We start from the raw sequence: 72,089 nt of genomic DNA, 5'->3' as shown, positions 1-72,089 counted from the left end.
GGTGATAACTTGTATGGAAAAAGCAGAGTTGTGTAAGGGAAATTAGAAGTGCTAGTGGAGGGGGCATTGAAATAGTAATCACAGAAGACATTGAAAAAAATGACAATTGACCACAAATGTGAAGAAGGTGTGGAAATGAATCCTGTGGTTTCCAGAAGAATATTTTTGGCCGAAAGAACTGAGGTGGGAGTGTGCCTGGCTTGGTCGAGGACCAGTAAGAGGGCCAGTATGGTTTAGGGCAAAGAACAGGGAAGAAGCATAAAGAGATCAGGTCAGAGAGGAAATGGCCCAGATCGTATAGGGCCTTATACACCACCGGACAAGCTTGAAGCAATTGCAGGATTTTTAGCAGAGTAGTGATATGATTTGACTCATGTTTTAAAAGGATAACTGTGACTATAATAATGGAGAGAGGACAACAGGAGAGAGGTAAGGATGGAGGAAGGGAAATTAGTAACATGCAATAACATGGGCAGAGTTGGTGATGGCTTGGACAAGGGTGGATGCCGGTTGGCAAGAGAGGTTAGAGTCTAAATCTATTTGAAATTAACACTAACAAGGTTTGTTGATAGATTTGATGATTAGATGAGGCAATTGAGAGAAAGAGGAATCAAGATTTTGGGCTTGATCCACCAGAAAGATGAAATTGCCTTTAACTGAGATAGAGGTGTGTGTGTGTGTGTGTGTGTGTCTTAGAGATCAGGAGTTCCAATTTAGATATATATATAATTTCAAGATGAAAAAAATTTACATTCTTTTATCGTAGCTAATTTTATCTTTAATTTCAAAATCTGGAGGTAATTTTGAAACGTTATGAAATCCTAATTGAATTTCATTTCTAGTTTTCTTGTTCGATAGATAGAAATGTTACCCTTTGGTGCCACTCTTTCCTCTTCCTGACTCTCTACTACATCTTCTAAGATCAAACCTCTCGAATCACATATGTTCCTGAAGACGTTCATGACCATTTGTGGGGACAGAACCAAGAGTGCAGTTTCCAGGCTCTCGGCCTCACATGGAAAGGTGCTGGCTCAGGTAGTAAATGGCCATCAGTTTCCTGTGATTGGATGGCCATGAGCTGTGGCTAGTTGGCCGTCAGCTATAACCAATGAGCAATTGGCCTCTAATATAACTGCTGTGGCTATGCTAGCAGAAAATGGAGGCTAGCAAGAAGATGGTGGCTGAGCCTGCAAGCGGCGCAGTGTGGGTTGCAGATCGTGTGGCTCCTGTTTCCTGTTTCTCCAACCCAGCCGCCAGTGAGACTATAGTGGTGTGACTCCCCTATCTGTGGCTCTGTGGGTGTTCCTTTTTGGCCTCACTATATCCTGCGTTCTTATGTGGGGAACGGGACTAGAGACCCTGCCTGACACCCCGCGTTACACCATTGTATCCTTTTATTGATCTTTCTTCCTTATGCTCTTAGTGAGGATCTCATGATTTTATATACTGTCCTTTTTCCCTACTGTTTTTGTCTTTTCTGTAGTTTCCTAAACTTATGTAGGGTCTATGTATGATATGTTTACAGGGGCCCTGCAGTGTTCAGAAACCTGGATGTAGTAGTTTACAGGTTTTGTAGCTATTGTGTTACAGTATTTGTGATTCCTACTTATACTATTGTATACAGTTAGCAAATGGATATGTACTTTCAGTGTTTCAAATATGTTGATAGTCCTCCATTCACCAAAACACAAATGAAGTAACTGAGAGAGCATATATTATAATTGGTTTATGAGGCTGGTGAGATATTCTGTGTGAGATAACAAAGGGACACTCATCTTTCTAAACAGGATTTTCTGAGGATTAATTATCCATAACGTTGTTATTGTTAGAGTAGCAATATCCATAAGTATGTCAATCTCAGGAAGGTTAGAAAAACAATCTGTACTTTGCAGTAAATGGCTCATTGGGATTTTCAGTCTTTTCTATTTTAGTCTGTAAAGTACAAATCCATTGATTTTAAAACATTTTACACATGTTAGTCAATCTATTTCTGTTCTTATTTTTGTCTACTTGCTCTGATGATTTCTAAGATATGTTAAAGATCACCCATAATTTTGAATTGGTTAATATTTCATTTTATTTATATAATTTTTCTTTATATTTATATTTTTAGGTGTTCAGAAGTTCATGCTATTATAATTTTAGATGGATTGTGAGTTGTGTATCAATATGAATATATTAGAAATTCTTGCCTGGCATCCTGTGAAGTTTAGATGCTTTCCTATAGATAATGGGGGTGAAGGTGGGCATTGATAGTTTGTAATCAAGTAGAGAAATGATCAGCTTTGACATTTTCTGAAAAATTTTCAGAGTGGAAGATGGGTTTGATTTGGAAAAGGCTAAACGTAGGAAGACTTCTGTAGAGAATTATTGTAAAATACTGCACAACTCACAATGTGGTTCTATTATAGACCAGTAGGAATGAGGATGATATAGAAAGCATCTGTTTCATAGATAGAATCAATTAGGTTGAACAGCAAATGATATCTGTAGTTTGCTACCTTTAATACCACCATTGCATCAAAAGCCAGAAAGTCCTCTCATTCTTGAAAAGTTATCGCTCTGCTTTCTGGGATCAAGAGAAGTCTTATTTATACAAGAATGTCAAGTCAAGCCCAAGAAGCCCGTGTGCTTTCATAACATCCACACTTTTCTCTCTCTGCAATACTCACTGCTTTGCTACCACTATCTGCTGTGCATACCATAATGATCTTTATCCCTGTTTATGTCAGTCACCACAAGACTTACAGGAAATGCTCCCATTTTCCACACTAATTCCTGTAAGGTATTGTACATTTCTCCTTTTGACTCATCTCTGATTACTGCCCCTTGATTCCTGAAATTTTTATCATTCCATCCAGTTTGCAGTCTTACAGTGAATTTTAACTCTTTTTTCAGCCCTACTTTTAGTTCATAACTTAAATCTGTCATCAATGACTTTCAGAAACAACTTTTTTATTCCATACTTCTTAGCAAATAAATGCTAAAAAATTAATAATTATTTGTTGAAAAAAGATTGAGTATTCATTGTCACAGTTTCAATATCATCACTTGACTGTTTTTTTCTCATTATTTAGCTTAAACAATACCTCTTCAGAGAAGCTTTTTGAAACACCCAATCTAAACTAGTATCTTTACTCTCTTTTATTTCACAGTACTTTAGTTCCTGTAGTTTACTTTCTATCTCTATCTAAAATGAGCTTTCTTTTCTTCCTTTATAATATGACCTCACTCCCAAGAAAGTAGGCTCTATGAGAGCAGTGACTTTGTCTTTCTTGTTGTACATTGTATGTCCAGTTGTTTAAACAGTGCCTGTCACATATATGAGGTCTGACAATTAAGTCTGTGAACTTGTCACTGTGCACTTACATTGGCAGCACTGTAAAACAGCTCAGTAAGGTTCTATAACCTTGGTATATCAGTGTCATACAGCTGAGTTCGTGTCGACGTGTGGCAGTGTCTTGCTGAGTGGTGTTTATGGGGAAAATGCCATGAAGAAACGGCACTGCACAAATGGATCAAACATTTTTCTGAGGGGAGAGAGTGCTTCACTAATGAAGAGAGGTCAGGGCGGCCAGTGATGAGCAGAACTGATGAAAACATTGCAAAAATTCATTGAATTGTGCATCAAAATCGTTCGATGACTGTGAGTAGGATAGCAGACCAAGTAAACATAGGTAGAGAAACAGTTAGTAAAGTCTTAACTGAAAATCTTGACCTGACAAAGGTGTGTGCAAAAATGGTCCCGAAGGAGCTCACTGACGAACAAACGCAAAGGAGAGTCGAAGTTTGCCAACATCTTTTGGAGAGGCAAAACGATGTTTTGGGCCATGTTATCACTGGTGATGAAACATGGGTGTACCAATATGGCCCTGAAACAAAGCGTTGAAGTGCTCAATGGAAGACAGCCAATTCTCCATGACCAAAAAATTTCTGTCAATCCAAATCAAGAGTCAAAATAATGAAAAATTGTTATAAAAGTGGTGGTGTGAGGTTAGCCTCTTGAAATCTTCCCTGGAATTTACAACAAATTGAACAACTATAACTCCACAAAGAACTCCCTGCACAGCAGACAGGCAAGACTAAGAGGCACACTACTGAAACCATCTAAAGGTGGGCAAATTGCGTGAGCAGGGGAGGAGGGAAAGGTGAAGTGTAGAGATGGGATAGCGTGGGCGCAGGATGCAGACCTAGCTTGGTGCTCTGAGCTTGCTACATTCTGGAATTACCACAGCTGCAGGAGAGGGAAGAAATTGGACTGCTAGGGCCCTGCCTATGGCCCACAGGATTGAGGGGGCAGCATATAACATGGCTTAACCCAACGCTCACAGCAGAGACTTTAGAGCAAAGACTGAGGGAAGAAGGCTAAAAGTAGTGGTTTAAGCCCTCACTGCCAAGCAGAGAACAGAAGCCTTAGGAACTGAGCCTAGCTACTCCATCCCCACCCTCCCAGAGTTCATCCTGCCCCCACCTGCCCAGTGCTAGAAGTGGAACAATAGCAGTGTCAGATCAAAAGAACAGAATATTTGCAGTTCTGAGAACTGTGGTCTGCAGACATGGACTAGCAGCCCAACTAGTTTCTGCAAAGGGGAGGGAGCCATGGAAGCAGGACTGACTGTGGTGGTGGTTGCCACCATTGCTCTGGGCTACCTCTCAGAACCCACCCCACCCCTGTCCCCACCTATCTGGGTGGATCCCTGCAGGAGTAAACAGAGCTGCTGAAACAAATGGGCTCTGAATCTGGTGAGGGAAGAGCTTTGGAACTTCAGAAGCTCTCCACATCTCCCCACAGAGATGGCGGCCTATGACCCAGGAGAGATGTTCACAGAGGAGGAGCCCACCTTCCAGGGAAACCCTCCCTTTGTGTGAGATGCTGGAATAGTGCAGAGAAAATGTAACACTATAGTGTGAGAAAGAATAAAAGGCTGCAGTTGGAGAGAAAATAAAACATTCTAGCAACACCTACTGGAAAACAAAAGAAAGACCGCTTTCTATCAACCTGTTGCAGAACACACTCCTGTGGATGTCTAGGAAGAGAAATAATAAATCATTAATAGACATGAGTAACCAAGGTAACAAGACAGCTCAGAAAGAAAATGAAAAGTCTCCAGAAAATGAACTTAAAGATATGACTTAACTGACAGAGAATTCAAGATTGCAGTTCTTAAAAAACTCAATGAGATACAAGAAAACACAGACAGGCAGTTTAATGAACTCAGAAACACAATTGAAAAACAAAATGAACATTTTACCAAAAAGACTGAAATTTTAAAAAAGAACCAAATAGAATTTCTGGAGATTAAGAACTCAATAAAAGAAATGAAGAATGAAATAGCCAGTTTAGGTAGTAGAGTTGATCAGATGGAGGAAAGAATCAGTGACATCAAAGATAGAAATCTGGAAATGACATGGATGGAAGAAGAAAGAGACTTGAGACTTATAAGAAATGAAAGAATTCTACAAGAACTTTCTAACTCCATCAGAAAGAGCAATATAAGAATAATGGGCATACCAGAAGGAGAAGAAAGAGAGAAGGGAACAGAGAGTATATTCAAACAAATGGTCAACAAGAATTTCCCAAACTTGTGAAAAGAACTGGATCCTCGAATCTAAGAAGCAATGGAATACCTAATTACGTCAACCCCAACAGGCCTTCTGCAAGGCACATTGTATTGAAGCTGTCAAAAATTAACAACAAAGAAAGAATCCTCAAGGCAGCCAGGAAAAAGAAGACGGTAACGTACAAAGGAAAGCCTGTTAGTTTATCATCAGATTTTTCAGCAGAAACTCTACAAGCGAGGAGGGAGTGGAATCAAATATTCAAACTGTTGAAAGAGAGAAATTATGAGCCAAGAATAATATACCGAGCAAAGATATCCTTTAGATATGAAGGAGCAATAAAGACCTTTCCAGACATACAGAAGCTGAGGGAATTTTCTAACACATGACCTGCATTATGAGTGATATTGAAGGAGGCTACTCAACCAGCATAAATAGGGATAATTTGTGACAACCAAAACATAAAAGGGGGGAGAGTAAACACCTGGACTGGCATATGGGAATGCAGAAAATGAGCATGCTGAAGAAAATGGAATATGCTAAATGTGAAGCTTTCTTTTACATAAACTTAATAGTAATCACTCAAAAAAAAATCCAGAACTGAAATATATAACATAATAAAAGAAGAAACAGAAGGAAAAATCATAGAATGCCACCACACAAAAATAATAGACAACAAAAAGGCAAAGATACAATGGAGATACAGTCTTATTAGAAAACCAAAGACAGAATGATAGGAAATCCTCACATATAAATAATCACCCTAAATGTAAATGGACTGAACTCACCAATAAAAAGGCACAGAGTAGCAGATTGGATTAAAAAACTAAACCCCACAATATGCTACCTCCAAGAGACACAACTCAGCTACAAGGACAAACATAGACTCAGAGTGAAAGGGTAGAAATCAACGCTCGAAGCAAATGATATCCAGAGAAAATCAGGTGTATCCATACTGATATCAGATGAAACAGACTTCAGGATAAAAAAGGTAACAAGAGACAAAGATGGACATAATGATAAATGGGACTATACATTAAGAAGACATAACAGTCATCAATATTTACGCCCCCAATCAGGGAGCACCAAAATATACCAAGCAACTACTAACAGAACTAAAGGGAGAAATTGACCAAAACACAATTATACTAGGAGACCTAAATACATCATTGACAGTTATGGATAGATCATCCAAACAGAAAATAAATGAAGAAATAGCAGTCCTAAATGACACATTAGATGAAATGGATGTAATTGACATTTGTAGAACACTTCATCCTAGAACATCAGACTATACATTTTTTTCTGGTGTACATAGAACATTCTCAAGGATAGACCATATATTGGGACATAAAATCAGCCTCAGCAAATTTAAGCAGATTGAAATCATACCAAGCATATTCTCTGATCACAAGGCTTTGAAATTGGATATCAACTGCAAAAAGAAAGCAGGAAAAAACACAAATACATGGAGATTAAACAACATACTTTTAAAGAGCGACTGGGTCAAAGAAGAAATTAGAGGAGAGATCAAAAGATACATAGAAACAAATGACAATGAAAATACATCCTACCAAAATTTTTGGGATGCAGTGAAAGCATTTTTAAGAGGGAAATTTATATCATTACAAGCCTATTTCCAGAAACAAGAAAAATCCCAGATAAATGGCCTCATGTTACACCTTAAAGAACTAGAAAAAGAAGAACAAATGAAACCCAAGGTCAGCAGAAGAAAGGAAATAATAAAAATCAGAGCAGAACTAAATAAAATAGAGAACAACAACAAAAAAACTATAGAAAAAATTAATGTGACAAAGAGCTGGTTCTTTAAAAAGATTAACAAAATTGACAAACCCTTGGCTAGACTCATTAAGATAAAAAGAGAAAGACACTAATAAACAAAATCAGAAATGAAAGAGGGGACTTTATCACATATGCCACAGAAATACAAAGACCATCCAAGAATACTGTGAAGGATTATATACCACCAAATTCAATAACCTAGAAGAAATGGAGAAGTTCTTAGAACCATATAGCTTTCCTAGGCTGAATCATGAAGAACTGGAAAATCTAAACAGACCAATCTCCAGGAACGAAATTGAATCAGTCATCCAAAAGCTTCCCAAAAGCAAAAGTCTGGGACCAGATGGTTTTATTAGTGAATTTTACCAAACCTTCAAAGAGGAACTAATACCAATCCTACTCAAACTCTTCCCAAAAATTGAAGAAGAGACAGTACTCCCTAACTCATTTTATGAGGCCAACATTACCCTGATACCAAAACCTGGTAAGGATAACACAAAAAGAGAAAACTACAGACCAATATCTCTGATGAATACAGATGCAAAAATCCTAACCAAAATTCTAGCGAATCAAATGCAACAACGCATTAAAAAGGTTGTTCATCACGACCAAGTGGGATTCATCCCAGGGGCACAAGGATGGTTCCACATACACAAATCCATCAATGTGATACATCACATAAACAAAATAAAGGCCAAAAATCATATGATTATATCAATCGATGCAGAAAAAGTGTTTGACAAGATACAACATCCATTTATGATGAAAACACTTAATAAAATAGGTATAAGGAAAATATCTTAACATAATAAAGGCCATATATGACAAACCCTCAATTAATATCACAATTAACAGTGAAAAACTGAAGCCCTTTGCTCTACATTCAGGAACACGACAGGGCTGTCCCCTATCACCTCTGCTTTTCAACATAGTGTTGGAAGTCCTTGCCAGAGCAATCAGGCAAGAGAAAGAAATAAAAGGCATCCAAATTGGGAATGAAGAAGTTAAATTGTCACTCTTTGCAGATGACATGATGCTATATATAGAACACCCTAAAGACTCCACCAAAAAGCTATTAGAAGAAATAAACGAATACAGTAAAGTTGCCGGCTACAAAATCAATGTACAAAAGTCCATTACGTTCCTATATACTAACAATGATATCTCAGAAAATGAAATAAAAAAAGCAATTCCTTTTGCAATTGCAGCAGAAAGAATAAAATACGTAAGAATAAACTTAATCAAGGATTGGAAAGACCCATATGCTGAAAACTATAAGACATTTTTAAAAGAAATTGAAGAAGACACAAAGAAATGGAAAGACATTCTGTGCTTATGGATTGGAAGAATCAACATAGTTGAAATGGCCGTATTACCCAAAGCAATATACAGATTTAATACAGTCCCCATCAAAATCCCAATGGCATTTTTTAAAGAAATAGATAAAAAAATCATCAGATTTGTATGGAACCAGAAACGCCAAACCACAAATAGCCAAAGCTATCCTAAGAAGAAAGAGCAATGCTGGAGGTATCACACTCCCTGACTTTAGTTTGTACTACAGGGCAACAATAATCAAAACAGCATGGTATTGGCAGAAAAACAGACACACAGAGCTATGGAATAGAATTGAGAACCCAGAAATAAACCCACATAAATATGGACAGATAATTTTTGACAAAGAAGCCAGAAACATACAATGGAGAAAAGACAGCCTCTTCAATAAATGGTGCTGGGAGAATTGGAAAGCCACGTGCAAAAGAATGAAACTGGACTGCTATCAGTCACTATGTACCAAAATTAATTCAAAGTGGATCAAAGAATTAAACGTAAGACCTGAAACAATAAATTGCATAGAAGAAAGCATAGGTACTAAACTTATGGACCTTGGGTTCAAAGAGCATTTTATGAATTTGACTCCAAAAGCAAGGGAAGTAAAAGCTAAAATAAATGAATGGGACTATATCAAACTTGAATGCTTCTGCACAACAAAAGAAAACATCGACAAAATAAAGAGGCAACCAACTGAATGGGAGATTTTTGCAAACAGTGCCTCCTATAAGGGACTAATATCAACAATATACAAGGAACTCATACAATTCAGCAACAGAGTAACAAACAACCCAATTGAAAAATGGGCAGAGGACCTGAAGAGACATTTCTCCAAAGAGGACATACAAATGGCAAAGACATGAAAAGATGCTCAACATCACTAATCATCAGTGAAATGCAAATAAAAACCACAATGAAATATCACCTTACCCCGATTAGAATGGCTGTCATCAACAAGACAAATAGTAACAAGTATTGGAGAGACTGGAGAAAAAGGAAGCCTCATACACTGTTGGTGGGAATGCAGATTGGTGCAGCTGCTATGGAAAGCAGTGTGGAGGTTCCTCAAAAAATTAAGAATAGAATTCCCATATGACCCAACAATCCCTCTCCTTGGTATCTACCCAAAAAATCTGAAAACATTTATCCATAAAGACATGTGTGCTCCAATATTCATTGCAGCTTTGTTTACGGTGGCCAAGACATGGAAACAACCAAGATGTCCTTCGATAGATGAATGGATAAAGAAGTGTGGTGTATATACACAATGCTATATACTATTCGGCGGTAGGAAAAGATGAAATAGGAGCATTTGTGACAACATGGATGGATCTTGAGATTATAATACTAAGCGAAATAAGTCACACAGAAACAGTCGAGAACCATATGATTTCACTGATATGTGGTATGTAAAACTGAAAACAACAAAAGAACAAGACAAACAAATGAAGAAACAAAACCTCATAGACATAGACAATAGTTTATGGGTTACCAGAGGGTCAGGGGGGAGGAGGGATCTAGAAGAGGGTAAACAGGGTCTAATATATGATGATGGAAAGAGAACTGACTCTCGGTGGTGAATACACAATGTGAGATATAGGTAATGTATTACAGAATTGTACACCTGAAATCTATGTGACTTCACTAACAATTGTCACCCTGATAAACTTTAATTTAAAGAAAACAAATAAAATAAAGAGTCAAAATGATGTTGCTAAGCTTTTTGATATCAGAGGGATTATTCATTATGAATTTATACCAACTAGAGAAACAATTAACCAAGTTTACTATTTGGAAGTGTTGAAAGGCTTTGTGAGTAAGTTAGATGAAAATGACCTGAACTTTCCGCCAACAATTCCTGGCTCTTGCATCACGACAATGCACCAGCTCACATGGCACTGTTTATGAAGGAATTTTTAGTCAATAAACAAATAACTGTATTGGAACACCCTCCCTACTCACCTGATCTGGTCCCCAGTGACTTCTTTCTTTACCTGAAGATAAAAGTAATATTGAAAGGAAGACATTTTGATAACATTCAGGACATCAAGGGTAATACGATGACAGCTCTGACGGCCATTCCAGAAAGAGTTTCAAAATTGCTTTGAAGGGAGAACTAGGTGCTGGTGTTGGTGGAGTATTTCCCAAGGGGAGTACTTTGAAGGTGACCATAGTGATATTCAGCAATGAGGTATGTAGCTCTTTTTCTGGGATGATTTCATGGACTTAATTTTCAGATATCGTATATACCACCTCTTCTTTATCTATTCATCTATTCAATGACAGTTTGCCTTCATATCTTCGCTATTATAAATAATGCTGCAATGAACATATGGATAAGCATGTCCCTTCGAAGTGTTTTGGGTTTCTTCGGATAAATACCAGAAGTGGAAATTCTAGGTCGTCCCTTGTGTGTTGTTATAGTCTGATTTAAAGTCTATTTTGTCTGGAATAAATATTGCTACTCCAGCTTTTTGTTTGTTTGTTTTCATTTTCATGAAATATTTTTCTCCATCCCTTTACTTTCAGCCTGTGTGTGTCTTTCAATCTGAAGTGTGTCTCTTTTAGGCAGCATATATAAGGGTATTGTTTTCTTATTCATTCAACCCCACTATCTTTTTTTTTTTTTAAATTGGGGAATATTGGGGAACAGTGTGTTTTTCTAGGACCCATCAGCTCCAAGTCAAGTCATTGTTTTCAATCTAGTTGTGGAGGGCACAGGTCATTGGCCCATGAGGGAATTGATTCAGAGACCTTGGTGTTATGAGCACTGTGCTCTAACCAACTGAGCCAACCGGCTGCCTACCCCCTCAACCACCCGCCACCCCCCCCCCGCTATCTTTTGATTGGAGCATTTAATCCACTTACATTGAAAGTAATTATTGGTAAGGTATGTAGTTATTTCCATTTTATTATTCATATTTTTGATTTTTTTCCATCTTAAAGAAGTCCCTCTAACATTCCTTGTATAATAATACTGGTTTGGTGGTGATGAACTTTAACTTTTTCTTGTCTGGGAAGCATGTTATCTGTCCCTTGATTCTAAATGATAGCTTTGCTAGGTAGAACCATCTTTGCTAGTAGAGTAAAGTAATTTTGCTTTTTATCACTTTGAATATTTCCTGCTAATTCCTCCTGGCCTGTAAAGTTTCTGTTGAGAAATCAGCTGAGAGTCTTATGGTAGCTCTCTTGTAGGTAACTAACTGCTTTCCTCTTGCTACTTAAAGCATATCTTTAACTGATATAATCAGAACAGATATTTTATCAACTGTAAAAAATAGTAAAATTATGGCCTGCCCCTGGGTCTAATCACAAAATAATTAAATCGAGAGTTTCTAAATACCTACCTACATGAGATACTTCACAGTTTCTTTCAAACTTCTCGTCCAGTGGATTGTTGTCAATTATTACATTTGGATATCTTTACAATATAGGCGTAACTGAAGATAAAGGAAATAAGTGAGAAGATGGGAAAATAATTTTTTTTATAGCTTTCCTTGTTTATTCACTTTGGAGATGGAAGGGAATGTCACATCTAGATTGCTGCTTTTGCTCAAACATAAAACCAATAGTTGTTACACTTGGAGTTTGGCAGTTGTCCTTGTACAGCTATTTTCTCTCAAGGACCTCTGTATTATACCTCAGTAAGTCAGGTTCTCTGAATATGTAAGATATATACTCTGATTAAAGTAATCACATTAACTCTTTTAGAGCACAACTATAACTAGAGCCAAAATTTCCTGTGTTCTTAAACAAGAAAGTTCCATTTTAAGAGTGCACATTTGCTTCAGGATATGATGTAAACATTAAAATATTTTGGCTCACCAGCATGCTTGAACAGATTCATTATAAATTTATAGAGCTTTAGAACTAGAAGGAATTTCCTTCCTCTCTGCCCCCTTTCCTCATTCCTTCCTTCTTCTCTCCCTCCCTTCCTTCTTCCTTCCTCTCTTCATCTTTCTTTTTCCTCCCTTCCTACTTTCCTTCCCTTTCTATTTGTTCATTTATTGATTCAGCATTTATTCAGCATCTATTATGTACTAGGCACTAATATTGATTACATATTGACTACATAGGATAATCAATGAATCTTATTTTTCTACATGATTTAGTTGAATTAGATGTTTATTTTTTAAATTCTCTTCACAAGGATACTTTGTAATTGTTCTTTTATATAATTGCTAAAGTGATTCCAAGTCAAAATTGATCTCTTCCTCTTATGTGTTCCCACAGCTCTCAACTGTTATCCAGCTCATCACACGGTGGTTACTCCCACTGAAGTGAATACACCTCTTTGTAACCTCCCTCCGTTGAACCAGAGTAAGACCTTTGGAAAGAGCAAGCTCTCAATACATTTTGTTGTAAATAATTTTTATTTTACCTTTCAAAATAATGAAAATGTAATTTTATATTTCTTTCAGATGGAATAGCATGTTAGCCTTATATGAATTAAATTTCTTTCAGAAAATGTGTAAATCTGTGGGGACAGAGCCAGGAGTGCAGTTTCTAGGCTCTTGCTCTCACATGGAAAGGTGCTCACTCAGGTAGTAAATGGCCATCAACTGTGATTGGATGGCCATCAGCTGTGGCTAATTGGCCATCAGCTGTAACCAGTGCGCCATTGGCCACTAATATAACTGCCATGGCTACGCTAGTAGAAAATGGGGGGCTAGCAAGAAGATGGTGGCTGAGCTAGCAAGAGCGGATTGCAATTATCACGGTGGATTGCAGCTAGCAAGTGGGGTTGGTTGTCAGAGAAGTGGACGGCAGTTTGCGGATAGTGTGGCTCCTGCTTCCTGTGTCTTCAACCCAGCTGCCAGTGAGAATATAGTGGTATGACTCCCCAATCTATGGCTCCGTGGATGTTCCTTTTTGGCCTCACCATATCCTCCATTCTTATGTGGGGAGAGAGAGCGCTGAGACCCTGCATGCCACCCTGAATGACAAAATTCTTAATATATAAATTCTAAAATACTTAAGAAATCATATTTATTATTTTGGACAACAGTCAACTCACCAGTGGATATTTGTCTTCATTCTGCCTACCAACTGATTTCAGTAACTTTCTGGCTACCTGTCCTTATAGTTCAAGCCACCCAGATTCATTCCCCATGAAGTTGTCCATCTCTAGGCTATTTCCTTCCAGTACCTCTTCCTCTCTTTTGCCTGAGCTTATACTCTGTTTAATTAGGACTGAAAAATATTACATCTGTTTTCCTTCATTGTATTTTGGTTTTGGCAGTGGTATCATATGTCTTAGACGTGTTTTCCAGTCTAGGGAAGAGTGTCTGCATGAAACTTTCTCTTTTCCTTCCAAAAGATCTCTACAGTTTGCCAAAACCTGAGTATGGAAACTTTGCCAAATTAGCCAATTGATTTGGAATTATGTTTCGTTTCTTAATTAAGACTCATTATATGTTTTATTGGGTTAAAAAAATAGAATTTTCTGGGATTAAAAAAGTTCATAATTTTATTCTTTCTCAAAGTTAATTTTTAAGAGTGTGCATCAGAAGGTTAGAGAAACAATTTGTACTTAGTAGTAAAAGTACTTATTTTAATTCCTTCTCTTTAACCTCAGTTGATATCACCTGTGTCCATGACAGGTGAGAACCTCTGAATTGCCATGTCCTAAGGATGAATTGAGCAATTTTTTCAGCTTTCTAGAATGCTTTATTTTTTTGGAAATGACATTTAAAATTATTTTAGTGATTTCTTTTTGTTCTGGATTGGCAGGTCTTTTGCACACTGATTTTCCAGGCTCATAGAATCTTGCGGCTCTGTTGAAGCAGTTTCCTGTTTTATCAGAAACGCCTTGTTACTATGCAGCTGAAACCTTTGTTGTATTTTATGGCAGCATCTTGCTTTTTTCCAGCTGAAGGACAGGAAGCCTTTTTTGTTGTCTTCTACTTTTTGGCCTTACAACGTATTTACTCTGTTGGTGATTCAGTGTGTTTTTTCTAGACTTTGGATAAATCAATAGGTATTTTGAGGAAGGACCTGAGTACTTTTAAGGAGGTATATAAAAATTCTTAAGTGTAGAACTACCTTCATACTTTATATTCTTTTGCAAATATCAATTATTGTGCATTGGGCTTGCTCAAATAAGAATGGCGGTTTTAGGGAAAAATTATAGAAGCACTCACAGATGTGGACTTACTATGACGCTAGTAATAGTTAAGCTTCAGGGCTGGTCATTTGCATAGGCTTCTTCTCACTCCTTGGGAATGACCCGCCACCCACCCTTCCACCCTGCAAACTGATTTGAATGTCAAGACTGATGACACCACACATAGCAGGAGGGAACAAAAGGCTTTATTGTTCACATAGTGGAGATAAACACAGGTGCAAGCTGGTCCAGCTGGCCTGACGGAAGAAGAGAGAGTGAGTTGGACCTTTGTGGTGGTTAGGGGTGGGTCTGGGGAAGAATTCACAGTGGGCTTGGGGTTTGTAAAGTTGGAACTGCTTTCAGGCACCAAAAGACATGTCATACACACAGGCCTTCTTACCACAGTTGCCCAGATATGGTGTAGGTAGAGAAGAGGATGGGGATTTAAATGCTGTCAATGATTAAACATCAAAAATAAAGTATGCCTCATTATTACAGAAGACTACCTAACAATGTGGTCATATAGGTTATATACTTTTGCAATATTTGCAGAAATAAAATATTTAACCATGCTTGGTTAAGATCACTATCTTTCCCTCTTCAACATCCCTCTGTCTCACTTCCCTTTGTGTCTGGTGGCATTTGAAATGATGCTGCAGGCATTTTGGAGAACAGGTTATGAGGAAGTTGTGATGGGAATATATTTAGTTTAGATATATTAGGATATATTTTTATGGGTCACATTCACTTTTAGGTATAGTTAAGTTATTGCTAGCCTTCCCAGTGTAAGAGAGACTTATATAAATAATTCTACTGTCCACTGTATAAATTGACCTGGCATTGTTATATGAATGTGCAGGGCCAAAGGTCATATCAGAGTAAGAACATATCTAAGGTACCTAGCACCCAAAGAAATATGGATAGAGGAAAAGAAAGACAGTTTGAAAGGTACAGAGCCAGAAGTGAGTCTGTACAAAATTCTTCTCTCATCAGATGTGTAAAATTGTAAACAGAACATTTAGTTTTCATGTATGCATAGTCAACATGGAAACTCTTGCCTTGATTATAAAATTATAAAATTTATCTATCTAGCTATCATCTACCATCTGTCCATTTATTTCAGGGATATCATGAAATAGAATTTTCATTTTTTCTGTTTTTGTAGTGCACGAACAAAGCTATTCAAACAGTGAGTACAGCTCTGTGTTAAGCTGCAAGTTTTGTGTATATTCAGGAAACTAACATTGTCAAAAATATTATAAAACCCATAATATACTACTAAAAGTGAGAACATCATTAATAAATTGCCATCATTTCAAAAGGTATTTAAGTTACTTTTACAAGAATACTTCAAATACTCTGAAATTGGATAGCTCATATGTGAAAGAAACTTGGTAAAAGTTTTCCAGTATTTGACAATGATTTAAAAAATTTACATGCTATTGCCAATGAGTTGTAAGCTTAAATGAAAAATTTAAACTATCAATAATAAAAAGATATTTTAATCAAATAATTTACAAAAATGCAGGATATGGATCTGCCTGTTAGTTATAGCATAGAATTCTGTGGTCAATCATTTTATCTCCTTTAGGAGCAGACTCACATGATGTAACCAAGCACTGAAGATTTATTAGTGTGACTACTACTGTTGCTATCTTACTTAACAAACAAAAACAAAGGTAAACCGGTGTTGTTTATCTGATGCAAATTGTGGGAGGTATGTGAGATTCTATGAGAGAGAGAGAGAGAGAGAAAGAGAGAGAGAGAGAGATTAAGTATGAATAAATGTGAAATATTTGGCTTTATTTATTGCTTCATCTGGGATGAATAATATAGTAATTATTTTATATAATAATAATCTGGGCATTTAATAGTTTTACTATCCATAAGTTTATGACTTACCAAAAGGTTAGATAAAACATGTTACTGCTTGGGTAAAATCTTGGCTCTGACACTTTTAATCTGTATAATGGGGAACAATAATAGTTTGGAGGATTAAATGAGTTAGTATTTGTAAAGCTCTTAGTGTCTGACAGTACCATATAAGTGCTAAATTAAAAAATTGTGCCATTGATGGCTTATGTAGGTTTTAGATTTTCTCTCTCCTGTCTGTCAACATCCTACTTCAGTGGTACCAAGTTGTCTCTGTTACGTAAGCCTCTTAGATTTCCCATGCTAAATCCATTTTATCACTTTTTAATTATTAATTTTTATCAAAGAAATATAGTTTATAGATCAAACACTACTATAAGGGGAAAAATAGTTGTCTCAGTCCCACCCCTTCACATCCAGGCTGCTCTCCAGAGGGAATTGGTTCCAACTCTGTTAGCTGTTTCTTTTAGCATTTGCCTCCATTTTTAAAACTAGAAGCTTAACAGATATTTTAAAAATTGGTAACATTTTAAAGGAGATATAATGTACTTCCAGTAAATTGTGCACAATTTAACCTTCATCTGTTTCATCTTGAATATTTACATATGTCACATATGCATACATCTGTGTGCCCAGAGCCCAGATCAAGACAGGAAAGATTTCTTGCTTCCCAGGGATTCCCTTTGCTTTCTCCTAGCGAAACCCTCCCAGCATAAATCATCTATCACCTTAGACCAGAGTTTCTCAGTCTCAGTTAACACTACTGACTCTTGTAGAGGCCATCCTGTGCACTGTAGGATGTTTGGTAGCATCCCTGTCCTTTTCCCATTCATGTAGGAAGAATAAAACTTCCCCCAACCCCCAAAATGTCCATGCCCTAATCCCTAAAATCTGTGACAATTTCTGTTACATAGTACGGGGGAATTAAGATGGCAGATGAAGTTAACGTTTCCAATCAGATCATCTTAATATAAGCAGATTATCCTGAATTGTCCAGGGCTCTGTAATAATGGCAGACTTGCAAAACTGATGAGCCCCTGTATTCCATTAGAGTGTCAGTGTGATGTGACTCAGGAAACTCATTTTACCAAGGGCTCATGGAGGAATGGAGAGGAATGGGCAGGTATCATTCCTCATCAAAATAGTCCCTCCAGGTGGCCAAACTAGCCTGGCAATTGAAATAGGCTGTATGCAGAAATGGCAAAAATTGTCCACATTAAAAGCTCTGTGGGATAATACAATGATGGCTGCCAAAAGTCAAAGGGACAAAGAGCTCCTGATGGAAATATGTTTTTGATTATGTTTGCACACAGGTCATAGTAAAGTACCTATTAGTATTTATTTTCTAAATAAAGGTCAAATTGAGGATTAAACTGGAGGTGGCATGAATCAGTCCAGTTGCTGCTATCAAGAAGAGGAGAAAGGGGGCGGCCCAATGGCTCAGTTTGTTAGAACGCAAACTCTTAACAACAGGGTTGCCAGTTAGATTCCCACATGGGCCAGTGAACTGCGCCCTCCACAACTAAGTTGAAGATAACGAACTGCCACTGAGCTGCCAGAGGGGCAGCCAGATGGCTCAGTTAGTTAGAGTGTGCGCTCTCAACAACTAGGTTTCCGGTTCAATTCCCACATGGGATGGTAGGCTGCGCCCCCTGCAACTAAGATTGAGAAATGGAGACTGGACTTGGAGCTGAGCTGTGCCCTCTACAACAAGATTGAAGGACTACAACTTGGAGCTGGTGGGCCTTGGAGAAACACACTGTTCCCTAATTTAAAAAAAAAAAAAAAAGAGGAGGAGAGCAACAGAGAGCAGCTAGTACAGTAACTCTGATCCCACGCTGGAAAATTAGTGGGGCCTGGATTTATATGTAATGCTTAAGCAGCAAAGAGGTTTAGAAGCCAGATTATGGTGATGGTACCTGAAAAGAACATTGGAGAAATCTGGAATGTAGTGACCTAATGCCCTAAAGTAGGAGTTCAGAGCTGTTCTTAAAAGGCCAAATACACATGGATATATAACTCTGACTTTTCATACATTCCATAAAGATTTGGTGTAATCTTTTGTGTAAAACAAACATGAACAGGCAGTCAGCTACAAAGTTTTTAAATGACAGAAATATACCTGATATTATTAGGTTGATTGTGGACAACTAATTCTGTAGCCATATTTGCTGGTTGCACCTCTGAAAAGTAAATTTCTGCTATAATCAAAAATAACTAAACAAAATGGAAACAAGCAGTCTACCAGAAGCAGAGTTAAAAACACTAGCTATAAAGATGCTCAGTCATCTCAGGGAGAACTTCAACAATGAGATAGGAAACATAAAAATGGAGACAGAAAACATAAAAAAGAACCAGTCATAAATAAAGAATACAATCACTTAAATGAAGAATACCTTAGGGGGAATCAACAGTAGATTAGATGAAGATCAAATCAGTGATTTAGAAGTTAAGGTAGCAGAAAACACCCAATGAGAACAGCAAAAAGAAAAAAAAAGATCTAAGCATTAATTGAAAGAAAAAAAAAGAAAATAAAAATCCAACAAAATGAGAGGGGCTTAAGGGGCCTCTGGGACAACATCAAACATGCCAACATTCACCAGAGGGGTACCAGAAAGTGAAGAGATAGAACAACAAATTGAAAACCTATTTGAAGAAATACATGTAATGATGGAAAAGTTCCCTAACCTGGCCAAGGAAATAGACATAAAAGCCCAGGAAGCACAGAGAGACCCAAACAAGATGACTCCAAAGAGGCCCACACTAAGACACATCATAATTAAAATGTCAAAAGTTAAAGACAAAGAGAGAATTTTAAAAGTAGCAAGAGAAAAGCAGTTACTTGTCTACAAGGGAGCTCCATAAGACTCTCCCATGATTTCTCAAAAGAAACTTTGCAAGCCAGAGGGATTGGCAGGAAATATTCAAAGGATGAAAAGCCAGCACCTATAACCAAAATTACACAGCAAAAGCTATCATTTAAAATTGAAGGAGAGATAAAGAGCTTCCCAGTTAAGAAAAAGCGTAAGGAGTTCATCACCACAAAATCAGTATTACAAAGAACGTTAAAGGGACTTTTTTTAAGAAGAAGAAGAAAAGTAAAAGATAAAAAATATAAATACTAAAAAGGCAATAACTAAATATCTATCAACAATTATTTTAAATGTAAATGGATTAAATGGTCCAGTCAAAAATAGGGTGGCTGAGGAGTTAGAAAACAAGACACTTACATATGCTGCCTACAAGAGACTCACTTGAGATTGAAAGACACACACAGACTGAAAGTAAAAAGATGGAAAAAGATATTTCATGAAAATGAAAACAAACAAACAAAAAAACTGGGGTAACAATGCTTATACCAGACAAGATAGACTAAATGAAAGGCTATAATAAGAGACAAAGAAGGAACCAGTGATCCCACTCTGGGTATTTATCTGAAAATACCCAAAATGTTACTATGCGGAGACATGTGAATCCATATGTTCATTGCAACATTGTTTGCAATGGAGAAGATGTGCAGGCAGCCTGGGTTTCTGTGGATGGATGAGTAGATAAAGAGTAGATAAAGAGGAGGTGGTACATATATACAGTGGGATATTGCTTGGCCATGAAAGGGAATGGGTTCTTGACATTTCTTATGGCATGGATGGACCTGGAGGGTATTGTGCTGAGTGGAGTATGTCAGACAGTGAAAGACAGATGTATTGTGATTTTGCTTACATATGGAATCTAAAGAACAAACTAAACAAACAAACAATGCAGAAAGAAACTCATAGATACAGAGAGCATTTTGATGGTTGCCAGATAGGTGGGTTGTTGGGAAGATGGGTGAAGTGAGGAAGGGATTAAGAAGTACAAATTGGTAGTTACAAAATAGTCATGGGGTTGTAAAGTATAGCATAGGGAATATAGTCAATAATATTATAATAACTATGCATGGTGTCAGATGGGTACTAGATTTATTGGGATGAGGTGAACACTTCATAAGTTATATAAATGTCTAGTCACTATGTTGTACATGATACTAATATAATATTGTATGTCAACTAAATTGTAAGATAAAAAATTATTTAAAAAGTTTTCTGCTGTAATCAAATTTCATTTAAATTCCATTTTAATAAAATAGATACAATTTTGTCTCATGTCCTATTTAGACAATTAGATTTGCTAGAATAGAAAGAAGAGACTTTTCACTCCAAAAATGTATAAATCAATGATGCCATCATTATAGAAAGTGATTACATAGTAATATGAGAGAGAATTTGAGGGGAGGTAAAATGATCAACTTTAAGATATTACCTTATATTTTGTATTTATAGTCTGTGCTGCTATAATTAAGAAGGCATTTTTAAAGTTTTTAAAATATGCTTTTTGTTTATGTTGACATATTTACATATGTAGTATTTTTATTTCAATTTTGTTTTATATTTCTTTTTTAAATTTATATATATATATATATATATATATATATATATATATATATATATTTATATTTTTATTAGTAGTTTCCCTGCAAAAGGCAATAAAAATTGATACACTTTTATAATCTATCTTGCAGCCATCTCTTCTCCTTTCTGTGCAGGAAGCCAGGAGCCCTCATTATATTTTCTTGCCTACTTATTTGGCTTCAAAATGCTGAACCAGGTCACTATGTGCTGATAGTGTCTCATTAGCAGTTCACCTTTCTCTGCTTAGCTCTCCACCCTGGGAGGATGACCATACAAACTCATTACATAGGTTCCCTTGCCTGTGAAATTTTGATTGGAGTCCACTGATGAAAGCAATAGGAGAAGGGGAAAAGTAAGGGTACCATCCTGCTCTCTCCATGTGTGGGCTGCAGTAGTTACGTCCATTCACAGCAATAAGTCCCACTGGGTGAACTTTCATCCACTGTCCCAGCTTTCATTCAGGCTCTGGTATAGGCATTTGATCCTTTTGCCCCAGTAAGCCTAGGCACACTACCAGCTAGACTCTATATTTCTCTATATTTCTCAACATCCCTTGTTGGTTCACTAAATCAAGCCTCTCTTTAAGTAGATACTTTATTAAATGCCTGTTTTGTATAGAGTGTCCCTGTTTTCTTCTGGGAAACTGACTGATCAGGTATTGGGAGATAATAAACTGTAGGATTGAGTGGTAGTCATCATGACAACAATAGATGCATATTTTTGCTCAAATAGTACTTAATTTTATTTGTTTGGTGTGCTAGTTATCAGAGTTGGTTTCATTGAAATAATTACAATTCATTTCTCTTAAGGGTTCAGAGCAATTTGGAAAATATCATTTCTCACAATTTTGATCAAAAAAGCAAAGGAGTTTATCCCAATAATACTTGAAATTTTTCCTTATTGATGTTGTCACTTGGATAGTGGTACTGGGTAATATGGTGGTGGGAGGGTTGGTTATAATTTGAGTAGTAGCTGTGGTAGATTGTGTAGTGGTGGGGTCTATTGACGAAGAGGTAGGTACTGCTGAGGAGGTGGTGGCTTCTGTTGTGGTGATGATTGGTTCTGTGGAAGTGATGGTGGTGGCTATTGTTGTTGGTTCTGTGGAAGTGGTGGTTGTTGCTATTGAAGTCGGTAGTATAAACATCGTGGTGGTTGTTGTGGGGGTGGGTTCTGTGGAAATGATGGTGGCTGTTGTGGTGCTGGATTCGGTGTGAGTGTTGATGGCTGTTGTGCTAGCGGTTTCTGTGATATCAGTGGTATCTTCTCTTACAGCTGTTTCTGTGGAAGCAGTGGTAGTGACTATTGTAGTAGCTACTATGTCATTGGTGGTGGTTGTCATGGTGGGTTCTGTGGAAATGATGGTGGGTGTTGTGATGGGTTGTATGAAAGTGGTGGCTGCTGTTGTGCTGATGGGTTCTGTGGAAGAGATGATAGTTGTTGTGGTGGTGGGTTCTGTGGAAGTGGTGGTGGTTGATGTTGTGGTGATGGGTTCAGTGGAAGTGGTGATGGCTGTTGTGCTAGTGGTTTCTGTGATATCAGTGGTATCTTCTCTTGTAGCTGTTTCTGTGGAAGTGGTGGCAGTGACTGTTGTAGTGGGTACTGTAGAAGTAGCAGTGGTCATGGTGGGTTCTGTGGAAATGATGGTGGGTGTTGTGATGGGTTGTATGAAAATGGTGGCTGCTGTTGTGCTGATGGGTTCTGTGGAAGAGATGATAGTTGTTGTGGTGGTGGGTTCTGTGGAAGTGGTGGTGGTTGATGTTGTGGTGATGGGTTCAGTGGAAGTGGTGATGGCTGTTGTGCTAGTGGTTTCTGTGATATCAGTGGTATCTTCTCTTGTAGCTGTTTCTGTGGAAGTGGTGGCAGTGACTGTTGTAGTGGGTACTGTAGAAGTAGAGGTGGTCATGGTGGGTTCTGTGGAAATGATGGTGGGTGTTGTTGTGGGTTCTGTGGAAATGATGGTGGCTGTCGTTGTGGGTTCTGTGGAAATGATGGTGGCTGTTGTGGTAAGTTCTGTGGAAGTGATGGTGGTTGATGTGGTGATGGGTTCGATGGAAGTGGTGATGGCTGTTGTGCTAGTGGTTTCTGTGAAATGAGTGGTATCTTCTCTTGTGGTTGTTTCTGTGGAAGCGGTGGTAGTGACTGTTGCAGTAGCTACTATGTCATTGGTGGTGGTTGTCATGGTGGGTTCTGTGGAAATGACAGTGGGTGTTGTGGTGAGTTCTCTGAAAGTGTTGGTGTTTGCCATTTTGGTGGGTTCTGTGGAAGTGATGGTAGTTGCCATTGTAGTGGGTACTGTGAAAGTGGTGGCTGCTGTTGTGCTGATGGGTTTTGTGGAAGAGATGATGGTTGTTGTGGTGGTGGGTTCTGTGGAAGTGGTGGTGGTTGATGTTGTGGTGATGGGTTCAGTGGAAGTGGTGATGGCTGTTGTGCTAGTGGTTTCTGTGATATCAGTGGTATCTTCTCTTGTAGCTGTTTCTGTGGAAGTGGTGGCAGTGACTATTGTAGTGGGTACTGTGGAAGTAGCGGTGGTCATGGTGGGTTCTGTGGAAATGATGGTGGCTGTTGTGGTGAGTTCTGTGGAAGTGATGGTGGTTGATGAGGTGATGGGTTCGGTGGAAGTGGTGATGGCTGTTGTGCTAGTGGTTTCTGTGATATCAGTGGTATCTTCTCTTGTAGCTGTTTCTGTGGAAGTGGTGGCAGTGACTATTGTAGTGGGTACTGTGGAAGTAGCAGTGGTTATGGTGGGTTCTGTGGAAATGATGTTGGCTGTCGTTGTGGGTTCTGTGGAAATGATGGTGGCTGTTGTGGTGGGTTCTATGGAAGTGATGGTGGTTGATGAGGTGATGGGTTCGGTGGAAGTGCTGATGGCTGTTGTACTAGTGGTTTCTGTGATACCAGTGGTATCTTCTTTTGTAGCTGTTTCTGTGGAAGTGGTGGTAGTGACTGTTGTAGTAGCTACTATGTCTTTGGTGGTTGTTGTCATGGTGGGTTCTGTGGAAATGATGGTGGGTGTTGTGATGGATTCTATGAAAGTGTTGGTGTTTGCCATTTTGGTGGGTTCTGTGGAAGTGATGGTAGTTGCCATTGTAGTGGGTACTGTGAAAGTGGTGGCTGCTGTTGTGCTGATGGGTTCTGTGGAAGAGATGATAGTTGTTGTGGTGGTGGGTTCTGTGGAAGTGGTGGTGGTTGATGTTGTGGTGATGGGTTCGGTGGAAGTGCTGATGGCTGTTGGGCTAATGGTTTCTGTGAAATGAGTGGTATCTTCTCTTATAGCTGTTTCTGTGGAAGCGGTGGTAGTGACTGTTGCAGTAGCTACTATGTCATTGGTGGTGGTTGTCATGGTGGGTTCTGTGGAAATGACGGTAGGTGTGATGGGTTGTAAGAAAGTGTTGGTGTTTGCCATTTTCGTGGGTTCTGTGGAAGTGATGGTGGTTGCCATTGTAGTGGGTGCTGTAAAAGTGGTGGCTGCTATTGTGCTGATGGGTTCTGTGGAAGAGATGATAGTTGTTGTGGTGGTGGGTTCTGTGGAAGTGGTGCTGGTTGATGTTGTGGTGGCAGATTCTGTAGTTGTAGTGATTGCAGTTGTAGGTATGGTGGTTGTTTTAATTGTGGGTCGAGGTTTAGGGAAGGGACAATAAATAGGAAATACGGGATATGGCCCAGGGTGAGGTCCTGGTTGGAAAGGTAAATTTGGATAACCTAGAAAAGGTCCAGGTTTCAATGGATGGGGTCTGGGATGAATATGCACTGGGCCAAAGGGAAAAGTATAAGGAGGAATGCATCCTGGTGGACCAAGAGGAGGTAGAGGTCGTGGAATACGTCCCGGGCCGGGTGGTGGAATACGTCCTGGGACAGGTGGTGGAATTCGTCCCGGCCCGGGTGGTGGAACACGTCCCGGGCCGGGTGGTGGAACACGTCCCGGGCCGGGTGGTGGAACACGTCCCGGGAAGGGTGGTGGAACACGTCCCGGGAAGGGTGGTGGAACACGTCCCGGGAAGGGTGGTGGAATACGTCCCGGGACAGGTTGTGGAATTCGTCCCGGCCCGGGTTGTGGAATACGTCCCGGGAAGGGTGGTGGAATACGTCCCGGGAAGGGTGGTGGAATACGTCCCGGGAAGGGTGGTGGAATACGTCCTGGGCCGTGGAAAGGATGAAGGTATAGGTTGTGGAATGCAGGGTGTTGTGGCGCCAGACCAAGTAGATGTGGTCCTCTGGGTACTCTTTGGCTCTCACTGCACTGTGGAGGTAAAAACCAAACAGAAACAAAAAACAGCGTTTCTATATTTGACCATTTAAAATTCAAGCTTTAGTATCTGTACTTTTAAAAGTCATATAGTCACATATTTCACTGAGAAATGTTAGGAAAAAAAAGGAATATAAAATTTTCTTCCCTTCTGGAAGTCTGCTCACTCAATAAAAACTAGGATAGTATAAATGCAAAAAAGGAAAAAACAAAAAGAAAAAAAGAAAAAAAAAACAACAACTTTACTCTCTGACCTACAGGGTTTAGAGGGGCCAAATTACCTTGATTGCCTAATAAAAGAGACCACTTTTGGAAGTAGTTTCAAATGGAAGTAAATGCTACAGTGGAATGATTCACAGACATTTGGTGCTTTCCAAGATGTCCACAGAAACATTAGGTCCATGTGGACCCATCTGTCTCACCCCATGTGCCATGACCAGCTAAGCTCTGAAGTGAGAAGGGCTATTATTGTCAATACAATCACAATACAATTATTGAACCAATAAAACATAAGTGTTTTTTATGTATTAATTCTGTAAACCAAATGTATAAATACATGTTATGGGTTGTTTGGACCCAGGGATGTTGCCTAAGCATGGACGTTTTGGACAGGACCAAATTTCAAGAATCTTTTGGCATGGAGCAAATGTCCTTGTGGACGTTTTGCCCAGGACCAAATGCCCTGTTGGGTTTCCAGGCGGGAATTCCTGCCTGTTCTCAGGAATTTTGTTTGCTTTCCCGTTCCCGAATTCTGAGATGTAAACTGTTTTTTTGTTCTCCAGGATGAATCATTTCCACAAAGTGATGGCCGATACTACCAACCACCAAATCAACTACCAAATCAAGGAGCTGATTGTTCCAATTTCCCGACCAACTTTTCTTGGGATTCGGGAACAGAAAAGCAAAAAAATTTCCTGAGAACAGGCAGGAATTCCTGCCTGGAACCCTGCAAGTCAGTGGGAACTACCAGGGAACTTTCTTACTCTGAATTCCAAGAATTCAGTAAGATTGCAGGCTCTGAATCATTAATTCATTCTGTAACTGTTTATTGAGAAACTATTATATGCAACACACCTTTTAACAGATAAGGGAAACAGATTTAAGACATGAACCATCCTTACATGAGTCTGAAATCTAGTAGGAACTATAACCCCCCAAACTACAATGTAAGGCAATACAATAAAAAGTCTGAGGGAAGCAGTATAGTGTGTTGGTTAAGACAAGGATTCTGGAGTCTGATTTCTAAAGCCAATCCTTCCAGTGTTACAAGGTAGTTGAGGTGCTAACACTCTCTCTGCTTCTGTCTCCTCATTTCTAAAATTATTCTAGAAATAGTTTTCTTATATAGTCGTTGATAGGGTTATTTATAATCTATGTAAATTGCTTAGAAATAGTAAATAAAGTAAGGACTCAGTATAAACTTGAGCTATTTTGAACTTCATGATTGAGTAAAAAATCTGATAGCAGTTCAAGAAATAATTGATAAATGTGTAAAAAAATTCTACATTAAATAACAATTTGGAGGGAAATTTTGTTTTTGGCAAAAGAGCAAGGATTAAGGATTAGGCAAGAATAGGCAAGATAGTTTCTGAAATGAGCCTTAAATAATAGAGTTGAAATGGGAAATAGGAAATCAAATTAAAAGAATATTGTAAGCAAATGAACAGAGTCAGGAAAATACAAATCGTATTATAGAAACAGTCATAAGACTGTTTTGTTTGGAAGAGGTTTCATGAAGGTGCAAGATTCTGGTCACTCTCTTGCAACCTTTATCTCCTTATCGCCTTGTCTTTCTACCATATTGACTCAGGTAACATCAAACTTTTGGAACAACTCTATACAAATTACCTTCTTTATTTCTACTTCCAGGCTGGTGAACATTACTGGAGAATGCCGCAGATCCCTAAATATTATAAACACTAGAGATTCACAATGGCTGTCCTCATTTGGTGCCTCAGCAGTGCCAATCCATTCTTCCCCATTTTCCCCAAAGGCTGTCTTCTCAACATCCACACTGCTTTTCTATCCCTCTTCTCTTCCACACCCTAAAAAAGATGATCTTGCCACCTATTTTGCAAAATTGAGGCTATTACAAGGAGAACTTTGCTTTTCTACCCACACGTCTATAAAATTCACCTATATTCAATTGTTCCCGCTTCTTGTTTACAACCAACCTCTTCACTTGTTTTCTGTATCGATCTCCTCTTCCTCCCTAGAGGCTTTCCTGTCTTAATTATTTTTATTCCCTTCAACCTCTTTTTATCCTTGGTTCTATTCCCTCAGGTTATAATATCAATTTATGTATCATATGAGTATGTTAAAGAAGCCCATTCTCAAACTAGTGTACCCCTGTAGCTATCCTTTTCCCTTCCTAGACTGATATTAGGGAAACCTAGACTAGACTTTCTGTTTCTACTTCCTAATGTCCTATTTGCTGTTTTTCCTGGATTCTATCCCCATCATACAACTTAATCCCTTTTTACAAAGATTAGTGATGACTCAAAAATTATAAAGAATTTAGCATAGAATTTGGCATGTATAGATTCTCCATGAAACTTAAATATTACTTTTTATAAACTTAATAATGTTGAGTTAATATTATAAATATTTTATAAATGAAATATTTAGGCTTTTCTGTGCCCTATTGCCATGGTATGTACTACTGCAGCTCAGGAGTTGGCAAACTAAAGTTGTGGGCCAAATGCAGCTTACATGATGGATAAAGATTCACCGGAATACAGCCACCCTCATTTGTTTATTAACGCTGCTTTGGAGCTATATTGGCTGAATTGATCAGTTGCTTCAGAGACTACATGACACACAAAGCCTAAAATATTTACTGTCTGGCACCTTTCAGAAAAAGTTTATTAATCCCTGCTCTGGCTATTACTGATCTATCCTGTATATGCAGACAGATATAAGCCCCTTGGAGTCAAAGATCATATTTATCAATTTTTTATATCTCTATTACACCCCTATCAATGGGCAGCATTATATAAATATTTATGGGTGCTGTTCAGATATTTTAGAAGTTTTATTTTTTGACAAAGTATTACTAATGATGGAAAGTGAAATGTGTGGGAAGAGACTATAAGTCTCTGAGGCTGTGCGTGACTTCATGCACTAAGTTTTTGCCTATTACTCAGAGTAAAAACCAAAGCTCAGTGCAATCTCATGAGACTTTACATTACCTAACCCTCCTCTGTCCCTCTGGTCTCACCCATGAACCTGTCTTCCCCTCTCACTCTGTACCAGACCTACAAACCTAGTTCGTCACACCAGGCAGGTATGCCGCTCTTTCAGATTTTGACATTTCCTGTTTCCTCTGCTTGCATGGCTTGTTTTTTCACTTCCTTCAGGTCTTTAATCAAACATCATTTCGACCTGGATACCCTATCTAAAATTGCAACCTTGTTCTAGTCCCTCCTCACCCTTCCCAATGTTCAATATTCCCTCTTCCTTTTCTTGCATTATATATAAGTTCCATGATGTTAGTAACTTTTTGTCTGTTTTGCTCACTGCTGTTTACCCAACATCTACAATAGTGCCTGGGATACAGCAAGTGTTCAATAAATATTTGAGGTAAAAATTAGATGAGTTAGTGATAAGCAGAAATTTCCTTTATGTGATTGCAGTCTGCTAGTCCCTTCCTTGTGCAAGGCAAGGAGCATAGGGCTCTTCCCTTGAAGACATTTGATGGAGAGAAACCCTTAAGGAGTCCTCAGTTTTTCTCAGTTTGGTTTTATGGCCTCCACTGGCCAGGGCTGTGATGTTCATATGTTGTTTGCTGACCAGCAGCATCGGTTTTAGCATCAACTGACAGCCTGTTAAAAATGTAGACTCTTAGGCCCCACTCAAACCTACTGGATTAGAATTTGCATTTCTATAATTCCTCTGGTAACTTGTGTGCCTATTAGAGTTTGTAACGTTTTGATTACTATCAGCTGGTCTAGGTTATTTGCTAATTGGTTATATAGTCAGTTCAGACTAAGTGTTTTAGTTCATTTCTGCTTATTCTTTATTGCTTTTTTTTTTTTCCACTTTACTATTTTACTTTTCTCAACTTGTATTTTTTGTCCTTAGGGATTAGAAACTGCCAGACTGCTCTGGTTAGAGCAGTTTAGTGGACAGAATGTGCTGCCCTTCACCATCCTGTGTGAATGGCACACATCCCTTGTCAATTATGGATCTTTTGTCTTGGAGCTTAGACTTGGGCTATAATCCATCCCCATGCCATACTTCAGATATCCTATAAAACGGCATGAGTTAGCATGTAACAGTCAGAAACCTATTGTTATATCTGGGAGTCAACTATACAGAAGCCCATTCACTCGTTTCGTTATTGAGGGCTTACCCATTTACTGCTCTGTGCTACGCGTTGGAGCATCCCAAGTACCTGTCTGGCCTTCCGGGGTTTTTGCAAGGTTTAATTCTAATGTGAGGAAATCCATGTACTAAATTCATGTTTTTTTAGGACATAGAATCCTCTGCTTCTTATGTCTCGGGGATTCTAGGTTATAGAATCCCCATGATATAAAAAGAAGAGGATTTAAACTAGAAAAGAATTTGTCTTAGGTTCATTAGTATTGCAGTTCAGGCATCTGGAATAAAAATGTGCCATTAATTTGTAAAAATCTTCAAGATTGGTGCTTTGTATAAGGCTCCTTAGAAGTTGCCTGTTGTCAGTATGAAATAGAGGGTTGCAAGAAGGGGAACAATGATATCATCTTCTCTGTTACTGTCTCTGAAAATTGCTCTGCAAAGTTATATTTCATTTTACACAACTTTCCCAAGTTTACTAGTCCACGGAACTTCTTCTCTCTTCCATTCTATTAACATATTTTGGAAATTCTGAACCAAAATTTATTAATGTGGTCAGATAAATTATATTTGTCACAGTGTGTGGGGGAACGTTTCCAAAAAAGTAGTCTATTTTAACGTGATAAATTTGATAATTCTAGTTATTAATCTAAGACCTTTTCTTTTTTTTTCTCTCTCTCTTTTTAAAGATTTTATTGGGGAAGGGGAACAGGACTTTATTGGGGAACAGTGTGTACTTTCGGGACTTTTTCCAAGTCAAGTTGTTGTCCTTTCCATCTTAGTCGTGGAGGGTGCAGCTCAGCTCCAGGTCCAGTTGATGTTGTTAGTTGCAGGGGGCGCAGCCCACCATCCCTTGCGGGACTTGAGGAGTCGAACTGGCAACCTGTGGTTGAGAGCCTACGCTCCAACCAACTGAGGCATCTGGCACTGGCCCATGTGGGAATCGAACCTGCAGTCTTTGGCGTTAGGAGCACAGAGCTCCAACCTCCTGAACCACCTGGCCGGCCTCCAACGTAAGATTTTTTCATTGGATGTATTGATTTCAGTTGCATTTACATTAAAAGCTTTCTTTATATACCCTATGCAATTATATACAATAATACAATAAGTTAATTTCAAGAAAAGCTATTTGAGTCATCTCAAACTTCAGCATGTGTAAGAATCTTCTGGAATGCAGGTTCCCAGGCCTTAAAAGCCAGATCTTTTTCAGCCCTGAGATACAGTCTGAAAATATACATTCTGAATAATTAAATAGATCATGTGTTCTGATACAGATATCTCATGGAATGAAACATGGTTCTACTGCAACATCATATTATAGATGAGAATCTCAGCTCAAAATAAACCACTTGTCCAAGAATACTTCTACAGATGTCATTAAATGTACCAGAATAATAATTCTATAGTATGAGTTTATATTATTGCTTGTGCCTGTTGACATGTTTTTTTCATTGTGTGATATAGACTGATTCCTAACTAGTTTCTCTCAGGAAAGTACTATGAAGTGAAGTCCCAGTCTATGAAGATCCCAATTTTGAATTCAACTTTGATACTTTTTGTGTTATCCAGCACTGGGGTCAACACACAGAAAATTATCAGTAATTCTTAAAAGTGAAACATAACTCTGCGCAGTCTCTCTCCTCTCTAACACCCACTCCAATACCAACATACACGAGGGTAACTGTTCTTTCTCTGAGGTTCATATTATTCTATTGGTGTTTTTGGCTGTGGAACTTATCACTTGGTTTTTTGCATTATGTATTTTTGGATCTTCTGTAGAGCCTATCCAGATGCTTCTCAAAGGTTGAATAAAGAAAGTGTTTCATGATTGACTGACCTTTCTTTTTCTGTTTTTATTTTTTCTTAAGTGAAAAAGTAAAGAGTGGAGTAAACAGTAGAGTAGGATTTTACTCTCCAGTCAATTAACAGGAACATGTTAGCTGTAACCAGTGTGTTTTTATACATCAGAAAGGCTTTCTAATTTTAAATTCTTTACAAATATTTTCAGTGAAAACAATGGTATAATCATTGATGCATTATTTTGTCCTTTTAGAAAATTTATCTTCAACTTCATATTTTCCCATTTCCTGTAGCTTAAATATTTAGAAAGCTTCAATTATATTTTTCTGACAGTTTGATTGTAGTTCTTTTGAAAAAGAAAAAGATGTTCCTAGATAAGAAAAAGCTCTCCCAGATTCTACCTGCATTCTGTCCCTTCATGACCACAACTACTGACCACAGAGTCATATGTAAAAGAGAAAGAAAAAGGAAAATAGGAACTAGTCTGTAATGATTGATATCTTGACACTATAATGTTATAAAGAACATCATTGGTATCAAAACAATAAAGAGTATATCAGGAATATTTATGACTGGGACAACTTACCGTGAAACATGCAATAAGAGCCAACAGGCTGAAGATGAAAGTTAATTTTTTCATTCTGTAATTTTGCTCCTGAAAGCAGGACAATGATTGCTCATGGTTAGTTAAATTTATCGGCGCAACCCACAACAGAGACTATAGAACCCCATTGTTATCTTGTTCCCTGAATACCATTTCCGTGTGCTGTAAATGTTAATTATTAACTAATGAACTATTCTGTGGCCAATGTAAAAGCAAAAAAAAAAAAAAAAATTATCAACATTAGTTTTCTTAATTTAAAATCAAAATTTAGAAAAGATTCTAGCACATGTTATGTAATAGGGCAAAGGAAAAGCACAACAGTCTTTTAAAGATATGCTTGATATTTGGGGGAAAGGAAGCAGCATATATGCATAGCAGTATTATTATAATTTAATATTTCATGGCAAAATGATGGGACTTGTTGTATTTTATGAAAAGTAATTCCAGATAATTATTCAAATGCATTTTAAAAATGAAAGCATTTTGGAAAATACTTGTGGTCGGTCTCTAGAGGTGATACTTTGGAAAGACATCTTATTTGGGTGTACATTTTATAATGCTTATTAAAATTAATCAAAATGTATAGATTTCTATAGATTCAGAACCTGGGTAGTCAATGTGAAACTGAAGTATTACAAAACCTAACTTTTAATAAAACTATTTTTTAAAAACAAGAAAAAAATTCCTCTGTTAAATTTATCTGAAGGGACAAGAACTGTGGGACGGACGTGTATTTTTCCTTTAACATCAATCTGCTAAGGTATTATTTCCTTGTTATTTTATCCTCAAGTGATTCCCAAAAGCCAATTATTGTCCAAATTATTGTCCAATTATTGACTAAATTAGGAAAAAGAGGTTTTGTCCTTAATTTGATTATAGTTTTCAGCATATTATCACAAGTACATGGCAACCTGTGCTCTGGGAAGGCAGAGTTCAAGTACCATCATGATAACAAATTGTTTTGAAAATGACACAGGAGAAGAGGTCCCCAGATTCTATAGTTGTATATCCATGAGGCCATCCCCTTAAAATTGCTTTTTTGAAATATGCTCTCTTTGAATGCAGTTTAAAAATACATAAAAAGAAAAATCACAATGCAGACAAAAGCAACAGAAATGCAAATCTGTCTGTATGTATCTTTAAGCCTCTTTTACTCATGATTGGCTTTAGAGACCATTAAAATGTATCAGCAGAAAAGATTCAGTAGATTGTGAAATTGGATGTAAATTGTGTAACCAGTTAGCATGAATATTCTTCCTGACACAATCTTTCCTAAATGTTACAGATTTTGTGAACTTTACCACTAAACAATATTTTTTTCTTAAACACATCTGATTTTCTTCCTTCAGCTTATTGATGTGTAATTGACAAACAAATGTGTAAGATTATTTAAAGGGTACATGTGATGATTTGATATATGTATACATTGTGAAAAGATTCCTCTCATTGAGTTAGCATATCCATCATCTCACATATTTACCCTTTTTTCTTAATTTTTGTTGCTAAAAACACTTAAGTTCTACTCTCTTAGCAAATTTCAGTTTTACAATACAGTGTTATCAATTAGAGTCACTGTGTTATACATTAGATTCTCAGATCTTATTCATCTTATAACTGAAAACTTGTATACTTTTACCAACCTCTCCCTATTTCCCCCATCCCCAGCCCCTGGCAACCACTTTTCTTCTCTCTGTTTCTGAGTTTGACTTCTTCTTCTTCTTTTTTTTCCTACATGTAAGTAATATCATGCGATATTTGTCTTTTTCTATCTGGCTTTTTTTGCTTTGCAAAATGCTCTCTAGTTTCACCCATATTGTTGCAAATGATAGGATTTCCTTCTTTTTAAAGGCTGACTAATATTTCATTATACATCACACAGTGAGAACAATAAGCTTGAGGATATGAGCAAAAGTTAGAATTCAAAGTTAAAATCCTTGCATCTATATTTCCAATACATACCTTGGCAGGAGATTCTCCCTTGGAACAACCAAACTGTTATTTAATCTTACTTTTGCCAGATCAGGTTAGATAGTTACTGTTTGAAAATTCAAGAAGGAAAAGAACTTCCACTGAAAAATCTTCCTCTTAAGTACCTCTGTCTGCATTTTTATTGGAGTTAAGAGACAGGTTGAGGGAAGGTAATCTGGGGTGATGTTCTTTACCTAAACAAAGAACTGACAGTTGCAGCAATTTGGCAACTTCATTCATGGAAGTATAATCCAATCACTGTCTAACAGGCCTTGGGGAAGCATTTGAAATGGTCTAATACAACGGTTTTCAAATGTGACTGCACATTAAAATTACTTGGGGAGATTTTTTAAAAATTCCCAATTCTGAGACGTTGTCACAGACTGTTTATCAGAATCTATGGGGCAAGAAGATAGGCAAAAGTATTTTTAAAAGTCCCTTGTAGTGATTACAAAATGAAACCTATTTTGAGAACCACTGCTGTGAAATAGTGTGGATTTTGGCGTTTCCACATGTCTAGGCATATATATCTGAACTGACATGTATATTGTAAAAATTGATTTATTTGGGAAGAAGGATTTTGAAGAATGAGAAAGGAGGTAGTTAAAATAAATACTTCGTCTCAATTTTGGAAGTAAGAAAAAGGATCTCATGGTGGGACGGAGACAATTAGGAAACAGAATCTTTATAGTTTCTTAATCTTAACTTGATATTTCTTTCCTAGATGTAATTTTATTTAAAATTAAGTGTAATTTTGTTTAAAGGTACTGTAAATAGGCTTTTGAGCCACTTAAAATATCAAACATGGAAATTGCTTAATAAATTTCCTGTAGCAAATGAATAGCTGGACTACTTAAAGGGTAAGAAAATACCTGAAGATATATTGGGTTCTGCAAGTATATGGTGTTATCTCCATTATCTAAACAATATGAATGGATACAATACATACTAGGCTAGCAGAGATGGTAGGTATGGGAGAATTATATAACCTATTTTTAATTTATGGCAAGTGGATATAGTAAATCAATTTTGTGTTTTTTAAAAAAACCCAGGTACTGCAAAACTTACCCATATGAGATTAATTTGTTCATTTGAGAAAAAAATTACCCTATGTTAGAAGATGTTATACTTTATTCTCTCAGCTATAATTTGTTGAGTCCTTACCATGTCCTCGACTGTGATATTCACTTCTTATGGATTAGATTATTTAATCCTCACAATAACCCCTTGTAATATGTTATTATTGCCATATTACTGATTAGAAAATTAAATCATGGGGAAGGTCAGTAACTTGTTCTAGTTCACACAAATATTTAGGATAGGCATTGTGCTTAAATATGACACATTTCAGAGCTTAAATTTTTTCCACGTACTATTTTGTTCCCCAAATTCAATTGTTTTCCAACTGCTTAACTAATTAATACACTTTTTAAAAAATAGCTCTTATTAAATTGTGGATTCAACCCATTTGTAATCTGTGATATCAATTAAGAGAGTAGCAAATGGAATTTAAAGAACAGATAGAGTAGAATACAAAAGAAAATATTAGATTGTTTCACATATATTTTTGTTAAGAAATATTTTATGGTTATACATGTGGGTATATGTAGGGTGATCATGTAAATTATGTCTTTGAGTTGTAGTCAGAAAAATGTGAAAGACTTTTGTTATAGAGTAGTTTAGTGGTGTGTGTGGGATGAGTCAAGTAGCCTGATTGGAATCCCAACTCTGGCCCTTTGTTTAGTTGTATGTTGTATGGACAACTACTTAATCCCATTGTGTTAACATCATTATCTACAAATAAGACACTTCATAGAATGTTCTGAACATTAAATGAAATTGGACATGAAAGTCTGATCCATGTGATTAGTAAATGTTAGTTGAAATTTCAATGGGAATTTCTTTCTTACTTCATTCATTTAAAAAAATATCCTGATATGATGAGTCTCTAGGTAATTGAGGAATAATGTATATTTAAATTTAAAGGTGATTTAAAAGCTTTTGGAGGTGATGGGGAAATTGAGTTGAAAATGGTCTTCAATTACTAAGTTTTCTTTGCTAATGATTTCATGTAGTTGACAAGTAGAACTCATGCACAATGTATTACTTTGCTAGTTATGTTTGACACATTTTGTTGCTATTCATTTGTGTGAGTCAACAAATCTTTCTAGTTTAATGCTGAATACTTTGAAAGTTGTTACCTTCTGTAGTCACAGATTCACATTTTAAAAAAGATAAGTTTTCTCTCTCCTTGATACTGTAAATTGTTTTTATGCCAAGATGCATTTTCAGCCAAGTGTTTTAATACAAGGTGTGATTTCTACTTGTCATGGAACACTGGCTGTAAAGGATTTAGGATGAACATTGTCAAAACTGAAACAATTTCTGCATGGATCATAGCCAAAAAAGGATTAGAATGTCTGAAGCAAGTGGAAGCACACTTCTTTGAAAAACAAAAACTGTACTCAAGAAAATTTTAATTAAATTCTGACCTTAAGAGATCTTGACTAGGTATTTTCTAGAACCATACCTAAATTAACAATTGTCTTTTGTGAATCACCAGCAACAGGAGATTCAGGTTGCTGGTGGAGTCTTACTATTGTTAGAGAATACAGTTATTTAACATAAATTTTTTTTAATAAAAAAATCTGTATCTAGCAGAATTAAGTCAGTGATTTATGTTTGCTCCTCTGTTATAATAGCCCCTTTCTCCCTTTAGTTCTGTCAGTTCTTGCATTTTATATACTTAAGACTGTTTCAAAACAAATTTAAAATTGTTATATTATTGTTGAATCAATCCTTGTGCATTAAGAAATATGCCTTATTTCTGGTAATACTTCTATTCTTTAAGTCTAGTTTATCTGCTATTAGTATAGCTATACCAGATTCTTTTTGGATAGTGATTTTCATGGCATAATTTTTTCCATTCTCCTGACCCCACCCTCCATCATTCACTGTCTTTATGTTCAAGGGGAATCTCTTGTAGACAATATATAATTTTTAAAAATTAAGTCTGATGATCTTTGTCTTGAATTAGATAATCTAGTTTGCTTGTTGTTGAGCAAGGACTTGCTGCCTGATGCACATAGAGGCCAATATTATGACATCAGCTTTTGGGAAAAACAAGATCTATTATTGCTAGTTGACCAGCAAGGAGACAGGAGACAAGGCTCAAATCTGTCTCCATGACCAAGGATTTTTGGTTACATTTAAAGGAAGATTTGGGGGAAATTATGTATATTTTATAGAGTTACATTATTTCAGCATGAGAGCTTAGTGTGCAGTTGTTAGAGGATCATGGCTTATTATGCCTTGCGTGCTAAATTCACGGGGGTTTAATATATGGTCCATGGTGGATTTCAACTGGGTGATGTTGAAAGATTACTCTAGGGTGAATTCTTTCTTTCCTGTACATGGCTGACTGCATGCTTTGTGGTCTTGTTCTGTTATCTCTGAAAAACAACTCAGTATCTCAGTAGAAACAGGACAAGACCAGTTTGGAGTGGTTCTGTAATTACAACCCCTCCCCCCTTTCTGTTATTCATTTCTCAGTCTTGAGGGAAATAGCGTAACAGGGCCCAGGTTCACTTAAGATGGTGGATTTGTTTCAAGATGGAGTCTGATTTGTCCACCCATTGCTTCCTTCTTATCCAGCTCTTAATATCTCCCATGCCCACCTCTTCTGCGATGGTCTCTGAGCTTTAGAGGGGCACTCTGGGTGTTTAATTTACAAGCAGAGACCATAGCAACAATAGAGGTAGCAGTAGACCAGGACACCTGTATCCTAGCAAAGTTACAAAGGATCGTAACTTTTGTCTTTATGTGCCCCAGGACCTGAACCATGATGACCATCATGACAATCACTGGGAAGAGAGAAAGTTTGGGGTTTGACAGTTGTTCATGCTGCTCAGAGATGGAGATCAGAATCTGAAGAATGGCATTGCTTTGCATTTAGTTGTATATACTCACAAGTACCAGATTGTGGGTCTTGATAAGTATTAAGTTGTGAGAGCCTTAATTTGGGATGGGGAAGGGCTAGGTGCATTAAAATCAGCCAGAATAACTTTGAAGAGTATCCAAATAGTTAATATTTATATGAGTAAGATCATTAGCATTTGTAGTCCCGATCTCAAGAAGGACCCAATTCCAGAAGGTAACCAGCTGAAAAGATCAGAGTGCCCGTCTATGGCCAAGGTTCTGTTTGTGCTATTATCTTAATATTTTGTTTTGTGATCTCTAAATCATTTACTACCTGGCCAGAGGTATTGATATAAAAGCAGCAACTTTCCCTTAGTAGTGTGCAGGTTCCTCCTGTCTCAGTTGTCAAGATGTCTAGAGCCCATCGGTTTTGTAATACCATTTCAGCCAGTGAATTAATAGCTATTTTTTGATATTCCATAGTAGAAACAGTGGGCCTTCCAGGATTTTTGTATTAAAATTGAGATGTTATAGACAGACCTTTTTAGATCGGCTTTCCCAAGAAAACAATAAATCTCTATATGACCAATTCCTGAGTGACCTATTATGGGGTTATTGGTGCTTCAAATTCCAAAGCCAAGTGAGGTACCATAAATGTCTCTTTTAACCCTGGGCTTTTGAAATGCAGTGGAAAGGAAGGGGCCTAATTTAGGAATTTTAGCTGAAGTTCCCAGGGAAGTGAGGTTGTATGCCTCAAGCAACTCTCCAACTGCCATGCAAATGCCTCACCAGGATAAGGGGGGAGTCTGGTAAAGGTTGGAACCACAAAGGAAAAATAATTCAATACCCTTGGGAAAAACAGCAGTTAGTACCCCTAAAAGCAAAACCTTATTGTGGATGGTATTGAGGTCAAATATTTTAGGATCTAAGAGTCCGTTATTCAGCCGTGACTATTGGTGGACATGAAACTGTGAGCACATAACGGGTGATAGGAGGTCCCTAAAGGAGTCTGAGTGTTGTGAGTGTGATTGGAATTACATCTCAAATTTCAGTAAACTAGAGTTAGCAGGGTGGTCCTAAGGTTAGTAGACTTTGTATAGTTGAAGTGAGATGTCACACCATCCAGTTCCCGGGTCCAAGGAATTACTAAGAGGAGGTCTATTCCAAATATATTCTGAGTTATGTTGAGAAGAAAAATTTTAGTTTCCCACCAGGCAATGACATTAAGCGGCATATTACGCCATCTTAGGAAAACTTTGAAGGTGGTATATTCATACGCTGTCTCATTATTAACAGGGACTAGACTCCCTGAGGTAGTATTGTATTCAAGTGTGAAATTTCAATGTATATTAAGGTTGAGAAGCACCGAAAGAGGCCCAAAGCCATATAATTGCTGAAATAGAGGCGGCTTTGAAGGGCAGGACTGTACCTTCCCTACTGACTCAGGCCAATGACTAGTAGGGTCTGTAGGATTTTGATTGACCCATCCAAACTTGGGTCTAAACCCCAATTAATATGTGGCTATATATGTTGTGTACATGCACCCTGACATTTTTCCAGTCTGATTTAATAGAGTAACAAGAGTGAGGGGAATACAAATAAGCATAGGTTCATCCTCCATGTGGTTGAAAGGGGCGCAGACCCAAGAATTAGCCAATCCAGGCTTACTGGACAGCCATTCTGTGGCAGGCCTACATGGGTGAAATGTTGTTAGGACTGCCAGAAGCAAAAAATATAGAAGTAACAAAGTATAGTGTGCCATTAGTAAATAGGAAAACTAAAGTGAGAAGGGAGAAGATTTTATCAGGAAAAAGGAGGATACTTAACCCTAATGTTTACAGAGGAAGTGATGTACTCCTTTAGGAAGAGCACAAGAAAGCATAAAGAAATAGAATACTGAGACTATGCAAGCATATATCACAAACAGTAAAAAGTAAAACACATTGCTTAACACCAGAACAATAGTAAGTTAAAGAGTTTAGTATTAAATGGTTGGATTAATAGGGTAACCACAATAAAGGAGAGGCCTGGTCTGGACTCTTGGGAAGGACCAGTCTACTCTTGAGATGTCTGTGTGTTCACTTCTTGGCCAGGTGGTGTCTTGGTTGTACTGTTTCTTTTAAAAAACAATGTTAGATTAGTTAAGAGTTCACAAGTGTACTTAGGAGCCGAAAAGTCAGTGGTGGGCTTTCAGGCCCATCCGATGTTAGGACAGTAGGGTCTTCCTGTTTTTTCCCACCCGTGAAGTCCATGCTCTGTTTGGGAATTGTAAAGGGGGATACTGGCTAGAGATGGGTATTATTTTTGCTTGTGAAATATCTAAGGTTTAACTTCTTTTAACTTAAGAATGTGTAACTAGAAGGACTTCATAGGGTCCATTCTATGCATATTTCAGCTGTAGTTGATCTTCAGGGTATAGATTTTTCCAGGTGTTGAGGGGGACCCGTTCTCCTGGGCTCACACAATGTGAGGGAACATCATTGGAAACATTAACCAGCTAGAAGAATACTTATGTACGGCAGGTAACATAGCACCTAGAACGTGCACATATTTTATAGTATCTAATTCTTTTACAACATGATTATTTTAAAGGCTACAATAATATTTAGTGTACAGGAAGGGTCTCCCACATGATATTTCAAAAGGGCTCAATGGGAGCATGCTTCTGGGGGCTTCTCACCCTAAGCAGGGCAACTGGTAAGACCTTATTGCCATGTTAAATTGGTTTCTTGGCATATTTTGGCAGTTATCATTTTAAAGATATAATTCATCTTTTCAGTCTTTTCTGTAGAAGCATGTAACTCCCATTGTATTCTGAGGGACCCAGACACCTCTAGTGTTACCTTGGCTATGAAGGCTTCTCCACTGTCACCTTGAATCATAAGTTACAACTGAAAATGAAGGATAATTTCTTTTAGTATGCCTTTGTCACCTCAGAAGCCTTTTCTCTCCTGCATGGAAAAGCTTTGAACCATCCCATGAAGGTGTCCACAAATACCAGCAAATACTTATAATTTCCCATGGCGCTTGGCATAACAGTTAAGTCTATTTGTCAATCATCTTCTGGTTTTGTCCCTTGGGTTTGTTTGTCCCTTTTATTATTGGAGACGGCCTGGTTTTAGGATTGTTTTTGGCATAGATCAGGCAATTTTGTACTACTCTTTATAATCCTTTGCATTTGTGGAGTTTTTGATTCTGGATACCTGTTTTGCAGCCTCATCAGACAAATTATTTCCTTTAGCTATATAACTATCAGTCTTTTGGTGACCTGGGCAATGAACTATGTCTACTTCTTCCAGCATTATAATGGAGTCCAATAGAACCAGTATCTCATTGTGTTTAATTTCTTTTTTTCCTGATGTTAGTAGACTTCTCTCTTTCTATGTGGCTCTGTGAGTGTGTATGACAGAATAGGCATATTCAGAAGCAGTATAAATAGTTACCTTTTTCTTAGCTCCAAGGTGCAGGGCTCTTGTGAGTATTATGAATTCTTTCTGAGCAGACATACCTGAAGGGAGGGCTCTGCTTCTAGGACTTCCTGATGAGTTACTACTGCATACCTGGCCTTCTGAAGTCTCTGGTCCATGAAGCTTCTCCCAGCAGTAGACACTTCCATATCTGGATTTTCTAAAGGCTAATCAGTCAGGTCAGGTCTGCTTGAATAAACTTCTTGAATTATTTGTATACATTTGTGATCAGGCTCTCTAGTCATACTGGGGAGAAGATTGCTGGGTTTAGAGAGGATACTGCTTTCAGTTTTACATTCAAGTTGTCCAGTAGTATGGCCTGATATTTGTCTGGCCTCCCCAAAATAAGCCAACATTTACCCTTTGTTCAGGCGAGGTAGCACTCAATGTGGAGTGTATACAATGGTAGGCCAGCCCAGGGTAAAAATTTCAGCCTTCTGTAAAGTACCACAGGTTGCATCCACAGCCTGGAGGGAAACTGACCATCCTTGAGTTACGATGTCCAAATATTAGAAAAAGTAAGCTACTGGTCTTCTAATGGCACCTAATTTTGAGTTAGTACTCCAGGACTTATGCCCTGTCTTTCATCTACAAAATGATGAAATTGTTTTTTAATGTCCGGGAGGCCAAGTGCTGGGGCTATTAAAAATTTCTCCTTGATGATATGGAACACCTTATGGAATTCCACAGTCCAGCTTAATGGCTCATTGTCCTTTCCTATAAGAGCCTTCTATAGGGGTTTGTCTATGAGTCCAAAATTAGGAATCCACATATGACAAAACCTAGTCATTCTAAGAAATCCTTGAAATTGTCTTTCGGTGGTCAGTACAGCCATCCTAGCTAATGATTCTCTTCGATCCGGCAACAAGTTTCTTTGTCCTTTTGATAACTCAAATCCTAGGTATTTTCAGTTGATTGAGAAATTTGTGCCTTTCCCTCAGAGACTTTATGTCCCTGGTCTGCTAGAAAGTTTAAAGTTAGGGTTGTATTCTGGTCTGAAGCTTTTTAAGTTTTATTAGCAACTACTATGAAATCCACATATTGGAGGAAGACTTCCTCATGTAATTAGCAATCCCTTAAGTCCTTGGCTAGCACTTCTCAGAAGATGGTGGAGGTGGTCTTAAATCCTTGTGGGAGTACCGTCCAGCAATATTATTGTTATATATTTGTCTCTGGATCATTCCATTCAAAGGCAAACAGTTCCTGGGACTAAGGATTGTGGGGTATGCAGTAAAAGGCATCTTTTAAGTCCAGAATTGTGAACCAGTAAAAGTCTCCATTAAAGTTGTAAGCAAAGTATAAGGATCTGGCACTACTGAAAATATATCCTCTACAATTTGGTTAATGGCTCTCAATTCCTTTACAAAATGGTAATCTCCAGTCCCAAATTTTTGTACCAACAGGATGGGAGTGTTATATGGGGATTGATAAGGTAGAATTCATTGGCATTTAAGACAGGTTGTTATCCGAGGCTTTATGCTTTCCTTAGCATGTCTCTTTAAAGGGTATTGCTTTAAATTTGGAGTCTTGGTGCCTGGACAGAGATTCACTACTATTGAGGTAGCCATCTTGGCCCTTCCTGTATTCCTGTCAGCTTTAACATCCACTTTTACATTTTATAGAATATCTTAGGGGATTTCTGGTTGAGGCTTGTTTTTCAATTATAATAGTGCAGCTTGAAAGATGCAGGCTTGATCAGGGAGCACCTCAATATCTAGCTTTTTTGGTGAAAAACACACTTGGACATTTAATTCAGTTAATAAATCTTGACCCAATAAAGGAATAGGGCATTCAGGCATATACAGAAAACTGTGCTTCAGATATGTTTTTCCTATGTGACATTCGAGTGGCTGAAGGAATGGTTTGTGGGAGGTCTTCTCGGATATATCAGTAATAACCATGGTTTTAGGGGAGAGGGGACCTTGATTAGTGTTTAGGACAGAATATGTAGCTCCAGTCTCAATTAGAGAGTCTATGAGTCTCTTTCTCACAGCAGTTGTCACCTGGTGTTCCTTGCGGGAAATGTTGATAGAGCTAATAGAGGAGTCCCGGGTCCCATCATTACTGGTTGTCATCAACTCGTGGCATATGGTGGGTTGATGTATGGGAAGTCCCTTCCCTTATCTGTAGGGGGTGATTAGGATATTCCTGTCTCCAGTGAAACTCTTGTTTACAATATGCACATTGTTGGGTCCCTAAAGGTAAATGGCCCTTCCAGTCAGGTAGTGGGGGCCCAAAGGGTCTTACCCATTGGTTTCCTCTAGCAGGAACCTTACTGGGTCTTGATTGATCGCTGCTAAGGGCTGTAGTGAGTGGTGTGGCTTGTTGTCTCATGTCACGTTATTTCTGTTTTTTCCTAGACTTGGTCGTGGCTATTAAATACTTTAAAGGCAATCTCAACCATTTGAGAAGTTGGAATCCCCAACCCCCCTTCTACCCATTGTAACTATTTTCTTATGTTAGGAGCACTCTGACTGATGAAAGTCCTGTTAACTAGTGTCAAGTTTTCTGGGTCAATGTATGTTGTCTGTAGGTTTCAAAGTTTCTTTAAGGAGGAAGAGGGATTCTCCTTTAGTCCTTGCTGTCGCTCCCAGACCTTATTTAGACTCTTTTGTTTTGGGAACCCCCTTCTGCATTTCCATTATTAAACGTGCTTTGTAATGGCTTAATTTTGCTTGGCCTTTGGGATCATTGGTATTCCAGTCTGGCTCAAGCCTGGGTATATACCCTGTATAGCTGGAGCCCTGATTGGGTCATGAGGTTAATCAGGAAGCTTCTGGACCTCTTGACAGCCTTTTTTAGTACTAACCTTAGACGTGATGGTAAAGACTTGTAGGGACTTGTCTTAATGGGAATTGCCCTACATGGGGTGGAGTGTTCCCTGGACAAAACTGAGTACACTGACAGTTTATTTTGGGGGGTTGGTGGGTATTGCTTTCTGACTCTTAGGTAAAGAGGGGTACAATGCTGAGCCAGCAACTTCAGGGGGTGTATTATGTCCTTTCTGGTCATTTTCAGCTGCACTTATGGCATGATATAAATGCCAAAAGGCTAGATCGTCATCTGACTTTATTCTGAAAGGACAGGCTTTTTCTGCAGATTCTCCTTCTGAAGCATGATCTTATATCTCTTTTGTAAATTTTTATTTTGATATAAAAACATGAAGATTTTACATAGGGCATCATGTCTCATTTCTCCTCTTTTTTACATACAGGTGTAATTGTAAAATAGTGTTATAGTTCAAAGACCCATTCTTGGGCTAAATCTCCCGTGACTCCAACTGATATTGGGCCCTGGCAGTGTTTCAAAATAAAACCATTTTTATTTTCCTTTTCATAGGCTCATAACTAGACATTGACCAATTCTGAAAAATACATCCCAAGGGACTCTAGTCAGTTATACTGTTAACGTTCCCCATGATTTTAAGAGAATTTAGTTTAAGGTCACTGGGTCAATGACTTTTCACTTTCGGTCCAATTAATGTGGTGTTCCAGTATCTGAACTTGCCACAACGCTTCTGACCTTAAGTTTGATACCCTCAACAGGGGCAAACTGATGACTCAGACTCCTCTTGCACCGGATGCACTTTATCCACTCAAGGTGGGGAGGGCTGACCTTTGGTTGGTAATCAAGAAAGTGTTTGGTCAGTATGGTCAAAATGCAACAAACAGCTAACCTTAGTTAGGCTTGCCTGGCTGCAATTGGCAACTCCTTCAGGGTTTGCTGAAGACTGGCAAATTACAGAACCTTTAATCTAAAACAAAATGCACACAAAACAAGACCAACACACATACAACACAGTAGATTGCATACTCTTCTGGGCAAAATCTGGATTGGAACCCAAGGTTCGGGACGCTAACCTGATATTTGAGGACTTCAGTGGTTGTAAACTTTCCTCCCATTATCTCGCTAGGGTGGGACTTGAACACACTATCTTAGCCCTGGGACTTTAACCTAAGTCTCTGGCAGTGGAACTCAAACCCACAATCCTCAAGAAATTCTTACACAAGTTAGGCCCAAGTACAATTTAGGCCCAAGGTCACTCGCCCTATAGACATCTGAACCAGGAACTCTTTCTCTCAAAAGTAAAAGTGCAGCAGAGCCTGGAGCTTCCCTGTGGGGAAGCACAAACCCAGCAGCCAAGCCTCTAGACAAACAGGTCTAGGTGGCCATTCAGGGTCAGTTGTGAGGGCTCACACCCCACTGTGGGGCTGCAGTGCCTTGGGCAGACACTCACAAGACCGTGATCCCTGTATAGTTGGCCAAACTGTTACCAAGAAAGGGCTCACTGCTGGACACGCATAGGGAAAAGAAAAATCTGTGTATTGCTAAGTCGACCAGCAGGGATGCAGGAGATGAAGCTCAAATCTCTCTCCCTGACTAGGGGTTTTTGGGTTACATTTAAAGGAAGAAGTAGAGGGAAGTAATACATATTCTATAGAGTTACATTATTTAAGCATAATGAGATCTTAGGGTCAGATGCTGGGGGATCTCAACTTTTCAAGGGTCATACATTTGAATTTGGGGGTGGTGGTGTGTGTGTGTGTGAGTGTGTGTGTGTGTGTGTGTGTGTTAGAATGTAGTCTGCGGTGGATTTTGATCTGGTGACACTGAAAGGTAATTCTAGGGTCAATTTTTTTCTCTAGTGCACACGTCCGACTTTGATTTGCTATCTTGTTCCTGTTATCTGTGAAGAAAACAATTCAGTATCTCTTTAGAAAGAGGACGGGCCAGTTTAGACTGGTTCTGTGGTTGCAGGAGTACCTATAGAAGTTATGTATCTATGGAATTTCCAAATTGTGCCAATAGAATGATAGACTTCAAAATCATATTTAAAGTCTGTGTAAATAGTAGCAGTTTTGTGAATCCTGTTTTTCTTAGAGTTCTGTAAATTCTTACCGAGTTTAGTTTTAGACCCCTTCATAATCTTTATGGTATAGAAGTGAAGCAATCAATTATTAATTATTTCTTTAGTTATGACTAGCTACTAAACAAAAAGGGAGATGCACAAAACAATATATGTATCTCAGAATCTATCTATCTATCTATCTATCTATCTGTCTGTCTGTCTATCTATCTATCTATCTATCTATCTATCTATCTATCTATCTATCTATCTATCTATCTATCGATCTATCTATCTATCTATCGATCTATCAATCTATCTTGGAACTTACAATGTATTTAGAAAAGACTTCATGAAAATATATAAGAAAACATACTTGAAGACTAAATTATCTGACAGTATAAATGTTTCAGAGGAGGTGGGGAACAAAAATCCCTCTCTAGAGTTACAGGCTCAGTAGGCATATGAATGATCTGTCTTCCATATTATTGCAGTTTGCAGCTTTACCTAAATTTTGTTACTGCATAATATGCTCTTGTTCTTTTCATCCTATTAATTTCATATCCTCACTACCTACTATTTGATTGCTAAACCATTTCTTAGTCTCTCTTTTGTTAGTGCAGCACCCTTCTTCAAAATTTCTTGGTTACCAATTTCTCTGTTAGAGTATGCAAAGATGCAGGAAAAAATATATACAAAACAAAATAGTTCAGAACAACATAACTTCTTTCTCATATAACTCTGTATTAACATCATAGGTTGTCAGGGTTAAGTTTGGGGAGGCTTGTTAACACATAGTTGTTCAGAATACAAGGATGATGGCAACTCTGTTATCTTAGACAGGTATCCCTGGGATCAGTGTTACCACCTCAGGAAAGGGAAAGATCCTGGAGTAACACATAAGAAGGATTTATGGCTGGGTTTAGAAGTGACACATCACTCTCTGCTCTCATTCCATTGGCTGAAATTCAGGCACATGGCCACACCTAATTGCAAGGAAGGTTGGGAAGTATAGTTTAGTTGTATGTCCAGAAAGAAAAGGGACAAAGATTTTCCTCTGACACCTTATGGTTGCTGCTATAATCTGAATTCCTTCGATATTTAAACTCTTCTCCTCACTTTACAAATTTTCTACAAGTTTGATATTCCTTCAAAATGATTCTTTAGAATAAATATTTCCATAAAAGTCACTTTGATATATATTCATGGAGGATTTTCTGAGTATTTATGGATTCCTTAAGCCCACTATTTAGTGATATGGTTCTTTAATGGCAACTTGGGATTTGGGGGCACATAGGAGATATTCTGAAGCCCTGTTAATCTTGATGTTACTACATCCATATTGTTTGTAATTGGCATGATGGATGACATCACAGTAGAACATAACATTTGTAGAAAGGCACACTCAGAAGGCTGGCATTATGAAGTAAACATTACCTAGCAGACTTGTTAGTAAATGAAATAAGAAGTACCTAACGTACCTAACAGGAACCAAGGTAAGATTATTTTTCATCTTCGTGAGTAGACTTAGCAAGGTCCTGTTTATTTAGCTAAGATGAGGAATGGGTATATACATGGTGTCTTGTTTATGTTGTCATTTCATCATGGGTCAAGGTGTAATTTTATTTCAATTACAAAATAGTTGACATTTTTAATTTGCATATTTATAAAGATGTGATGTATACTTTTGCTCCGGGGCTGCTCACAATATAGAGTAGACTTAAAATAAAATAGACTTATTGTAGTAAGTGGCAGGGATGTTTAACCTGTCTAGACAGCATAGACTTGTGATCTCCCTCTACAGTTGACCTAGGAGTGGGAGCAGAGAAAGTAGACAGTGGGAATTGCTCATTACATAAAAGTCAAAATGGGAATGTTAGAAATTGTAAACACTGTGTAAAGATTACAGGTGTCAGTTGGATCTGCTTGAGTTTGAATCCTGGCTCTGACACTAATAAGATGCATGTCCTTAGCCAAGTTATTTTAGCTTTCTGAGCCTCATTTGAAGAAGAAAAATATTAGCACATGTATTGTAGAACAGTTTACATATATGTATATATTTAATCTATTCTATCTATCTATCTTTTGATATCTATATTTTACATGTTTTCAAGCATTGAATCAGTTTACAATACTTAGAAGTTGTTATTAAATGTTGTTGTCAATTTATTATCAACTCAAAATATTTACTGGTACCATGTAAAACTATATAATTTTTTTCAATATTAAGATCCAGGCAGAAAATGGAAATAAATGAGCTCCAAATGGTAATCATATATTAACAAATCAGGAAGACTTAAAAGAGCCTAGGGAGATTAAAGAGGGTATTTAATACAGGGAGGGGAAGGGAAATTTAGAAAGACAGAAAACTGGGCCAGAGAAGAGTGTTCTAGAGTACCACATTTGAGAAGAAAGAATTGTGTGGGATGTCTACATCTAAGGGAATGATTTGCTGGTGACTGGCTTAAGTGATGTGGGCAGGCCAAACCAAAGTGATGTGGTTGACAATTATAAAACTAGGAATCAACTGGAGTGAAAACAAGGGGACTAACATGCTTCAGGGTGTGACTGGGATGGAGCAGGGAGGAAGAAAATGGAATAGGGCCTAAAACTCTCTGAGGAAGCTGGGAACATGTTCTAGGGATTGATTTGTAGCTTAGGTGAGAAAATGGAAGTGATACATGACTGTTAATAGGAAGAATTATTAAATAAGAGCAGTAGTAGAAGGATCTGGATGTGGCTGAGGGGAGCAGACAAAATTTCCTGGAGACATGCAGCTTATAGTGAGTAGGATAAAGAGTAGTTTTTACAAGAAAGGCTATGTTTGCTGTTGTGAAGAAAAAGCCATATTTAGTTGATGATTCAACCCAAGACAGAAGGAGACTTGCTCATAATAGGGATTTTATTGACATGGTGGAATAGATAGATAGTGGTCTGATATCTGTTAAATCTATCACCTATTCCTTGTTTGCTGTCTTTCTTTTGTATTGGTCAGTGTTCTATTCAAGAGAAGAAACCATCCTTTCAAGTAGAAAGGAAGTCCATGTGGATAACCATGTGTTTACAAAGCAATGGAAAGAATAATTGAAGAAATGGAAGTTAAGGGGCTTCTATGGTCTGCTTGTATGGTTATAGTTGTGATTCAGAGAGTACAAAGCTGTTTTTGCTGCTACTACTGCAGATGAATTGTCTCACAGCTATGGGGCTGCTGTCAGCTGCCGCAAACACATCAGTCAGCTGCCTCAAACACATCTATCTGATCTTGTTTGCTAGTAGCCAAAGGAGCAAGAAAATGGCTTCTGCTCTACTTCTGCCTTCCAAATCTTACGTGAATGTATCCCACTGGTTGAATCCAGTCATAGTCAGAATACTAGCTGTGTCTTGAAAATACAGTTTTTCCTCTATCTGACATATAAGAACTTACATATAAATTATTGGGAATTAAAGACAAATGACAATAAAGCATATACATTCCTTTCATCTTTGTCTTTTGTGTTGTCATCCAGCTGAGATAATGTAGTCCACAACTATAATCCTTTCCTTGCATGTTCTCATAGATCATTTCATGCTCAGTACTTTGAAACCTTGATTAGACTTGATGCCACACTAAGAAACAAAATATAAAAAATAGGCCAAATAACTGGCTCAGCAAGGAATTCCTTAAAAGACAATGTAGTGGAACTTTCAGTGCTAATACACCTCTCCTCACATGCCTGAAAAAGTTTAAATGTCAGTTCTGGGTTCTGTGATCTGGTAGTCTCTTTATTCTACATTGGCAGTTGAAACCTCCAAAATTTGGGCGTGCCTCCATGAGAAAGAAGGGAAGTATGAAGAAGCCACAGTACTCACTCACCTTACATTTTCTTAATGTCTGCATATTGTTTTTTCTATTTGTTCACATTTTTGATAATACTCCAAAGTGAAAGTATGCTTAGCCAAGTCTGAGTTGTCATTATAAACCATTGTAAACTTTCACCAGCCTGTGTAGTACAGCTTAGCTCATAGACAACCACAATTCCTAGAGTGGCTCTATTTTTCCATCTATTTTTCTGTCATTCTTTCCTGGCAAAATTGGGAGCCTAAACTCAGTTCTTCTGTTTATTTTGCTCTTGTGTATATATCCTGCCTTTTCAGTATCTCTACTTTGTGTCTCTTCAAAATTTCTGGGAATATGACCTCAAAATTTCCATCTCCTAGTTATTTAATCCAACATTAATCTAGGTACTTCTGCAAAGGGACTTCTCAGATGTCATTAAATATAGAAATTTAAACAAAGAGATTATCCTGGATTATTTTGATAGGACTAATCTAATCACCTGAGTTCTTAAAAGTAGATAAATTTCTCTGTCTGGAGTTAGAGAGATGTGGCAGAAGAAGAGTCAGGCAGAAGAGGGGTGTAGGAGAGACGAATGAGCCTTGAAACATTCTTCCCTAGAGCCTACCAAAAGGAATGAAGCCCTGCAAATACCTTGATTTCAGCCTTGTGAGACTGTAAGCAGAGGAACTAGCTGAGCCATGCTAGTGTATGAATATTGTATCGTCTAACCCATAGAACCGTGAGATAATGCATTTGTGTTAAGATGCTAATTTTGTGGTAATACGTTATGGCAGTAATAAAAAATAGAACTGAACTTAAAGAGAGATCTCAAAACTTAACATATTTTTCTATATTTCACTACTTTTCCCTTTCTCCATTGATCCTACCCACTCCCTCTCAATTCTTGAAATAGCCTCTACTCTTGTTCTACTAACAGTGTAGTATTAATAGACCAGCCAGAGAGGTGAAGTTTGGAAAATGAATGTTTTATTCCCCTATTTGATGTTATTCCCCTATTTAGAGCTCCAGTGACCTCTGATACATTTAGAATAAAATTCAAATCCTAGGTTCTTTATGATTTGGTCTGTCTCCACCTTCTTGGTATCTCCTTTTACTCTCCTTCTTTCTCACTAAGAGTGAGCCACATTAACATTTTTCTGGTTCTCTTGCACAACAGAATTCATCACTGCTTCAGGCCTTTACATGCTTGATCCTTTCTGCCTTGAATACTCTTCCTCTAGATATTTTAAGATTTTGCTTTTTAACATTCTTCAAATATTTGCTTAAATGTCATTTCTTCAGAGGCTCTCCCTGATTATCTCAAAACAATCACCACCACTTTTTATCTCTTTACCCTTCCTTATTATTTTTCAAAGCAATCTCACTTCTTAAATTATATTTATGTGCATCTACTTTTTTGTCACACTAGAAGGTAAGCCCAATTAAGGCAGTGACTTTGACTGTCTTCATAACTGCTGATTGGTCAAATACTGGAACAACAGTCCCTCTGTCATCATAGATTCTCAACAAGTATTTATGGAATTAAATATAGTATTAAGTACATCTCAACACATTTGGACTCACTTTAGGTATCTTCAAGAAGTTTGGATTCATAAGTGTTTCACAATGTGGGTAGGTAACGATCCTGCAAGAAAAATGTGCTGCTGTACTTCAACAGTCTAAAACGTAAGAAAAATGTAGCTCTCATGACATAATGAGGCCATTTCTGAAATAGTCATAATAACTTTGATTAAAACCTTAACTCACAGTTGGAAGCAATGGAAACTTGGAAATCTCAGCCATCAGCCTCTTAATACGATATCTGAATCCATCATCTATCTCCTCCTAAGCTTTGACAATGATTTTTTGTATCAAATTCCAAGATTTGTGTTTCATATCTCACTCAGATATTTAGATTTCCTAGAAAGGCATTTCTGCTCTTGACACAGCTCCTATTAAAACCAATTTATGAGTAATGATCCGGTAGTCCTCAGGGAGTTTTCAGGGGACAAGTTGTGGGAGAACTTGATTGTAATACTGATTAACATGGTATTTCATGTTTTGTAATTGTAGGATGGGTTGTGGTGTTCAAAAGGGCATCCTGTTGCCTACTCTTCTAGCTTCATCACCCTACAAGTTCAGGTATCTCACTGCATTTTTCCCTAATTACATCTTTGGCCTCATGGTACAAGGCCAGGCTTCTGGCAGCACTAATCTTCATTTGGGTGGAATACTTGGGGACAAACTGGTGGTTCTCATGACAACTCTGGAGATTTCGTGTTGTTGCTCAACTCTTTATTTTTACTTTGTTTGCATAATATTTGTGTGGGTTGTTTCAGTTTCGTTCTAAGATTATTTCTCCCCAAAGCTCAGAGATTTTGCAATATCTCATCCTCATCCCACAATTGAAATGACTTTATCAAAAAAGCTCTTTTCAGTAGGAGCAGGGGTTGTATCTTGAGTAGTAGAAGCAGTGGTTGTATCTTGAGTAGTAGAAGCAGTAGTTGTGGGGCTGGTGGAGTCTGTTTTGGTGGTGGTGGGTTTTTTTGTGGTCGTAGTGGAGCTCGCTGTAGTAGCTTGTATTTGGGGTGCAGAGGTAAAGGAGGCAGGATAAAATGGAGGGTATTCAGGGAACAGTGGAGGTCCAGGTGGATAAGGTCTTGGTTGGAAAGGTGAATATGGATAACCTGGGCCATAAGGAGGAGGAGGAGGTGGTGGAATTATCCCTGGACCATAAGGGGGAGGAGGAGGTGGTGGAATTCTCCCTGGACCATAAGGGGGAGGAGGAGGTGGTGGAATTATCCCTGGACCATAAGGGGGAGGAGGAGGTGGTGGAATTCTCCCTGGACCATAAGGGGGAGGAGGAGGTGGTGGAATTCTCCCTGGACCATAAGGGGGAGGAGGAGGTGGTGGAATTCTCCCTGGACCATAAGGGGGAGGAGGTGGGGGTGGAATTCTCCCTGGACCATAAGGGGGAGGAGGTGGGGGTGGAACAAATCTTGGGTCCAAAGGTAAAGGCTCAGGAGGAAGAGGAGGCAGCAACAATGGGTTAGGTGGATATGGTCCCCTGTGGCCTCTCTGACTCTCAGCAGGCTGTGGGGAAAAAGAAATAAACAATTTTAAATTGAATTAAAGCACAAAAATGTATACTCTCTGTGGCAGGCAGAATTCTATGGTGTCTCCCAAGATTCCTGCTTTACATTGGCACAAAGTGGCCTGAAATTAAAATAGTTCTACAGTTCAGAGACAGAAGAAGACAGAGAGATTTGAAGCTGCTGCAAATGGTGTCCTATGGGCTTTGAAGCTAAGAGCCATGTTGTGGAAAGTGAATGATAGATGGGCAGTCAAATCTGGGAATGGCCCCTAGCTCACAGCCAGCAAGAAAGTAAGATCCTTAAATCCTGCAAACAAGGGATCCAATTCTGCCGAAAACCATGCAAGCTTGAAAGAGGATCCTGGGCTCCAGAAAAGAACACAGTCTTGGCAAAACTTTTTTAGCCTGGTGACCCTGAGCAGAGAATACAACCAAGCGAAAGCCAGAATTCTGACCAAAGAAACTGTGATATAATAAATGAATTTTTTTAAAGCTACTGATTTGTGGTAATTTGTTATGCAGCAAGAGAAAGCTGTTATATGTATCAAAGTAATGCAGTCTAAAAGTCCATATCAGAGCAAGGAAGAATTTCTCTTTTGCCCTCTGAATGCCTAGGCTCTCAATGAAAGCTGAGATAGTACTGAAAATAAAAGATTTTGGATAAAATCATATCCTTTCCTTGTAGTAGAGACTGTTATAGCAATCAATTCCAAATGGGGAAAATGTCTCTTTGTATCTCATTCAAGAGTTCAGGATTGTTCCAGGCTTTGAAAACTAATATTGTCAAACATGTTATTGAGCACCTATTTTGTGTAATACACTGAAGTAGGACCTGTAGGATACAAACATGCCTTCTGTGAGTCTGCAGACCAAGTAGATACAATACAAAATGATACAAAAATGGCCCAGCGGTGGCCCAGCGGGAGGCAGAATGATAGTCTCTGGAGTTTCTTGCCAGTCTTTGAAGTCTGTCTCTGCTACTTAGACATTGTGTGAATGTGGAATCCTTTTTGAGACTCTCTTTCCTCATCTGGAAAATGACGTTTGTAAGAGTACTGGTGTCCTAGGATCACTGTCAGATTTGTTGTAAAATATTATCTGTAAAGTGCTCATAGCACTGCTTAGCTCATCTTAGATATTATGTTAACATCTAATATAGTGGTTGCAATTTTTGGAAATACAATTTTCGGAAGTAAAATAGCTGAAAAATAGTGCAGGAAACAAATACATTAACGATTTGGAGTGATCAGTTTTGGATAGAGGAAAGATTAAGGATTGTCTCACTGGGAAGGTAGCCTTTGAAAGGAGGGGTAAGTAATACAAAACGCAGAGTGGGAAAGCACAAGTCCTACTCTCCTGAGGGACACAACTGCATTCCCGGCTTGCTGCTGGCCTCAGGCCCTTCGTCTGTTTGTTTGGTACTTGCCAATTTCAGACTGTTAGAATTCGCGTAAATTATCCCTCTCCTTGATTCCTACTTGCAGGTCCTTAACCGGTGGTGGCAGATGTCAAAAGCCCTGTTCCATGAGAAATTATGGTCCTTCAGCTCTGCCCTGTAATCCTCTCGAGAGCCTTAGATTTACTCCACTCCATTTCCTAGAAGACTAATTTTTCATGTTGTTGGCAATTTCATTAAAGTTCTCTATGTCTTCCTGAGCCCTCATCCACCTCACCAAAATGACTTTCTTCCTATTTCTCCAAAGTAATGCAAGAAATTAGAAATGAACTTCACTGATTTACTGGCCATACACCATAAAGTCATTGATATCTAGATATTTCCTTTTCCTTTATGAGTATTTTCTCAGGGCTCTGTCAATTTTCTCTTTTTCTTCCTGCACTTCCACACATGCCTTTTAACTGGCTTGTTTTCCTCAGAAAATAACTACTGGTATCACTTACGTTACATTTACCTTTTTAAACAAGGCCCACTTTCAATCATATGTTCCCTTCTTATCACCCTCTCTTCACCTCTTTCCTTTAGAGCAAAGCTCTCTGAAAGGGTAGTCTAGGTTTCCTGAGACTAATCCCACTTCTCATATCCTATTCACTCTTCAACCTGCCTTCTGACCCCATCATGACAGTAAAACTCTTTTCTTGGCATCACCAGTGAAACAAAAAAATGCCAAGGCAGTTCTGTAGAACGAGTTGTTATGTCTGCCCTCTCTAGCTAGTGATAGCTTATTGAATTATGGAGGGCATTCAACCCAAGGGCTGACAATCCAAAGGCTAGTCAAGGTTTTTGAAAAGTTCAGGACTTGATTTTTAATTGTCAAGAAAAGAAATCCTTAGTGTAGGAAAATATTTCACATCATTTTCATTGCTGAGACACAGAATTAGCTGAAAGTACCCTTTTTTCCTAAGGATATCCAGATAATGATCTAACACTTATATTTAATGAAAAAAAGTCTTCATTGACAGTCTGTTCATTTCCTATTCTCTTAACCCATTTACAGTGATTAGCTTCTTATTCACAACTAAAGAAAGGTGATGAACTTGGTAAAAATGATGAAAATACTATGTTAGAATGAAAAATTACTCTCTCAGTGGGTTATAATTAGAGCTAATTTTCTGCTTAACTTGATTTAGGAACAATCCAGCTAAGACATGGATACTTAGGATCTAAATTTATTTGTTTTGGGCTTAATAGTTGTCCCTTTGTCAGGCTTTTTTTGAGGATTAAAATAAGTCTGTAAAGCATTTAAAAATTACCAACAACAGAATGTACACTCAAAAGATGACTGGATCAATATTACTACTTACCCTACTCATATTATTAAGAAAAACGCTTATTTCCATCTAAACTATTATGCTACACTGCTTGTATTATTGGAACTCTCAAAATTTTTTTTTTTGCCAAAGGAATCATTGTCTAGATAATCAAAGTCAGAATCTTTAAAATAAAAAAAGTGTTCTTTTCTTATGTTCTCAGGGGAAATATTGAAAATCAGCATTAAGATCAGATAAATAAAACATAACATGACCTTTCAAACATGCCAATATGTTTTATTGGTTTATCAAAAATCATGTCACATCTACAATGCAATAATAATATTGCCAAGGTCAGACTGCTTGAGTGACCTATTTAATGGCCTGCTTTTATTCAAATTTCCAAGAGTAGATGGAAGAAGCACTATTTCATGTTTTAGAATGGTATAATTTAATGTAGCCTGCTCTGTGGAAGTCCTCATCTTCTGAAAAAAAAAAGCTTTCATCTTTTTCCACTTGGCATAATAGATTTTACAGTTCTTTGGTAGAAATTACTCTGGAATTAATCTCTTTTTCCTAACACTGGAATTAATCTATCCTTACCTTGAAATTTATCCCACTATTTAAAACACAAAAATGTGTGGCTTTTTTTATCCCTTGAAACTTTGAATATTTAGTAGCTTCTATGGTACTTAACCCTCTCCTTTATGCATGGTAAGTATTGATGTAAATGTTTATAGTTTTCCAAAAGTTGCCTGAATCCTTGGCAAATGCATATTCCTGGTTCCTGCTCTCAGACACTCATTCTGAGTTGAGGCTTGGCACACTATATTTTTAATAAGTGAGTCAGGCTATTCTGATGTAGATGATCCAGGAATCCTATGTTGAGAAAAACTATTGTATTTTAACTATCCTATTATATAGATGAGAGAATAGAGTCCCAATAAAACTAAATAATACATTCAAGGACATTCAAATAGTATCTTTAAGTATATTGGATAAAAACTTTGCAATACATTTCTTTACCTACTTGTGAAGTAGCTTATGCATGGGTACCCAATTTACACATGCCTGTGTAATGCAGTCTGACATAGATTTAAGTGGTCCAATATGGTAGCCAGTGAGCCATGTGTGCCCATTTAAATTAAATTAGATTTCCAACTTAAGTTCAAATTAAAGCACTAGAACAGTGTTTCAGCAATCATTGATAGCTACTGATATGTAAGGAAGGGTAACATTAATGCAAAAAATATGAACTAATTGTTGTGAGAAAAATACGCAGACGTGATTAATGAGACTTACCGAGAAACATGCTACAAGGGCCAAAAGGCCCAAGATTAAGCATATTGGTTTCATCCTTAGGGTTATCCCTGAAAATAAACACAATGGCTGATCAGTATTCCTTTTTTTTTGAAAGTGTCCCAACCATTGATATATAACATAGTGCAGAAATAGTATTGTAGCATTTTAAGAAATTTGCCTAATTTTGGACTCAGTATTAATATGGAGGAATTACTGTTAGGCTTATGACACTTAACTATGAAACGATGGAACTAGTTTTCACTTTTACTTATAAAATAACACTGGAGATAATGGCAAAGAGTTGTTCATAAAGTGTTTTTGAGATAGAAGCTTTTATGAGTAAGGTTTTTGCTTTTAGAAGCAACTACCATACCTAGTAGGCTGATTCTTTTTCTTTCCTTATTTTTTGAGATGTCCCAAGAAATGAAATTGAAAACATATGATCTAGTTATAACATTAATATCACAAATACAGATCTGTAGAAATCTGTACAGGAATGTAATCACTATTTAAAAATACCAAGATGTTCGGTCCAAATAAGTGTCTATTTTAGAGTACAGTTGATCCTTGAACAACACTGGTTTGAACTGTTGAGGGGCCACTAATTGTGGATTTTTTTCCCAGTAAATATGCTGTAAACCCACCATATCCCTGGGTTTTGCCTCCACAGAGTCAACTAGCTACAGACCGAAAACCATATTTTTGATCCTTCAGCTGGGAATCTACGGGTCCCGAGGGTGAACTATTAGCATTGCTCTACACCATTATATATAAGGGACTTGATCTGCAGATTTTGGTATCTGTGAGTTCCTGGAGCAGATACCAAGGGATGATTTGTGAGTCAAAAGTTATATTCAGATGTTCGACTGCAGGTGTTCAGTGCTCCCAACCCACACATTGTTCAAAGATCAACTGTTGTTTAAAGAAAGATAGTCATATGATGTATATATCCTAGTTCTAACAACATTCTGCTAAGTTATTTTATTCCATGATGAGTGGCTCGAAGTACTTCCAATAATCCACCTAATGTACATCAATGACCAAGATAGAGAAAAGAGAGATGACCAGAACTTGTACTCTTAATTGGCTTAAAATTTACAATATATTCCAAGTTCTGTGAAAGCAATGCATACATCTTTGTGGAGACTAGTTTTCTTATAGTCAACTCTACCCATGGGTTGAGTGTGTTGCCTAAACAATCCAGACCTTAAAAGAATCTTAGGGACAAATTGCACTGACTATTCACGTGCATGAATGTGCATATGGCTATTTTTTAAAATATCACATTTCCTATGACAGTTTAAAAGTTTAAAAAACCAAAGACAAAACTAATAATAAAAATACACTGTAGAACAATTGTCTCAGGCTACATCTGATAATTATGAAGCGAAAAAATGTTAACGTACATCACAGGGAAAAGTTGATTGTGTAATTGGATGGATTAATTTCCCAAGTGCCCAGCGTGAATGCTTTCCTCTGAGATATAGAATTTCACAAGATTTAATGCATTTTGTGGCTTACTGTATTTCATGTAAGACACGTATTATCCTTTTAAGTGAAAATCTTCTATGAAAAACCCATGAAAATGATATCTTTAAAAGTCTCAGAAAAACTTAGTATTCAAAGTATAAATTCTCCAGTTCATATTTCCACGTACCTACCTTTGTGAGGATCCTTTAAAGGACTGATTATTTTTCTGGTCAAAATGTCTCCTGCCAGTTACTTTTCAAAGATGACAAATGAAGGTGTGAAAGAACAAGAAATCTAAGCTCTTATATACGTTGCAATAGGTTTCTAGTATTAATAAGGGAAACACTAGTTGGAAGATATAAACTTCTGGATTGTTTTTTTTAAACAGAGACAGAAAAGTTGTCATTGCCAATTTGGCAATCGTTTTCTCCATGTTTTTTTTTTCTTTTTTTTCATTTATGAGGATCTTTGACCCATTCAATATTAGTGTCTCCTAAGGAAACATAACGTATGTGAATCATAATGTCCTTTTGTCTCCGTAAAATAATCTGGAGCTTGTGGCGCACCATTGCTCCTTTATTTTAAAGAAAAAGCTCAAGTTGTTCTATTTCAAGTAATTTTAATGGGTCATCTTTTGTTATGTTATTGTTACAATATTTCCTATTTTTGTCTCAAACTTAACTACATTATGTGGGAAATTAAAAAATCAAATTATTTTTATATTGAACTCTTACATAATATAGAGAGAACTTTTTAGGAAAAAAGCCTAGAATTAAAATTAGAAGTTGTTATTACATAAATATTGCTAAATGCCATACACAGTGTACCATGGCCAGTTATGTACAGAGTATCTCAAATATATAGCTTGATTATTTGAACCACTGTGCTATATCTTGTAGGTTTCACGTTTCTATTCTTTTTTCAGTTGAAGTAATAAAATTGTATTACTCTTTTATACTTGGGCATTTCTACATAACTGATCCTATGTATTATTTCTCCCATTTATGTAATTGGTTTAGTTGAATAAACGTTTTTGAAGGATGAGTGCTTGGATTTTAAGATTTTGATCTGAGTTTTAGAAATAACAAGAAAGAAAAATCTAGTGGTGAAAGGGGGAAGGTCAGAAGATTCATGCAGTTTCTCAGTCTCTATTATATTTGAATTCTCTGTCTGTGATAGTTTCAAGATAGATTATTTAAAACATACTTAAATAGACATTTTTTAGGAAGTTTTCTTTTGCCAATGCAGAACTAAATCTAGTTTGAGATTGTATTTTAAAAGACACAAGCTGTTTGCTATAATTGGCTTGAGAAATTGCATTAAACAAAAATGTGATGATTGAAAGTTTTTGCTTATGGAGAAATTATGTGGATACATTTTTACTTTCAAGTGGATATCTATGGCAAAGTCACTGCTTTATATTTTTGATAAACCCAGGCTTTGAGAATTTTCCTATTCTGGATGATTCTATAATCTCTAGTTTTTACAAATTACTATATAATAATAATAGCTATTAATTAAAAAGCCTTTACCATATACCACATGGCAAGATGAAATAAGTTCTACTGTAATCTGTTTTACACAAAGATCCTAATGAACCTAAGTCTCTCACTTCAAGACCTCAATACTGAACTAACCAGTACTCCACGTTGCCTCTCAAAACTAAATAACCTTCATAAATTTAACAAACATTTGTTATAGTATTCTGCAGAGATTAATCAAGTCAATTTACTCGTATAGTCAAGGCATTTTATTCAAAGTCTAATACCAATATTTATTTGCTGAGTGATATATGACAAGCTATTTTGACTCATTGTGCCTCAATATCTTCATTGAAAAACGCGGACATTTATAATTTCCATGTCATGGAGTTTAGTTATTCTGTCGTTCATTCATTCACTCATTCAACATTTATTTAATGCTTCCTGGGTGTCAGACGTGGTGCTAGTTGTCAAACTCACAAGATATTTAAATGTTTGGTAATTTAAAAATCTTTCGGGAGTCATAGATGGTGTGGGAACAAAAAAGCTACATTTTGAGAGTTGATCTTAGTTTTAAATTACTGTACTTAATTTCATTTGCCATGTCACAATTTCATTGCCTTAAAAAAATTCTAATGACATAATCAAGTGTAATAAACCATGTTATTGGTTTGCTAACCTTAGTCCCTAATCAGTTACTAAAAAATTACATGTCCACACAGTGAAGATGATTCTATTTCTACGTAAATATGGAAAGTTAAAAAATCCACTTTTTTCTCTGACAATTAATTCAGGTTGTCAAAAGAAGAGTATTTCTTCTTTCTTGTTTTGACGCCAACATATTTATCAACCAAGTGTTTTAAATCCAGGTATGATGTACATTGGATCCAGGTATGTGATGGATCATTGGCTTTGAAGACTTAGGATAAACATTGGCAAAACTGAAAGGTAATTTCTGAATGGCTTGTGACCAACAAAGGATTAGAGCAACATAAGCCAATGGAAGCACATGTCTGTTAAGAAAGAAACAGTCACTCAAGTTAATTTTTAATTAATTCATGGCTTTAAGAGATCCTGATTGAATACTTCCTAGAATAGTAACTAAATGAGCTCATGTCTTTGGTCAGAGGAAGTTCAAGATAACAGTAGAGTCACACTATTGTTAGTGCAGAGACTTATGTGACAGATGAAAAACATTTTGTGATATAACAGAATTAAACTCAGTCGTGCAGCAAGATATTTCAAGTTTGCTGCACTATTCTAAAATAGTAATAACTATGTTACTTTGGACCTACGGAAAGCATATGAATGTGTGTCTTTTAGATTATATAGAAATAGATGATTTGTTTCTGGGTTAATGACACTTTAAATATGTATCATGCTTTTGAATTTACAGATTGCTTTTAAAATTTTATGTGGAAATATTTGTTGTGTGGGGTTAGTCAGTGATGCCATTAGGCACTGAAAGAAAATGTATTCTATTGGACTGAAGGAATCTAGTGAGATGACGTGGGCATAATACTAAGGCTTGCAGATTGAAGAAAAGCTGTAGCTCTGATTTATACAGCATGGATGCTGCTGGAGATCCAGACCCAAAACTTTGATAGACTTTCTGGAAGTTGGCTACAATTTTTTCCTCAACTTTCTGCGTAGATAAAGTTAAAAGGGAAATATAATTAGATAAAAAGAATTAACAATGTCCATAAAACAAAATCACAGTAAATGCTTAAGACAACTACCTGTCTTCTACTTAGTACTATGAGAAATTTTCTCATTTGTTTTCAACTGGGAAGTACATTATTCTGTAGTAAGTATGAAAATGATCTTCACAGTATAACCCGAATCTCTCCAATCTGTGAATGTAAATAAGTGTACAATGCCTTTTAATCAGGACTTTGTTTGGTTGATAATTCTCATATAACCAAACAAATTTAGTTTTTTGTTTTTCTATTTTTCCCCCCCAAAATCTCTCTTGGGGAATATTCTGGCTTTATATTATTATTGAAAATATATTTCCTTTGTCATAATTTAACATTATTTTTTAAAAATCTGGTTGTATACAAAATTTCTCTGTAAACAAAATCCAATACTTTAAAAAGAAATTCCCCCAAATGTAGCATATTTGTTAGTTGGTAAATCATGTTATATTTATTTTCTCATTTAATATGCAAAACAACTCTAAGACCTAGTCAGGAAGAAATTAACATTCCAGTTTTTTAAATGAAAAAAGAGCTGAGAGAGTCAGTACTAAGACCATATTAGGCTTGTTTAATAAGGTTTATTTCTAAAAAAATTATTCGTAATTTATTGGTAAGAATTTGTTACTTAAAAAATAAGGAACGACTCAAAGAAATAAAGTCTATTAAATCTAGTACAAATGTCTTAAATAAGAACTTTATATTTTGGGAGACAGTGGTGTATTGTTCTCCAAAATGGAAATCAAAAGACTTCAGTTCCAGAACTGACCTTGAGATCTATGAACAGTACAACTTTGGGAGAAAGTTCGTTAACCTCTCAGGACTTTATTTTCTTCCTGTGTAAAATGATAAACTTAAATTGAATAGCTCCCTTTTGTCCCCATTACAGGCAGATTTAGGGACCAACAGATTATATATTAATAATTTTGGGAACCTCCTATAAGAAAAAGAATACAAAATTATAATTACCAACTTCCTGCAGTATTGATTGTTGATAGCAACAATAGAGAAGGGAAGGAAGAGGAATGGCTAAATGTCACAGGCTTCGTTGAAGTGAGAATTGTGTTTTTAGAACACTGAAAGAGTAATGTTCTCTGTGCTAGTTAGCTTTACTGCAGTACCAACATCAACAACAACAACAAACATCTCAGTGACTAATAAAACAAACATATTTGTCTCATGTTGGCAATTGTTGACAGCCTGTTTCTGCAGTTCCGTCATGTGTTTTCTTTTTCCAGGACCCAGGTTGAAGATAGAGTCTCTATTTAGGACATGCAGCTCTTGTAGTATAAAGTAAAACGAGAGCAGGAGTGATGGGACTCCTGCTTTCTAGTTGCCTATGGTGATGAGCTCTCATTTCAATGCCAAAGCAAATTAGGGTGCCACTTTGTCAATGAGTTAGGGACATACGCTCTACAGGGAACGCAGGATGCCCTGCAAGACATATGGCAATGACTAGAAATCTAAAATCCTCTTTTTATAAAAGAGGTGGAAGTAAGTGATTGGAAACATTAGTACCATCTACCACAACTGGGAAACAGCAGCCAAGAGGATGACAAGTCAGCTTCGTGTCCCTGAGATTGAGGGTTGAGGAAGAATCAATAGCTTTCACTGAGCGAATCATTTATTTCTTGTCAAGAGGCAATCTGCTGTGAAAGTCTAATTCTTTCTGCTCTCTGAGATGCAGTTTTTTTGTTATAATTATCATCTTTTTATAATTAAACATTCATTTTCTTATTTTCAACTGTAGTAACTCCTAAAACTAGAGTATGCTCTTGATTGCATTACCTCTTCAAGCCATCAGCCTAGCTCTTTTTGATCTCTTTAATAGAAAGCCTTTTTTGCTGCTTACCCTCACCCCTTACCGTTTTTATAATTTGGAGAATGCTGAGACTCTTATTTCCAAACATTTTATTATTCTCGTGCTTCTTGTTCTCATTTTCTTATTTTTCCTTTTCTCTCTCTCTTTTTAAAAGTTGTTTGTTATTTGTTTTTTTAACATTCTTAAACCTTTTTCTCCTCTTGACTTTTAAAAGTTCCTTAGTTTTCTCACAACTGATTGCTCCTTTTCTATTTGCCTTCCTTGCGCTTCTTTCTTCTGGTCTGAGTTTGGGTTTCCCCCATGATATATCTATTTTTATCACTCTTCCTTCTCCTTCTGCTTTTCTCCTTTAAGTTCTGCTCACCCCTTTTTCTCTTCTATTCCTCCCCCTTTTCCTCTTCCCTCTTTCTCTTTTTTTTACTATGCAATAGTAAATATATAGGAGAACTTGTGTTTTGAGGAGAAATGTGCTCTAAACCATTGCTAATGATAAAGACAACATGAATTACATTAATGTGATGTCTACACAGTCCTAGCTGAACAAATCCTTCCCTTATAAAACTCCAGAATAAGCAGAACACAAAGCTGACTGGACCATCACATTGGATTCCTGATTTGTTTCCCCATTCCAGATGTCCTAGGCATTTTTGGTGAGAGAAGAAAATATTGTGCGCTACATTAGCCAGGTTTGAATGCCTGCTCTTCATTTGCCTACTCTGTGTCCTTGGGTAGTTGATTAACCTCTACGTGCCTCAGTTTTCCTTTCTCTAGAGTGTCAATAATAATGGGAATTATAAGGTTATGGTGAGTATTAGTTATATGTGTAGCTCTTAGAACAGAGTTAACTCATGTAAGAAACCAAATGCTTTCGTTATTTATAAAATATATTTTCTATAATAATCTGTGGTAGATAAATAAATTAATTTTTGTTCATTTTTCTTTTCTATAGAATTAATCCAAACTCTTAATCCTCTTCCTTGACAATACAATTATAACTTCCTATTCTGACATTTCTTTTTCTAGGTATGTCTTACATTTATGACCGACTTCGATTTCACGGAATTAGGAGCAGCCTGACAGTGTGGTATGTATTTTATTCATTTTTATATTTCCAGAATTGCAGTCCCGGCACGTGTATACATTTAATTAAATGCTTGGAGTATGTGAATATGAGTGCCATTTTCTCTCCTAGCACCATGCATTTGCTGTGTTTTTATCCACACGTGGGCCTCCTATATTTTTCTGCCTGTTAAAATCACTCCTTCCCTTTTCATCTTTTCCATGAAAATGTTTCTTTCATTACCTCAGTGAAATTCCACACTACAATCTGGAGATGAATTTTTATGACCCTAATCATAGCTTTGTGCGTTATTGACCTTTAATTCTTATTTCTTCAGGAATAGGTTGTGTCTTATTAGTTAGTGATATCACTTTACACCCTTCGATACCAAGATTTTGTAATTATCTGTGTCTCCTGTAGTAGTTTATCCATAATTTTCTATATAAGTCCTTGCTCTTATTATAATAATTTTCCTAAAAGTGTTTGCTCTTCCTGAAGGGGAATAAATATCTCCCTCCCTTGTTTGCTTATTATTGTTCGTGCCTTGCATATAGTATTTACAGCAGATTCCTAATATAGTTATTCAGTTAGTTGCCTTGTTTCTATCTTTGCCACTTGAATCTTTGAGGCATAATGATTTATTTGCATTTGCATTCTGTTTCCTGTTCTAGATCTAGGTAATTTTTCTAAATCACTTTGATGAATTAGTTTATCAACTAGAGAGTCATCTAATGTATTTTTGGATGAAGTGATTCATGAAATGGTGTAAAGTTTCAGTTGAATAATCTCTGGAGAAAATACTTCTTTAGATGAAAGAATAAATAGTGTTTGAGATATTCAGAAAAAGAATATCTGTAGATATGAAGAAATTTAATTTACTTATTCTTTCTATGCTTTTTGAAAATATGTTTTATTAAATTATGATCTCTTAGAAGGTAGAATTGTATTGGCACCTCTTCTTTGTAACTTTTATCATGGTGGTAATTTTATATGCACATATGTGTTTTATAGAATTACATTTTATAAAAAAATCATATATATGTAATTATTTGGTTATGACTAATGCACTTATGTTTTGTATAAAAAAGAAAAGTCATTTCTAAGCTTTATAAAATTTTAATTTGATGCTATTTAGGGTGACTTCAAACAATTTTTTTTTTTGCATTCACATTTTTTTTTCCTGGACATGTACTTTGTGTGGTATAGAACTGTCTGAAAGAGTAAAGGTGCTGATAATACTGCTGTCACTCTACAGAGAAATAAAGAAGAAACCAATAGGCATATGATCAAATGTACAAATCAAATTACCTTTGAAATTTTTTTGCAGTATAGCAAAACTAAAGAAGCAGTGAAAACCTACAACCCTTTATTTTTGTATCTTTTGTCTATATTTTTGTTAACACTAAAATGGTGAGAGAAAGTGGTCACAAGTATATGAATATTTAGTTTTTCATAATCTGTAAAAACAAAAGAAAACACCACAAGCCATTAATTAAAAGTACATAAGCTCTTATTTCTCCAATTGTTTTAAAATAGCCAAATGCTGGGTAGGACATTAGCAACTGGGATCTTGGAGTTAATGGATCTGAGTGTGAAGACTGGTTTGCCATTTACACTTTGTGATCTTTGGAATGTCACATAAATTTTCATAACCTCAGTTTCCTCATCTTTAAAAAGGATACAATGAAGTCTGCTTTATAGGGTTGCTACGAGAATTAAATGAAATTCAGTACAAAGAATATTTAGTGCAGTAACAGCATCAGAACCATCTAAGTGTTGTACAATTGGCATCTATCATTGTGATTTTTATATTATATAATTTGGATAACTCTTCTCTTTTATTCATAATTAGAAGTACTACATTCAGAAATGGGAGCAATATATGCTATTCTCCTATTTCTTCAATATTCTTTCTTGAGGATCATGATATATCATGATGAGTGTGTTTCAGTCAATGTTTATAGCAAGAGAGCTCTTCTATGGGTTGTGATTTAGTTCATATTTCTTTTCTCAAGGCTAATCGTAATATTTGCTAAAAATATTTCATCCTATTCTACCTTATTAGAGGTGGTAGATCCTGAAAGAGTGATGGGGGCATCCTTCTATGTCAAATGCTCACGTTGTAGAATTTAATAGACTGTGAAGCATAAAATAATTATTTACTAAGGATTTAAAGTGATTTTTCAGGAAAATAAAACCTATTTCAGCTTTGGGAAAAGAAGGTCAAAATACATGCACATTTGGTGAACCTTTTAGTTGTTTCTTTCTTTTGTAGAAATCTGTAAGCATTGGCTTTATAGATACAACCTATCCAGTTAAGGAGACCAAATTTAGTTTTTGAAATAAAAGAGGAGTGAGTGCTGCTCATCCATACAACAGAGTTAGAAACTAGTTTATCTTTGATGTGGCAAAACAACAACAGCAACCTGGTATTACAGTATTTAGACACATCTCAATGTCACTCACTTAGTTAAAAAATATTTTGGAAAATATTGTTTACCTTGGTTTGCCTTTGTCTTATGGAATCTTCGTCAGTTGTAGCATTACTGAAGCTGTTGATTCTGGTTAGCAGCTGTGGAGCTATTTGCCTCAGGAGGGGTAGTGCCTGCCACCAGGGCAGCAGTAGAGACAGCCACCTGGGCAGTAGCAGTGCCAGCACCATGGTATTGGTGGTGCCCTTAGGTTGGAGGGCACTGGGAGCCATGATACTGGACCCACCATCTGTAATTTTGATGGCAGAGACAGTGGAAGTGGCCATGATGGCAGCAGCAGTGGTGGTGGTGTGAATTACAGTTGGAGAAGCACTAGAAGTGGGTAGTGGTACTTGAGAACTGAGGCTTACAGTATTCTCAGGTGTCGGTGTAGGTCTGGGTGATGAACCATAGTGGTTGTGGGGATGGTGGGTGTGGTGGCCCCTGTGGGATTCAGGTTGGTTGTGGTGACAATGTGGAGTTCCAGGAGCTTGTCCGAATTTTACAAAATGTTTTCCTGATTGCTCAGAGCTTATTTGTTTAAATAGTTTTAAATGCTCTTTGGAACTTTCACTAGACTTAAGAGACAGAATACAAAACACAATTGTTTTTATACAGATGATGTGCATGAACTAGCCTGAAATCAGCCTTTAAATATGTATCTATATTATCACTTAAATTTGTGTAAATATTCTGACATCATTCCATAAGTAATTTAATGGGTGTACCCACCAAGTAGAGGGTTTTGGATTATGACATTTGGTGAATATGAAGTAAACTGTATCTCTGCTATTCTCAAAGCTTAATCACTTTATTACAGATTTTTTCAAAACATGTTTCATAATAGGTACTATATTGAAAACATTTTGGTGGTCAAATAAGTGTGGAAAATATTGGGGTAAAGTAAACATTTCTTTATTCCAGCACTTACTGGAGTTGTTAATATAATATACCAATGAATAATTTAGCAGATCCAAAGGATATTCAGTATTTCCCAAATTTACTTTGCCATGGAAATGTTTTGTGTGTGCGTGTGTAGCATTTCTCTGAACTAGTGTTTTAATGTTTCGTGGAGAACTTTTTGGGACATGCTGTTGTAATTTCTATCCTGAAAAAGAGCATAATATATTTTACTACTCTTGATAAAAAGAATAAAAGGAGACTATGGAGGCTTTGAGTTGTTGTCTTTTCATAGGCCCCCAAATACGAGATTGATAGAGTGTTCTATGAATCCCATGTGGCTGACTCATCTGCACAGAATCACAGACCCTAAAAGCTAGAAGTACCTTAGATCAATCAGAGCATATCTACCCAGTGAAAGACTCATTTCAGCAATGCCTTGGGCAATTTTAATTGGCTTTAGTTACATGGACTTTTAACATGACATTCCCATATTATATCCATTTAGGCCCTTGTCTTTCATTTTGTCTTCACTGGCAGAAGTTAATACTGGGATTCTAAATATGACGTTCCTCCTGCCTCTTCATGAAACATTAGTTTTCAAAGTGAATACATTCCAAGAAATAGTCAGATACCTGACTAAGATGAAGTAGAAATAAGTTGCACAAATTGTCATAAATTTTTTTCTAAATATCAGCATAATTTGGGTCACTAAACCTAGACAATATCTATTCCACAGCATTAGAAACAGGATATAATTTGTTTGTTCCTTTTTAAGGATTCATTTTGAGTACCTGTCTTGGAATGGGGAAAATAGGGAGCAGGGAGGTGTAAGAGGATGATGTGGCAAATAGTTCCGGTGACATGTTCTACTGTGAAGCTCACCTCCATTGTTATAAGGAGTGAGGGTTATGAGAATGAGGAATGGCAGAGTATGGAAACAGGGATTTGTCATTTTAAAGTCTTTCCAGATGATTCTAATTTTCTTTCCTTTTCCATTGAAAACTATTAATTTTGAGAATTAATTAGGTTTTGCATTTTATGGGATCATAGGAGATGTTCCTTATTAAAAAGCCATTAATATTTATAAAAACAGATGTTTATGAACAAACAAATATAGATAATTTTTGGCATTAAGCCTGGGTAAACCGCTGTTCCTGTGCTAAACTGTCTCACTCCCCTTGTACATTAATACGTATCTAAGAGGCAGGCGACTGGAGGTGAGGTTTTGGTACTCGCAGCACTATTCCCATTGGGTGACTCTGGCTCTCTCAATATTTTATTAGATTGGGGATAAAAAAAAAATACAGATATTGTACATTATCAACTCTTCAGATAGAACTGACTTTTGACTATGAATGAAAATGTAAAACAATCACCAGAAATATAAATAAAACTAACTTCTTTTGGATTTTCACCTATGTGCAGCGGCTGACTAAAATGAGATGAAGAATACATACATGGTTAAAAAAATTAGACCCAGGGCATATATGGCATTTTAAGAATACTGATTCCAAATCATTTCTGAGTATACAATATAGCTGGGTTAGGGTGAAGTCTTTAAGAAGAAGGGTTCCTCTCTCTCCACATTCTCACTGGTGTGTTGCTATTCAGTGTCCAGTCTCCAGGTAGTGTTTGATTTGGCTCCATTTATCGTAATAACTGCCATTCACTCAGGTGCTAAGCCTGGAGACCATTATGGAACCAACATCTTTATGAACTTGGTATAAGGAAAACCCAGCTTATCTTCTGTGGGAGAGAAAAATAGGTGATCCAAAAAGTTCTAGAATAGTAGCAAAAGTCCTTGCTACATTTTAGCATGAAACAATAGGAGAAGAAGCAGTTCCCATAATTAGCAGAGCCTAAGAGACACCGTTCATGAAATGATAATGAATTATGTTTGCAGCCATAAGCCTTAGACAATGTAAGCTACACTTTAGATAATGTAATTTAGGTGCAGGCATTAGGTAAATAAATTTAAAAAGGTTAGAGGATACAGGCACATGTTCTTGACTGGAAGTTATGTATTATGTCCTGAATTTCTTTATTTTATCCATGTGAAATCCTTTATATGGTTGCAAATTTATTTTATAGTGTTCCTCATGATCCATTTTCTTCTTCATGTATCTTTCTTTTGGGAGAGGCTACCAAAGACTAAATGCTATTGTAGAGGTAGAATCAGAACACACAATGTAAAATTATGACACTACAATGTCCTACTAATGTATGTTGAGAACTAGAGATTACCAATATGTGGAAAAAAATAAAATTATTGATTACATCCCAAAGTTAACAAAAGATTACAGAGAAAATTAAATTAAGGTCTAAGGCAAAAAAAAAAATCAAAACTATGTGTGTGCAGTATAAAGCTATGTTGAACTAAAACAATGAACTGAATGTACACTTTATAACTATGACCTAATAAGAAAATAAATATATGTAAGATATGCAATATTTACAGAGAAGCAAGAAGTCAAAGTCAAGATGATAACAATCAAAATCAGAGACTTCATCTTGTCTTAGGGTCTTCTCAAAGTAAGCAGCAAGAGCTGTTTCATTGGTGGTGGGTAAATAAAAGAAACACCATTTTTTTTTTTTGCTAGATTTTAAACAAAGGAAAAACATTTATGCATGTTATGGCACATCTATGACATTCAGTATTTCCCCTTTATCCATGGGGGATATGTTCCAGATGCCCAGTGGATGCTCGGAATCACAGAAACCCTACATATATATACTATGTTTTTTCCTATATATACATACTTATGATAAAGTTTAATTTATAAATTCAGCACAGTAAGAGACTAACAATAACTAATAATAATGTAGAACAATTATTAAAATATACTTAATAAAAGTTATGTGAATGGTTCCTATTAAGTAAAATAATGGTTACTTGAACACAAGCACTGCAATACTGTGAGAGTCAATCTAAGGTGGCTAATGGGTAGGTAACTTGTAAAACGTGGATACACTGGACAAAGGAATGTCCCTGGTTAGATGGCCTGAGATTTCATCACACTAGTAGACGGGCATGTAATTTAAAATGTATGAATTGTTTATTTGTGAAATTTTTATTGAATATTTTCAGACCATGTTTGATTACACATAATTGAAACTGTGGAAAGTGAAATTGCAGATAAAGGAGGACTATTGCATATCACCAAGTTTATTTAAAAAGGATCAAGTCCAACAGATATAGGTAAAGATTAAGAGTAATAAATTTCGATAGCTACAAATAGTAGTTAAGAATGTAGACAAAAGTTAGTGCTTGTTTATTGTCAAGAAAACATATAGAACTTCCTTTTGAGCTACTATTTTACAATCACTGAAGATTTATTTAAGAAGGTAAAACCAAAATATGATCAGGATTGTGGTGAGACTCATATCTTTGTACAGCCATTTGTTCTATTCATTGAGTTATTTTTTAAAAGAAAGCAGTATGGCAATATGCAAAAGAAACATGAAAATGTTCATACCTTTCACTTAAAGAGACTCAGTTCTAGAAATTATCCTTGATAAAATGACCAATAGAAAAAAATTTTAAATGTTTATTCCAATGTTACTTATAATTTAAAAATATGGATATTAATAATCATGAGGACTTTGTAGAAATTTGAAAAACGTTTGTTATAATGATAAGTGGAAGTCTAATACCACACTGTATGTAAATTATACAAATAGATAAGGATGGAAAAATGTAAGCAAAAATTAAAATGTGTGGTATGATGGTTTAATATATGTGTGGATTTTCTGTTATTAAAAAATTTATGGTGTTTTCTTGATTTTATAATTTAAACACATAAAGGAAGTCAAGAAATTGTCATTAAAATGCATTTCTGGCTCTGATTTTGACCTTAAATACTTAAGATACTAGACAGAAAAATTTAAACATGCACATAGAACTTAAAAATGTATACAGTTATAAATATAAAATATTTTATTAATCTTGCCATCAGTATTATTTTTGTTATCTATGAGTA

At 36.9% G+C, this 72,089-nt stretch overlaps 1 protein-coding gene across 1 annotated transcript; it reads right to left on the bottom strand.

Moving 5' to 3' along the window:
- Positions 1–21,837: 21,837 nt before the first annotated feature.
- On the bottom strand, positions 21,838–59,008 carry LOC117022078 (mucin-2-like). The gene is made up of 7 exons (XM_033105750.1): positions 58,867–59,008; positions 57,206–57,273; positions 52,507–53,196; positions 41,482–41,607; positions 32,070–32,138; positions 25,243–25,357; positions 21,838–25,122 (listed from the first exon to the last, which is right to left on the bottom strand). Exons 2-7 carry the CDS (start codon positions 57,257–57,259, stop codon positions 21,953–21,955), a joined length of 4,224 nt encoding a protein of 1,407 aa, XP_032961641.1. The 5' UTR covers positions 57,260–57,273; positions 58,867–59,008; the 3' UTR covers positions 21,838–21,952.
- Between the last annotated feature and the right edge of the window lie 13,081 nt (positions 59,009–72,089).

This window comes from Rhinolophus ferrumequinum, chromosome 5 (assembly GCF_004115265.2).
Source record: "Rhinolophus ferrumequinum isolate MPI-CBG mRhiFer1 chromosome 5, mRhiFer1_v1.p, whole genome shotgun sequence".
Lineage (NCBI taxonomy): Eukaryota > Metazoa > Chordata > Mammalia > Chiroptera > Rhinolophidae > Rhinolophus > Rhinolophus ferrumequinum.
The sequence above is the reverse complement of the archived record's forward strand: the minus strand, read 5'-3'. Positions and strand labels throughout refer to the sequence as shown.

Excerpts from the sequence above, each read along its gene's own strand:
- LOC117022078 (XM_033105750.1), bottom strand. The coding sequence starts at position 57,259 with ATGAAACCAATATGCTTAATCTTGGGCCTTTTGGCCCTTGTAGCATGT. Across the intron at positions 41,608-52,506 it reads TTGATAAAGTCATTTCAATT|CCTTTAGAAAATCCAGATAT; the intron begins GTGGGATGAGGA and ends CTGACTGATTAG. Across the intron at positions 25,123-25,242 it reads CGGCCCAGGACGTATTCCAC|CACCCTTCCCGGGACGTGTT; the intron begins CACCCTTCCCGG and ends GACGTATTCCAC.